The sequence below is a fragment of the Sparus aurata genome, chromosome 18, assembly GCF_900880675.1.
Source record: "Sparus aurata chromosome 18, fSpaAur1.1, whole genome shotgun sequence".
Taxonomy (NCBI): domain Eukaryota; kingdom Metazoa; phylum Chordata; class Actinopteri; order Spariformes; family Sparidae; genus Sparus; species Sparus aurata.
This window is the reverse complement of record NC_044204.1, coordinates 14,605,693-14,677,781: the sequence shown is the minus strand read 5'-3', so window position 1 is coordinate 14,677,781 and position 72,089 is coordinate 14,605,693. Positions and strand designations below refer to the sequence as shown.

Sequence of the window (72,089 nt, the reverse complement as noted above, 5' to 3'; positions counted from 1 at the left end):
TAGCTCAGGCCCCTCTTCCCTATTACTCTTACAACTTCCACAACACGATCTAAGACCTGGCGCCTCCTCTTGATCTGCTCTCTGTGAACCGTTAGCTGTCTTCCCCTAAGTAGAGTGTTTGTGTCAACTTTTGAGCAGTTTAAAAAATAAGCTTCAGCACAAGCTCTATGCACTATGCTTTTTTCATGCTCTTCAGCTCTCTGGTGGACATGTCTCCAGTCTGACATTCCAGTTATGAATGGGCTGGAATCAGTTGGCTTGCTAAAGGCCAAGCATACAAAACAGAATAAAGCATGACGTTGATTACAGTGCGTCAGCCACTTCCTGCATGTGCCATCTTTGTTAGTGAACACCTTCTTCACTACAGGGTTTGTAGCATCTTGCTTTGGGTGATGATTTAAAAATGCTTGTATTCTAGCAGGCTCAGGACGGGAAAAGTAGTCTAGTCACTCTTCTCTCTCCTCAACTGCTACCTCAACAGGCTGGCTTGACTAGACAGGAACAGAGGGAGATGTTATTACAATGTATACATAGAAAACTTAATTAAAAAATTAAAAATGAAAATACTTGGAAATACCTGGAAAAACTGTGCAACAATTTAAACCATCGAAACACTATAATATGGGACTTTTTCACTGATGCTTGGAGCTGTTCCATCTTATTTCATTGGGTTCTTTCTATTCAGCTCTATTAAGTATCTTAAGGTTACATTTTTATTTTTTAATAATAATCGGAAAAGGCTCATAGTCATGCATGACACCAACCAAGATAACCGAAAAGAAAGAGCTGGAGTTGGCTTCAGGTGTGCTTATTTAGCGTCTACTGTTAACTCCACCACTTTTGTCTGCTCTGTTTAGTTCAACTGATTCTTTTATCCTTTTTATTGAAATAATCTCTGATAATAGTATTTTCTGAATTTCCCTGATATAGCAGCTCAATTCTAATTCTTCAGGTTAAAAGGTGCTCCCTCCTTTAAAAAGCTATAACATGCATTTGTATCAGGCTAAAAACGGGGCTGCTTTATGAACTCATGTAAAGCATTTGACACTGTCTTACTCTTATTCAATGTGGGCATACCTTTTGCTAATAATACTTTTATAGTTTTTTTCCACTTACTTTAGTAATGCTTGAATTGCAAAGCTTTTACTTATCATTTAGCAGTTTTAAAATCTGTTTTTTAAAACATGTTTAACCACAGCATGGAGGGTTGCTACAAATTCAAACTACTATGCAGCGTTTCAACACACCTTTAACCTAAATATCTAAAATGCTATAATGTAGCCTAAAAAGGACACTTAGTGCTCATCCAACACTTCTCAGCCTTGACCTTTTGCTATCTTAACAGAATAAGTTGCGGTGGGAAGTATACAATACCAATTAATATCGATACTAATCAGGCCCGGTTCTGCCTTGATTGGGGGAGGGGGGGGGGGGGGGGGGGGGGCAGTGAAAATGTTAATGGGTCACCAACTGCTACTGTGTTGAGTGCCATAGGTTTGATGATACAGAGAATACTAGCATACTACATCACAGAAAGGAATACTTAAGTTCTCATCTTGTTTTATTTCAGACCTTAATAAACATATGGCTCAAACTTACAAAACATTGAGTCAAACAAATTCCGTGGCTTTACAAAAGGAACATGCTACAACTTCTGTAAAAATGAATGCATAAAATATAAAAAAATTAAATCTGTGCTTCCTGTTTTACAGAGGTAGCTATACAAAACACACATCTTCTGTTAAAATAAGTGCTTCCAATGCACAAAGTGCATCTCTTACCGTAACATAAATTTACATACTACTAATATACTTGCTACTGTAAGGTTTTTGAAACTAGTATGATTTTTTTGGTTGGCAAATGAGACTGATTTGCGGGCTTCATCATGGGGTTCGCAGCTCTTCGATGACGTTCACGTCGTGTAATTACGTCATTTCATAATGTTCCCATGACAACGGGAAAATGGCTGATCTTGTGTGAAGTAAACGCAACATATTTCTACTTTCTGCTAAGATATATGTGACTTTTTTGCAAAGAAAATGCGGGGATTATGAAATCATGAAAGCCCCGCATATTTTGCGCGGAAATCTGCAATTTATGCGGCGAATTATGCGATCGCATGATCGCGTTTTTCTGGAGGGACTGGTCTCCTCTCACTAACGCGTGTTGTTTAATCCTGTCGGCGGGTTGGGGGAGGCTTGTGGGCCAACAGGACTAACAGCAGGGCTGGCAATGGTTTAAAGTTGAAACCAGCTTCACAACCGGAACGTAGCCTGCCCTACTGAGGCTTCCCGTGCTGCGGAGCGAGACAGACACAAACTCCGCAGCAGCTGCCGATGGGACTATGCTACTGCTAGCAGTTTCTAGCAGGCATGCTACCAACTTACACGCCTGAGTGCCCGTGGTTTCTGATGTGATGCTAACCGAGAGAAGCTGCTACTGACTGTATGCACGGCGTAAGAGAGAGAGACCTGGCTCTGTTGGCAAAGGAGCCGTGGACTGATTACTCCGAGCAGCATTTGTGGGAATAAATTACAACATAACGTTAATATATTTGAATCGCTAATCGCCATTGCTCATTATTCTCAAGTAATCAGAGTTCTCAACGGCCTGAAAATTACAACGTGACGGCCCAACCTGTTGAGAACTCGACAACATGTAATAGAGCTAACGTTACCCCCTTCACCTCAGTCCCTGTATGATCCTAACGTTACTACCTGCTTACCGGTTGTACTACACTTTCCCTGTCAAAAGCCTGCATCTCTGGCTGCTCCTCTCCCTGCCCGCTGCTGCTGTGTTCTTCACCCTCAACCTGCTGTTGCTGGGCTGCTGAGGAGGTTGAGGCCACAGCAGCCCCTCCAGCGAACATGTCTGTTATCTTCGCACATTTTGCAGCACCTGCAGTTAGATTCTTTAATCTCTTCGCACGCAACTTTTCCGCACCCCCTTTTTTTCTCTTTTGCTGCTCCATTTTTCCGCTCCTCACACTCAACAGTTTGAAACTAGTGGGAGTTAAGGGAACAGCGCAGGGAAGGGGTGTGGCCGCTTTCGTACTATATCCTGATTGGTTCAGTCCACTGTCTATATTGAAGATGGACCAATGGGCCGCCGCCTCTAAATTGTGGGCCAGCCTCTTAGAAGAAAAAAAAAAAAAAATCCAACAGCCTCGGCCCCTGAGGACTGTCCTGCCCTACTAAGGCAAAAGACCTTAACTCTCCAGAGTGTGAAACTGAGAAAAATATCTTTAAAGTTATCTTAATGTCCTGACAGTTGGGTTATAGGTATAATATTGTAATTTTCACAGTTTGTAGTGTATACCTGTATTAATCTATCTACACATTTTTTCTTAACTCAAATTTGACCTTTGACCCTTTTTCGGAAGTTACTGTATTCTGCCTTTGCATTGCCCATAAAATGACAATTGGTTATACCAAGGCAAAAGACCTTAACTTCTATTTTATAGCACAATGTTATGATAACAGTGACAACTTTCACTTAAAATGTAAGCAATATTGACCCTATTGAACTCACTATGATAAAATGGCTTTATATGTATCAACATCATATGAAAATGATAGATTAATACGTTTTTTTCTATATTTCATACTCATAGTACCACACAGGCAGTCGCATGATTTTCTGCACACTCTCTCTGACAGACGTCAGTATTAACAATGAGAGTGTTTTGATGTTTTAATGCATATAAAACATGTACTTCTGTTTGGATATGAGGCACTAATATAGACTCATTGTTTATGTGGATAACCAGCAGCCTAGAACAGCAAAGATATTTCATAATCATCCCATTGTAGCATCTTAATGTTGAAAGCCAGTCTGCTGAAAACATAGTAGGAATTAATATTTCTTGGGATTTTACTTGCAGTATTTGCATTATTATCATAAATACAGGAATAAACTTTGATGATGTGTGTAGGTCTTTTTAAAAATTATGAATAAACACTGTATTGATATATTTTCCTGTCTTTACAACGTGTCACCTGTGACATCAACGAGTCACATGGTGGATTCGTCCAATGATCAATTTTATTTTCTTTCTTGGCAAATCAAGATGTGACATCGAGCTGAGGAAACTGCCTGCTTTGCGACTAGCTTTAATTTCTCCATCAACCCACGGCTACACCAAACTATAGTACTGCATAGATAGAATTGACAGCCTGTTGCTGACAACCTGGGAGTTTTGACGAGCCAGCAGCAAGTTTAAAAAACTCGCGCTGGATTTAATGGATTTGCTTTTTCGTCGGATGTTTGGCATGGATTTTAACCAGAGTTCAGCAAAAGGTAGGCTGTAAATTACTACATTCCTGCTGCTGGTGTGTGTGTGTGTGTGTGTGTGCGTGTGTGGAAGTCGTGTCGTTTCAGCTCCAACCAACTCGCGCAGTTTTAAGTCAGTGGACCGTCATTGGCAGGCGAGAGCTAGCCTATGCGAAGCACATTTTATTTCAGTTGTACATGTAGCCTTGTATTACGGGTTGTGAATGAAGATATCCTACAAGCAATGCTCTAAAGCACCGCTTGTTACTGGATAAGTTGTTGATTATGGCTTGCAAAGTATTTGTGTCTAGTTTGTGAAGTAGGTTAGCCTACTAGTTTGCATCGCTAGCTTAAGGCTACCGCTAGCTATTACTGGACCGTAACTTCATTCATGTGTTCAGGAGCAGCGTGAAACGAAGGCAGAAAGCGGTATCTGAAGTTACGATCTTCTGCCACAGTTTCTCCTTGGCTTTTTGAAGTTACGGCAAAAACATAATCTTATTTTCCCCCCAAAACTACTGAATTGAAACTTGATGTTTGTCTACATGATAAAACTTATGTTTATTGTCCCAAAAATTACAATAACTCATTTTCGCCCAAAATCGAAGTTACGACCTTTTGCCTTAGTGCGGCAGTGTCGGCCCACCGGGCAAATGCCCGGTATGCCAGATTACCAGTCCAGCCCTGGTTACCATACTCACTGTAGCTGCTCCTTCTTGCAGTTGGAGGTATTCTGTTTGCATTAGCAGTAACTTAAAGATATGACACATAACATTTTCAGACAAGAACTACTAGACCTTTATTTATTTTGGGTTTAAGTTGTATTCTTACATTAAAGCTAATCATTTCCAGCAGTGTTCAAACCCAGACAAATCTATAATTCCAGAAAAAAGTGTGGTTGTCTGTTGTTATTACTTGTGGGGAAACATGCACCAATAAATGATATGTCAAAGAGTGACGAAAGTTCTCCACAGGTCACTTCCAACAGATTAAGACAATGGTGGTTGTTTGACATTGATAACAACAACTCAAATGATCCCACACTACTTCAGAAGTCATCAAACTACATAGCACAGACTGTGCTTGTAATTTCACGCAGTGTGAAACAGTGATGTTATGCAGATTGGGGTAATATTTTTTTGGCCCTTTTTTATGGCTTTATTGATAGATCAGCTGAAGATATGACAGGAAACAGGGGAGAGAGAGGGGGAGTGACACGCAGCAAAGGGACCCAGGCCGGGAGTCGAACCTGGGTCCGCTGCAGAGCCTCAGCACATGGGACACGCGTGCTACCAACTGAGCTAAACGGTGCCCCGATGTTATGCAGATTTGCTGGATATGATGTATGCATAATTTTCAGAGTCCTCCCTATGTAGGTTAGCAATCTTAATCCAGGTCGGGAATGGCCGACTTCACCAGTATCATTAAAAACTACCACATAGAGAGGTGATTCCCAATGTGAGTACGTTGTTGAAAAAGGAGGACCATAAAAAGCCCGGAAAATGGAGACGATTTTCAACAATGTAGGAAATGACTGTGAAATCAGAGTTTCAGCTCACTGTTCTCCTGTCTGGCTCAGAACTTTACTGTTAGAATCCCGCCAGCTGTTTTCAGAGCAAAAGCTCCGAAACCCCGCTGTACACTACCTGTTCAGCACCAAACAGCAGACACACACACAGTTAGTGACTAGCTGGTGAGTGTAGCAGAGAATTTAGCAGATAAAGAGCTGGATATTTCCCTCCGGAGTTCATAGAGACTAAAACAGATGTCTGCTGGACACAGCGATCTGTTCCAGTCCAGTGGAACCATTTTGGCTCCATTGTGGAATTATAAAGTAATGTTAGTAGGAAAGTACGACACAGGTGTTGTACACTATGATGGATTATATCAGTCAAGGCAGCGGTGTCTCTGCAAGCTGCTTTTTAATTGGTTTTGAGAACAATAGAAGTCCAAGAATTACAGCAAGCAGCAATTCAAGTCTGAAGTTAAAACAGATGGAGGCTCAGATTGGTGGGAAATACCGGTCAGCTTCATACAAGAGTTTTCATGATAATTAATGAGTAGACACAACTATACAACACAGCAGTTATCTTTCAATTTCAACTTGAAAACCTGATCTCTTTGGGTTGTGCTGGAAGCCAGTTCATGTTTTCGGACTCCATTTCTAAAGCTGCTGTTGCTCTGTGTTAGCAGAGATCAGAGAGGCACTGAGACAAGGCACTCGAGAGCGTGCACGAAGCTCAGAGGAAAAACAATGAGTCCTTCATAAAAAAATCCACAGTCCAGCAGCATTACACAACTTAAATCATCCACAGGCTCGAACAGGAAAGAGAAGAGAATGGTCTAATTTTTGCATATCATTTTACAATCCGCTCACACATGGCCAATTAAAAAGTGATTACTACACTGTTACATAGCCCCTTATTCTAACCAGCCCATCCCTTGAATGACCCTTTAAAGACATAAGCAGACACCTTTCATTTACTGACAAGGCAGAAAACTGTGAGCAAGCTAGAAAGAAAGAAAAGTATTTTTCTGGGTTGATGGTGGATTTGGTGATATTTGTTGTTGTGATACTCTTCAATCCATATTTGAAACACTTTTGGTAAACTAGAAATCCCATTGGCCAGGCAGCAGTTTATGACTGACAGGACAACATTTATGCTCATCCTGGGGAGATCCTGAACGTCTTATGTCATACATCTTCTAAGACCAACACATCCTCATACCTAAACGACTTAATAGGTCAATTGTCTGTGCCTTTCGAAACAACATATATCTTTGTTCCCAAAGCAACATGACTGCTGCAGCGTAACAGCTACATAAGTGCCAAACTTTTGTCGTACAGTTGCAGTTTGGTTAGGTTTCAGAAAAAAAAACTACTTGGTTACATTCAGGAAGACAGTGGTTATGTTAGAATCACTATGGTACTTCTGTAACTGACATTACAAACATACCTACGTTATATATGTGATGTGACTGCATGATGTTAAAAAGTTAAAAGAACTCATTGTTGACTTCTGTTGTCACACTGGACATGAACAATAGTCTATTGAATGAAGTCCTGCGCTTATTTAACCCGGCTGTCCATCCTCGACTTTTAACTCATTATACTCACCTCCTCCTTTGCAGCTGTAATAACTGCAACAGCCACTAGAGGTCACTGCCGACCAACGTGGGCTGGAGCTGGTCCCAGCTGACATTGGGCGATGGCGGGGTTCGCCCTGGATAAATTGCCAGTTTATTGTAAGGTGCATCTGTACATGTGTAGGCTGGTATTGGATCTTACAAACTGACACAGGTTTGCCCATTAAAGACCACAGGGCAGCTCAGTCAGACACACACAGCATGTCAGGTAGTGTGTTGTGAAATTAAATGAATCGACACGCTCTTCTTCCCAACTGGTACAAAGAAGCACATGTACAATTAAAAGGTATTATGAATCTGTGTGTGCGTGTGCGTGTGTCTCTAATCAGTGCTACCGTTTCTCTCTAAATATTTCAACCTATTTAAGAGATATTGATGAGGCACAGAGCGTTTTGACAGGTGTGTGTCCTTGGTTTTCAAGCCTCCACATTTTTTCGTGAGAGTGAGACCACACTCTGCCTGCAAACTAGGACTTCACACACCCCCACATCCACACACACACATTCCCGAACATACACAGGAGTTTTTGGATACGAAGACTGTCAGTGACACTCGAATATGAATTTTACATGTGTTTTGAGGGTGTGGAAGGCTTGTTTACTTCTGTAATCTGGGTAAACAGTGGAGTTCAGTCTGTGTTTTGAGTCGTGCTGGGTTTTTGGAAACTGTCACAAAGATTATTTTCCATCCTTACCTGAGACGTAGGTGGTGAGATGTTTAAGAGGCCCCAGAGTCGGGGAGTAAATGACACTGTTTGAGGGCAGCGTGTGCCCAAATCTAATTTCTCTAACTTCCCTTGCAGACACAAGAAGAGAGCTTCTACCATAATCAAACAGAAATAGAGACGAAGTGGAAATGGTTGCACTCCGGCTCAATCCTCTGTCTGTCGATAAATCCCCCATGCAGACACCCATCCAAACAATCCAACCCAGCTTCAGACACACTGGGGCTCCGAGACATATTCAATTCAATTAAGAGTAAATTAAAATAAAACAATCAGAGGAGATGAGATTTTGTCTTTGCAGCGGGCCCTTGAGCGAGCAGCGTGGCGAGGACTGAGCTTTGGGAGTGAGCTGCACACTGGGGCCCCGCACTGTCTGCTCTGCCACCACCTGGGTCTCTGTCTAATTAATAATGTGTGTGAACAGGGGGAAAGAGCGGCGGGAAACGGGGATGGAGGAAGAAAGAGAATTAATAGCGTGTGTACTTGGGGATTGACGGAAAGGATAAAGGAAGGGGGACATGGAGGGAGGCAAATGATCATAGAAATAAATTCCAACAAGAAAGAAATTAAGGAAGTCTAGCACACAGAAAAAAGTATGTCCTTGGAACTGCAGGTTGTTCATTTCTTTATTGAGACACACTCGAGCCAGAAAGGAATCAAAGGAAATTTTATATTTTAGAGCACAGATCCATATAAATCGATTCGAGACAGAGCACTTGGGCTTTGGAGGCACGAGCATGAACCCAAAGAGGCAGAAAAATCACTTTTGGTTGTCAGTACATGTTTGTTGGACTCCTGACAGCAGAGCTTAACAACAGCTCCTGTGGGATTGTAAATTTCTCAGAGATTGACTGTTTCAACCAGGGGAGACAGATTTGGGAGAGCTGCATTTGGCTGTAATTTACTGGTGAGTCTCCTGGAGGAGTCATGGCTATAATTCATCCAAAATTCATGGATACTGTAAACTCATCCTCTTTTAACATGGTAGCAAAATATGTCTTGAGTTATTACAAGAAGGATTTTGTGACTGACTGTGTGTGTTCTAAGACTGTGTACTTAAGATCCTGATGGCAAATTTAACCATTCTGACTTTAATACCGTTGTGAGAATATTTGCAGTCCGTCCCACTTCATTAGATGCTAAATAGAGTGTGAAAATTAACAGTGGCCAGCAGGGAAAATGCTGATTAATTTGAAGTTTTTATCTCACCCAGGCACGCTGGCAGAATTGGTTATCTGGTGAATCCTGGGGTGAACCAGAACAATTTCAGAAAACTTTTTAATGAGGTCAGCGAAGAATGCCTTGGACTACACCTCAACGCTTTTAGCAATTTTGGTTTTACACTAATATTTAAAGTTTATTTATTTCCAGGAAGCAACAAAATGGGATTTGCTGAATCTGCCTGTCAATATTTACAAATGGCTGATACATTTATTGTAACCATTGAACAGGATGGCAACCTTAATCAGGTTTGTGCATTTTGGTCATCTCCGGAAAATCAAAGAGTTTAGAGACAGTCAGACAGGCCAACTATAAAACCCCAGTTTCCTGCTACAGATAAGGCATCGGTCTCCTCAAGCAGCACTTTAAATTGAGTCATGGGTTTTGGAGCACAGACTATCTGGGGCTACTTTGCCCGTAACTGAATGGTCAATGGACAGAAACCATCCTATGCATCTGTCTTATCAGACAATACTCACATTGCCAAGTGCTCAGATAAATACACATCCATGTGTCTTCATTGAAATGTCTGCATCTGTAGAAGTTGTTATTTATCTGACAAACCGAGAGAGTTTTATTGAAATCCAAGCCTAGACAATTGGCTTGGATTTCAATAAAACTGTAATGCCTAACATGCACTGGGTTTACACACTTACCTTTAGAGGTAAAGTTTTAACAGAACCACCATCACAACAGTTGACCTTTTCTGTCCAATCGATTCAGTCCAGTCCAGTTTGTCCTTGGCTTTTCAGGTGAACTTCAAGGCAAATGTGCTTGGACTGCACCTTTGGTGGATTTCATTGGGTACAGATTATTAGTGGGTGATGCTCCAAACTGTTCAACTAATATTTGAGCTGGAACGTGTTTTGGTTATCGTCATCTTTATATCAGAACTCAAGTAATTTTCTATGGTTTGATATGGCTATGGACAATGACTCGTTTTCATATCCTGTCTCTTGCTTAAACCAATGGTCCAAGTAAATGATGAATGAAGTTTGTGTGTCTGAGTGGTCTAAAGCTCCAAAGTATCTAGCCACAATCTCACAGTTACAGCAGGTAAGCAGTAGGTGTTCTTCTAAGTGGTCTAAGCTGCTTGCCTTAGCCTCAGTGCATGTAGAGGTTGGTAAGTAGATCTTGCAGAGTTTTTTATTGTTGAAAATTTATAAATTCATAATTTGTCCATGATACAATTGTTTGCACATTCCTCTAAATTATGGCCCTGGAAATAAGCTGTCAGGCACATAATAGGCCACTTCAACACATTGATTCCCAATAGTTTTAAGTAGGAAGAAACAGTTGCCAATCTTGTTCTCACATGTTAAGCTCCAGTCAATTTTTGGAAGCAGCTAATTGTGCACTAATCATGTGTAATTAGCCTCTGGAGAGAATGGACAATGCAGAGGGATATAACCAAATGTTCTGGTGTAGCTGCTGCCACAATCTAGGCCAAGATGTGGGCTGCTGTGTAGAATTGTTTCAATCAATTGCCTCGCTGCACAGTACATTTGATGACTTTGCATACCTACTTTTGTACCTCAAAGCAAATGTCTGTTTCTCAAAGAAGGTCAGATCACCTCGGTGTGCTGGATATCACATTTGTTTACCTTGTCCCATTGTGAAGTATGACTGAGTCCAACTGAGTCTCCTGATAACCAGTCACAGATTCTTCCCTTTACAGAAGTACACACATTTCTGTTGAGATCCAGGATGACGAATTATTCACAGCCTCTAATTACTGGACAGAGATAGACAGAAATTACCAGAAGATTGCAGAATATTAACTACAACAATAATGACTAGTGCACAGCTTGATTTTGCTAAGTGGTCCCTCGAGGAGGCAAGAAAAGAGCATTTTCTTGTTCTGAGACCTCATTACTGAGCATTTATGAACTCTGGCACCTACCATCAAAACATACCCTTATTGGACGAAGCCAAAAGTGTACGCTTTGGTGTGCTTTTTCTCTTGTGGTAGCCTATTATTTATCACCTCCTCTGCAGTGTGGATTCACTGGTGATTGACTCGTGAATGTAATTTAAGCAAAGCCATGACATCAGTTGGGGGTATGCTTATCCGTCTTCTCTCTGTCTTGGTTAAACATTTTAATTCAACATTTCTCCGATGTTTTATGACCCTGGGAAAATGAAGAACACACGTTGAGACTCACACAAAGAAGCTTCTCTGCCTTAAAGTGCCAGAAAAATACTTGTTTTTAATTTTTTTTGTTTGGCCCTTGGTGGCCTCTTTCTTCAGAACCACAAAGGTTTGCCTACATAGTGTTGCTGTGGTTACCACTCCATCGGCTGCTTAATTGATTGAATCCATGTTTTTCTAGTGAAATAGATTTAGAGCTACAGTATGACATCAATCATTTGGACTGGCTGTTTAGATCTCTGAATTCCACACCGTAGCTTGGAACATTCAGAATCGTGACAGTCTGAGCTGCAGTGTGGAAAGAGTCAAAAGTCAAATTTCATCCTCCCTGTCTGAATAAATCGAAAATATTACAGCTGAGTGGCTGGCCACTGTTCCTGTTAGACACAAGTTGAGGACCTCATATATTCCCCTGTTCTGTACTGAAGAGCCTGGAGCCAGATGTGCACACCTCTGTGTGGACTAGAGACTAAACCTAGAGAAGGATTAGATGTTTGAATTTAATCATTAAACTTCTGTGAACACAGCGTTGAGTGTTACACACTTTGCCACTCTTATATTCATCCAGAAATTGGGGCTGGGGGGACACACGACAGTTTGGTTTAATGTACCAAAACACTGATCATTGCAATGTTAAAAAAATTAATTGTGCAATATATTTTACAGCATGTGTTACCATGTGCTATTCCCAATTTACACAATCTGCTCATGATATAACACATCTAATCTAAAGAGCAAGTATTTTCTCTGTCAGTTGCAACATAAAGAAACATCCAGTTTGTAATGTACTTGGCTACCATTATTCTGGCAGTTGGGTTGCCAAATTTAATTTTGTCCTAACCATACAACGTGATCAGACTCAGCTCACTTACCAGCTGATTAATATCTGTTTTCATGTGAAAAATGATGCATGCATAGTGTGTCTTTACCAGCATGAAAATATCTCCCAAACCAGTAAAAGAACGTTGTCTTCACTCTGTGCAAATTAAAAGTTTCTGTTTGAGAGAGCTGCAGTTTGATACAGAAACAACACATATATATTTATTGTGGGCAGAACTTATATTTTGGCTTAATCATTAGAGTAACAGTAGCTGTCAGTAGCTGTATCAAATTAGTGAGATATCTTAAAACGTAGGTTAAACATCAGCGAAAGACAGCTTTGTAAATAGTTTTTAGCTGTTTTCCTGGAGAGACATCTTAAAGTTGTAAGTTTAGAAAAATATGCTTTCTCGCTATCTTGGTTGCTTGGCAACTGCTCCCGCTCAGGCTCCAGCCTTAATAATGCTGAAGTCCTTGAAAAAATACACTACCGCAACATCAGCCAACATCCTTTATTCAAGTTAATTAGACCCAAATGTAAGAGAGATTTCTTCAATAAACTAAAAGGCAAAACCTGACAGTAACAGAAACAGTTCACTGAAACAACAGAGGCGGGACTGAACCAACTTTTCTGAGTTGTTCATTAAAATTTAAATGAGATCCATAGTTGCTCTGAGTGTGCCTGGAAAAAGTTTTCTTTTTTACATTCGAACGAAAGTGTAGATAGGGAGAATGGGAGCAGAAGATGAAGAAGGCCGAAAAAAATCGAAAGAGGGAGGCAGTTATTTTGTTTTCCATTTGAATTCTAATAGACCCCACCACCTCCACACACAGAAAAAGGCCAAGGTAACCGACAACGCTGAGGACGCTGTGACCCTAAAAATTACACTCTAATCCTCAACCCACACATCTTATTAAGGTGCCTGCAAATCATCTGCACGACTTCCTCTCTCTTATAATCAAAGTCGCGGAAATGTCAGGAGTTTTTGGTTGGCGTTTAATTTTATCTGTTGATATCTGCCAGATAAGTGTAATCTATAATCAGGCCTTGTCATGATTTATATTCCCCACTGTCACTATGTTTACCCTGTGTGATACAGTGTGACGGTGAGATACATACATGGACATGCACAGCTGGAGTTGCATGCAGGTAACTTACATCTCTGCTATGTCTATCAATGAATCCACCTCTGTGTAATCGTTGTGTTTACCTCCAAACAGTGACCAGAAAGTCTGCAGGTTAACCTTAACACGATGTTGTTACTGAAAAAGAGATTACTGAGAGCCTTCATGTTGTCTTCACACTCAGCACACTCCACTTGATGAGACTGATGAGAAAATGTGTCTTTTTTTCGCTTCGGGAGGTTCCTAACTGAGTGAAACCTGGAAGTATCGGAATGGCAGCCGTGGTACAAGCAGGTCAAATTCCTTAAATGCGAAAGGGAAGGTGCTTCAGTGCTTCCGTCTTATCTACTTTAGCCAGCCTGTTCCCACTCCCAACATGCCAAAATACGGCGGTCTGGTCAGTGGACCTTCACTTCCAAGTTTGACATTGTGAGTACGCCGCTAGTGCATCAGTATAAAGAACGAAAACAGTCCAAGTCAGGGGGGTGGCCGGGGTGGTTTGATGGGTCATACATTGGACTTTCCATCAGGGGACAGGGGTACATCTGGAGGGATTTTATGTTACACGTGTGAATTAATGTTCGCCACTTACATAACTTGCATTACAAGACTGAATGTCATTATTCTAACCCAAAGTACGATTGTTTCCCGAACCTCACTGAGTAGTTCTTGTGCCTAAACCCAACCAAACCAACAGTGCAAAAGTCATAATATGTCATTATATATTAAGTTGTTTTTCAGCAAGCTTTATTTGAAAGTCCAGCCAGTTGTTGTGTATTATGTATTATTGCGTACTTGACCACAGTGCCCAACTGTCACTAGAGGGGTAGGTAGACCCCTTGACCAAGCTGCTGTATTTGAAGAGTTGGGAGTCAGAACATGTTGACTTTTAACATGAAAGGAAAGGAGATAATGTCTTCCCACATTTACCTCATGGTCCCAGTGTAAGTGCAGTCAGATTCTGTTAGCACCACACGTTATGTTTTTTCCTATTTTTCCTTGACTTTTTAACATTTTAGATTGCTGTCAGGTGAAGACAGTGATACTATGACTATGACCCACATTTCGTCCATCTAAAAGCTGTCCAGATTTTACTCTGTGTTATCCCTCAGCATCTTGTCAACCTTTGCCAATGAGAATCTTCCAGAATATCACTTTAGCTCGGCGAATATTCTCACTTTTAGGACCCCAATCACAAGACCGGGCACATTGTCTAACAGTTGGCTGGTTGAAACAAAACGAAGAGAGATCTGCACGAAGAGGTCCATCCAAGTTTCCTCTGCACAGCTCAGTTGGCTTTAATCAGAGCACATACTGTAGATTCACTGGCATAGATCTTAGCATGAAGAAATCCTTTTATGTTATTCCTTTAAGTTCTCTTAGTCTGTTTGATTGGAACCCTGCCCCGCTGCTTTTTTTCAAACGTTTCCCCGCATGACCCAGCATACAACATCAAGCTCTGCACATTTACATTCATTCTACAAGTTTTCTGCATCTCACATGAAGTAAAGCAGTAACCGCCCCCCACTATCGTTGTCGGCCAATTACATCTTTAAGCTCCTACGAATCAGATCACTGATTTGCACTATGCGGATTAAAGAAGTAAGTCTATTATTTTCCTTGTGCCTCAATCTAAAGCAAGATAACTTTTAATCCATAATGTAACATGTGGCTGGTGGGTGTTGTGTGTGAGAGTGGTAAATGTGTGTGTGTGTGTGTGTGTTTCTATATATAAAATCAAACATTTCCCCACTTGCTCTATTAAACCCATGATTAGCCTCTATGACAGACAGCAGCAAGCTTAGTGCTAACTCTGCTCGCCTTGATCAAAGACACACACACACACACACACACACACACACAAAGTGCATGTGTATATATAAATGCAAAGTCACTTTGATACTAGAACAGGGAGACTCATAAATACAATGATATGCATGTATTCACACACTTGCCCACAGAACGGACTGCAACTGTAGGAGTGTGCGTTTGCATTGATGCCCTTTCTTTATGTGTGTGTGCGTACACTTGTGTGATCCTTTGCACGCATGTGTGTGTGTGTGTGTGTGTGTGTGTGTGTGTGTGTGTCTGCATATGACTAATGTCTGCTGTAATGAGGTTGGACTTTTCTAACAAGCGGTTTTCCTTCGTCTGTCACCTCTAAGAAAAAAAAAGAAAAAGAAAAAGAAGGATGAAAAAATCTTGAATCCGTCCCTCCCTCATCAAACAGCGAGGGATTAAGGGGGGAGGTATAAATAGCCCAACACGAAGAAGACTTTTTGGCTGCTGGCTGATAGCAAAAATCTGGACCCTTCTCCCCTCACTTTTATCCTCTCCTTCATCCTACACTCATTTCTTTCTAAGCTTTAAGCGCTTTGTCCGTGCGCTGCAGGAACCTTGTAGGTCCAATTTGTGTTTTAGGACTGTATTTGGGATCAGCCACATAATCCTTCGAATCAGTCAAATTTAGCATCATAATCTCATTATGTTGTTACAGCTGCCACTGAAATGCAAACAACATGAGGGTTTACAGACATGTACCAAAGCCAGTCCTCTTCTATCCTTTTCCAGCCTCCTCTTCCAGCCCTTTTATCCTGTAATGTACATGAGCTGAATGAAGAGAACATTGGAGACTATTTAAGAGATGTAGGTGAATTCAAATACGCTCTTTACATATACAACAGAACATCCTGAATATCCCCAGCTGCTCGCAGACAGTCGGGGCTGCCCCAGTACGATCAAACAAGATGGATATTTAGGAATTAAAGGCCTCCCTCCTAATTACCCAGTCTCCTCTGATTGGTCAGCTCGGACATGCCTGACCCAGACAGATTCTTGCGTGCCAAACAAGCCACGAGGCATTGATTATGCAAATGTCTGACTTTGTGACTTAGTGTGATGTCACAATGTCACAGATTTAAAGGTGATACTTTGGACAAGGCGTTTCAGGAAGTGTTGGTTTTTCGGAGAGAGGAGCTTCTGTTGATTGGGACTTTTTTTTATTTCAAAATCTTTTTTATGCGCAAGAACATAGAAAAAAGGATAACAGGTGTCCTTTAATATCTTCAGGATCAAAAGTAATTCACTATTTTTCTGTATGGTGGGAGAAGGGACTGGCAGCAGCCGGAGTAGCTGGTCTTCCTTTGACACAGATGCGCAAAAAACATAAATGGGCTACAGGCTAAAACATGGAGGTGTGAGGTGATACCTTTTTTCAAATCAAAATCCATTTGGTAATCCATTACCTGCACTGTAACAATCATGATGTACACAGAAGAGTAATCAAGGTGAAATACATTTTCTCATAATGATTTATCTTGTTAAATGTCTCCAGATGACAAATGAAATGCAGATTGTGTAAATAAAAAACAAAAAAGGGAAGAAGATCAAATCAGCATCAGCGTGCCTAATATTGTGAGCATGTAGTGAACACCGAAAATCCTAGTACAGAATCCAGCTGTATAAGGCAGCTTTAGTAGTTAAAATGTCAAGAGTTAATGTGTTCCATAATTTTCTCAGTGCCTATTGATTATGTAATCAATACGACACAACTCTTCAACATGATGAATGGTGTATTGTTCATACATTAGTTATATCCTCAGTTTTAAATGGCTAAATCTCTCTAATCCAGCACTAGAATGAGTCATTGTGTGGCGCGTCGTCCTCCTCCAGGACTTGTGTCTGAAGTAAAAAGTCTTGTTTTAAGTTTAAACCTGCACTTCTCAGTCCTCAGAACACTTGTGATAACCTGAGGGAGAAGTGGATCCTGGTCTGAAGGTGACAGAGGTTTATGAGTGGGTGCAGATTCAGACAGCAAGAGACAGGATAGTAGAATTTAATTCTTCCACAGGAAGATTACCATCTTCTGGGGGATAGAGAGAAGTGTCACATATTATCACCTACATAGTTTCACCTGTAAGTGTCCCTCATTAAAGCCTTTTCAGTTTGGAAGCCTGTTCCTGGGTACCGTGAGTTGTCTCGGCAGTCACAAAGCACACAGTTGTTGATTTAAACCTTTTATTGCTTAAATCTGTCATACACAATAGTACTGACACTGGGACCAAACACGACATGTGCTTCTCGTTTCCTGGCTTCTCTCCTGGACATCTCCCATGCCTTCTCCATCTGAGGTCCAGCACGCTACTGCACATAAAGGGAGAGAGTGATTAGTAACTGGGTGCCAGCTCTGCCAATCACTCACGTGGCGCTGCTCTCCTGAGCCCTCGGCCACGCTCACCTCCACAATTAAGTGAAGCAGGTCAGTTTCATGCTGGACAAACATCTTGAAAACCTATGTTGTGAAGTAAACATGCGTGTTCAGGCATTTGCACCAGAGCTTCACACATCTCAGAACAGTGATAGCAGCCAAGCTAATGTGACGTGAACCAGAGACCGTAACACCTGTGACATGCCACTGACTGAAACTCTATGGAAATGGACTGATTTTCCATATGAACAAAAATGACTAAAAGCCAGTCTGAAATTTACTCTGTCTTTGCTCAGTCTCTTTTTCCTTCTTAGCTTTCTCTGTCATCTCTGTCATGATGTCCATTGAATAATCTGCTCACCCAGCTCTGGTGTTCTGGTGCCAATTCCTGTCTCCGACCTGAACATTTTTTAATTAGACCTTTAAGCCCTCATAGCTGTCATTTACCTTTTTCACACTCTGAGCAGCTTTACTTTATCCAGGTGGCTTTTTGCAGGTTAGGACTGGACAAGTTCAAATAATGTTCACCAAAAATAAAGATTCCAGAATTTATCAAAGCATCCAGTACCTTTAGTGGTTCAACAGTAAGTTACAAAAGACAAGCTGTGGTTAGTCTAGCAGCGAAACAATGACATTGTATTCAATGCATTTTATAAGGAGGCTGCAGTTTTTTGACACAGTGCTACTGTAGTGTGAACATGGCTTTTAGATTGCAGGGCATATTGAAATCATGAACATTCATATGTATATATATGTATGTATATATATGTATATATATATATATATATTTATATATATATTAGGACTGTCAAAGCGCTGTCAAAGCGTTAATAACGCGTTAATAACGCATTAACGCAACATCCTCTTAATGCCGTTAATTTTTTTAACACGCGATTAACGCTCAGTATATAAAAAAAAAAAGAATGCGCATTGTTTGATTTACGGCTGTCGATGGCACCTGTAGTCTTGATCCAGAGGGCGGCAGAAGAATAAGAAAGGGAATCAGAAGAAGAAGAAGCAGGGTTGGCTTTCGGGAAAAACACGGTGGACTGAAAAGCGAAAGTGAAAGGAAATAGAGAAAGGACTTATGAACGGCAAATTCACTTTCACTGCCAGATGGTTCGGTTGATAGTACAAAAGTTATCTGCAAGTATTGTCGACATGAAATGAGTTACCAATGAAGCACGTCGAGTCTCAAATATCATTTGCAAGCAAAACACATGGCAGATGCAGAGAGCCCACGCACCCCCCCCCTCCTCGCCAAAAGCAGACATCACCATGTTTTGATCCCATTTAGGGTAAGGGGATATTTTTTTAGCCTTTTATTGTCCTGCATGATTTGAAGTGTTGAGTAAACGTTTTCATAAAGCAAGCATATTTGCCCTTTCTTATGTTGTTAAAAGTATTAAGAACATGAAAAAAATACATTAAGGTACATTTAGAAAAGAAAAAAATGTGCCAAAAAGATTGCGATTAATCGCGAGTTAACTATGGACAAAATGCGATTAATCGCGATTAATAAATGAATCGTTTGACAGCCCTAATATATATATATATATATATATATATATATATATATATATATATATATATATATATATATATATATATATATATATATATATATATATCTATATATATATCTATATATATCTATATATCTATATATATATATATATATATATCTATATATATATATATATATATATCTATATATATATATATATATATATATATATATATATATATATATATATATATATATATATATATATATATGTATATAGGCATTTTGGCTCTAGACTCCAACATGGCTGTATATTCCTGTATACAATGGGTCAATTCAAAGCTGCGTTTCCTTTCTTACAGAGGAAACAGGCACAAGCTCTTCATTTTATTTTTATTTATTTTTTATTTATTTATATGCACAATGATAAAACAAGAATTCTGTTTAATAATACAAAGACAAATAATTGTGCAGGAGAGGAAAAGAAACCCAAAGGGCTTATATAAGATCCTCCCCCTCAATACAAAATCACTAAAACAGATCAATCAATAGAAAAAGAAAAGAAAAGAAAAAGAAAAAAGGGGAAAACAAACAAACAAAAAAAACAAAAACAAAAAACACAATAAACAACAAACAGAAAATATCCATAAAATTGCAGATTCATTTCAATTAAAACCCAATGATGTAAAGATGTGACTAGGTCTGTAGGTATTGTTTGAACTTGGTTTTAAATGCATTTATAGAGAAACTAGATTCTAAAAAATGTTTTATATCATTCCACAGCACTGCACCTTGATAGACAAATGAGAATTTTGCAACAGAGGTCCTACAGAAAGGAATATGTAAATCATTCTTTCTTCTTGTAGAATGTGTATGATAATGTGAGTTAAACTCAAAATAGCTTGGAAAAAAATTAGGTAGAGATGCAGGAAGGCAGATTACTTTATACATAAGAACCCCTGTTTGGTACTTGTTCACCTCATAAATTGTAAGAAGTTGTAATTGTTTAAATAGTGGTTTTGATGGGGCTAGATAAGAAGAGTTGGTGGCAATTCTTACAAAGGATTTCTGACATCTATGAATTGCTTGTAAATAAGAAGAGTATGTGCTGGCCCAAATTATATTGCAGTATGAGATATGAAAATAGATTAAACTGTAATACAAGGTTAGAAGTGTACTTTTTTTCAAATGTTGTTTTACCCTTTTTATAATGCCTAAAGATTTTGAAACCTTTTTACAAACAAATTCACAATGATTCTTAAAGCAAAGTTTTTCATCTATGTAGATGCCCAAGAACTTCGCTGATGAAACTTGCGCAAGTACACTATCATTGATATAGATTTTAGCTTTATCTGCATTGTAATTCTTGTTTTTATTTCTGAAAATAATGAAGTTTGACTTTTTGACATTAAATGATAACTTATTTAACTTAAACCAGTAAGAAAAATGGAAAAGTCCAGTATTAGCTTTAGCAATAAGGGAATCAAAATTCTTGTCAGTGACAAGGAGGTTTGTATCATCAGCGAAAACAATAGGCGACAATAAACTTGATGCATTTACAAGATCATTAACATATATCAAAAACAACAGGGGTCCCAATATGGACCCTTGTGGGACACCACACTTTAGTACAGCCCGCTGTGATTGGACACCATTGAAGACAACAAATTGCTCTCTATTGTGTAGGTAATTTGCAATCCATTGTAAAACATGTTTTCTAAAACCATAGCATGACATTTTTGATAACAAAATTTCATAATTTACCGTATCAAAAGCCTTTGATAAATCTAAGAAAATGCCTAAAGTGTATTCATTTTTTTCCAGTGCAGCAGTGATTTTTTCTCTGAGGAACAAAAGAGCCATATACGTAGAATAGTTTTTCCTAAACCCAAACTGATGTTCAAACAAAATATCATTAGTAGTTAGATGTTTCATAATTCTGCTGTATACCAACTTTTCAAGAATTTTAGAAAAACAAGGCAATATTGATATGGGACGATAGTTAGAGAATACAGTTGGATCATCTGATTTAAAGAGCGGAATAACCTTGGCAATTTTGAAGGCTTGAGGGATAATACCTGATTCAAGGGACATGGAAAAAATGAATGTTAGGGGATCAATGATTAGAGAGGCTACCTTTTTGATCAATGAGGCAGGAATCTCGTCATGGCCAGCAGAGGTGTTTTTGAGACTCATAATAATATCAAGTACTTCCGTGGTCTTTACAGGCTCAAAAACATTTATGGAAACATACTCTTTACTTATGAAATCAGTGGGAGAACCAATAGTGTCACCAATATGTTTTGCAAGACATGGTCCCACATTAACAAAAAAGTCATTAAATCTATTTGCAATTTGGGGTGGCTCTGTTATCTTTACTTCACCATCCTGGAATTCAGCTGGGGATGGAGAAGATGCATGTTTCATATTGAGCAATTCTTTCAGATTGTCCCATGTAGATCTAATGTTATTTGTAGAACTTCTAAATTGGTCACTATAATACTCCCGTTTAGCATTTCTAAGAAAATGATTGTATTTATTCCTAAATGATTTGTATGCAGCATAGTTTAGAGGAGTAGGACTTTGTATGTATTTTTTATACAATTTATTTTTCTTCAAGGCAGATTTTCTAAGTTCAGTAGTAAACCATGGTTTGTTCATGCCTGCAGTGTTTTTTTTACTGTTATTTATATGAGGAAGACATTGGTCAAAAACAGAATAAAACTTGGTAAAAAAATAATCATAAGCTATATTTACATTCAGAGCCTCATATACAGCTTCCCAAGACAATTTTGCCAACATTTCTCTGAAGGTGTTGATGTTCTTTAACGTAGTAATCACGTTTTGCAAGACTGTCAAGGTCAGTGCATCATCTGTCACGTTCAAAATGATTATCCAAAGCTGTAATTCACATTAGAAAAGATAATGTGAGTGTGAAAATAAAGGAAGTACTGAGATCACACTCAGGAGAGCAGAGCTGCACCATAAGCTGAAGGGCTCAGGGAGCAGTTACACTGCGGGGGAGACAGCGACGAAATTACCACCGTCATGATCTACTGGACGTCTGAGTGAGAGTGAAGAAACACGCTCACAGGAGGGGGAACTTAATGTGAGATCAGCTCTGCAGTGAGGCCGAGTACAAATACAGCCGACAGTCGAGAAGGTACAGGAGGCCGTGTGGACGTAGAGCATAAGGACAGGTGTGTGGTTTATCCCATCCTGAGGAGGGAGAAAGGAAATGAACATGACGCTACAGGAGATTGGGTTCAGAAAAAAAACAAAAACATCCTTCACACACAAATAACCTACAAAGAGTGTCTGCCACACTGCAAATCTGTCTGCTCTGTTTGGAGAATGAGTGGCTGCTGTGCAGAAGCAGGTAAGCAAAGGTGGAAAAACATTTTTTTTTCTCAAAGATGTATCCAGCTTAGAAAAATGCAAACACACACACAAACACACACACACACACACACACACACACACACACACTCTCTCTCTCTCTTTATATTGATCAGTAAAGCTGAAGAAGCAGCTTCCAGCTTCATTAGCTACTGAAGTTTAAGTCGGCGTGAAGGTGAGAGAGATGAGATCCGTGTGTGTGTGTGTGTGTGTGTGTATGTGTGTGTTTGATTGCATGTGTCTCTGTCTATTGTTGTGAGCCTGCGGAGTTTCCGTCTCCCGCTTGTCATCTGCATCTCATTCTTTCTGAATCCTTTAAGAGGCTTTCACGCCAATCACCCCCCTCTCTGTCTGCGCCCGCCGTGCATCAGTCTCTCCCTGCCATCCTCTTCACCTCCGGAGAATACATATCTGCACAGTCATGGAGAAGAACTTTTTCTTTGAACGAGCAAACCTCCATGCTCTCCTCGGCGAGTCGAGCAGCCTCCAAAAGTTAAGACCTTAAGATCTCAGTTGGAGTTAAGACAAACAGAAAGCTCCCCCCCTCCCTCCCAGCAGTCTGCAACTCTGACAAAATTGTTTCTGTGAGACAGAGACAAGACAGGTCGCCACCTACACGTCTACCATTTGGTGGACACTTTCGATCTGAAGAACCTCACGCAGCCTCCTGCTCGCTGTGTGCCTGCAGTGTTTTGTGTGAGTGAAAAAACCGAACGGCCACAAAAGCCAATGGCAGGCAGTCGTTGTAATGAGGCCGCGGTGATGGAGAAACACAGAGAACAGAGTTGTTATTTGTGTTGACGTCTTTCAGCGACATTTCACATGTGGATTCCACCTGCGGTGCTGTTTTCTTTATCATAGCTCCACACTACATCACGGTAAAGTGTTGATTAAGGTTAATGAGCTGTCCAGTTTTTAAAGTTGTGATTCAATATGCAATTTAATTAAAAGAGACTCTAAAGATTTATTAGAGCATGTTCAGTGCAATGGAGGCGGAACAAAAATGAATAAACACAATCAAAGCGGCAGAAACAACCTCAGACTATTCATGTAATATGGGATCAGTTAATTGTGTGAAATGTGAAAAATGTTGCTTGTAGTCTGCAGCTGCCCTCACATACACTCCCCTCACGTTTTAGTGTCTTTTAGGGGCTTGTTTTTGTTTTGTAAAGCTTCAATATATGACTCTCAACCTAACCCTCTAGTGTCAGTTTTGCAGATGATGGGCTCTGCTGTAAAGTTAGCCGTACGGCATAATATGCAACATTCTGTTAGACTTTCAACATAAAACTTGCTTTAAGACACAATAAGGACTTTTGGATTGTTGTGAAATGGTCACAGTGTAGTTAGGTTTAGGCACAAAAAGTACTTGGTTTGGTTTAGGAAATGATTGTGGCTGAACATAACTTTGTTCACTCTTGTAACTTGCCTTAATATTAGTGACTTAAGTTTCATCACTCACATGAGTTTACGCAAGTTAACGTACTTAACATAACTTGAAGCTCCTGTTAGTAAGAATGTAACACTGATGTTTTTGGATTGCAGGTCAGGTCAGCCACACTTGGAGTGCATTAGTATTCAAGGAGTTAGTCAGATGGTTGATTTTGAGTCTCATTCCTAACAGGAGCTTTACTAACAAATCACTCTTGATTCTTGATCACAAACAGGATGTGATCCCGTTCTTCAGACACCCCAACAGCCTGTCTTAAATTTTTTTTTGCTTTTTATACTACTGCCCTTATACTACTAGATGCTATATACACTACCAGTCAAAAGTTTGGACACACCTTCTAATTTAATGGTTTTTCTTTATTTTCATGTCTATTTACATTGTAGATTCTCAACGATGGCATCGAAACTATGAATGAAACCATTATGTATTTGTGTAATATTATTATGTAGTAAACAAATATGTGTGAAATAACTCTAAATATGTTTCATATTTTAGATTCCTCAAAGTAACCACCCTTTGCTTTGTTGACATAGCTGCAAACCCTTGGCCTTCTCTCAATGAGCTTCATGATGTCGTTACCTGAAATGGCTTTCACTTCACAGGTGTGCCTTGTCTGGGTTCATTTGTGGAATGTCTTGCTGTCTTGCCTTCTTAATGGAGTTGGGACCATCAGTTGTGTTGTGCAGAAGTATATGTATATATATATATATATATATATAATGTTTGGAGCACAAGGGGCGTAAGTGACATCTTGGGCAAAAATAACTTTTATACATCATTTTAAAGGTCTTGATGAGCTCTATCAAATAATAAAAAAATATGGTCCCGATAATAGTTACTTTTTAAAATAAAGGCTGAAAACAAAAAGGCGTATGTGAAAAACTTCAACCGAGTTTGGAGCGAAATAGGCGTAAGTGCACTAAGCTTGGCGCACAAAATGCGTAAGTGCAGGTCAAGTGCATTTACGCCTTCAGTGCACTAAAGAATTCATATAAGTGTTGTTTTTAATCAAATCATTACAATCAATGAAAAGTTTGTTTTAGCTCTCCTGTAAAATTCTGAAAATGTCACTTACGCCCCTTGCACTCCAAACCCTCGGGGGCTGTAATGATGCACCAAACTCACAATTTGGTTTGTATCATGATTTTTGACCCACGGTTCAATACAAACCTTGATTTAACGAATGGATGAGCTGGCTGCGCGTATGGAGGGCGTGCCGATTGTACAGTTTGTTAACTGCACAGGTCCGTCACTCAACTAAATAAAGAGAAATGTCAAACAAAGCAATGTTACAGAACCAAACTAAAGTAACGTAATAACTGTAACTGTCTTTGGCAACGAGGAAAAAAATACTGCAGCTGTACTTAGAGAAGCGTCTGTCCTCCCACCTGTCCTACCAACTCCTCATCACATTTCTGCCCGGAAAACAGTGCCTGTCACCGGCAAAAAACTAGGAGCCGCAGCGCCGACTTTCTGTGCGAATTACACAGCGGTTCGTCTTTACTCCACCGGTGCTTCGCGATGTGTGAACGACCAACGGCAGAGAACTGGTGAACCACAGCGCTGTGGTGTTAATGCAGCGTCTCTGTGTGAAAAGGGCTACGTTTAGCTCATAGGGCTGGATATGGACTGGAAGTTTATGACGCGATTCTGCCTTCTCAAACTGCGAGACAGGTTCATGGATCTGAGTGTCGTGATTTCGGTTTTGATACATGTGTCGTTACAGCCCTAATCTATATATCTATATCTATAAATATATATATATATATATATATATATATATATATATATATATATATGTATGTGTATATATATGTATATATATATATATATATATATATATATATATATATATATATATATATATATATATATATATATATATATGTATATGTATGTATATATATATATATGTGTCTCTCTCTCTCTCTCTCTCTCTCTCTCTCTCTCTCTCTCTATATATATATATATATATATATATATATATGTATATATATATTTACTCCGATGTAACCCATCTGTGGCAAAATGAGAAGCCCAGAGAAACTACTCTAACCAAAAAAGTAAACCAAGCAACAGTCCCAGGAGAGGTATAGTCAGGGTTGAGTAGTTGGTCACAGACAGGACCATTACTGAAGAGAGCAGGGTTCACATCCTGTGATACCATTCATCAATGATCTTTTCCTTAACCTTACCAAGAGCAACTGCTGCAGGTTTAAATGATTTCCCAGATATGAAAAAGCATCTCCAAACTGTTTATATTTTCACAGCCTGTGTACAACTCTCTTTGACTAGTAAATAGACTCTGACATGCAGCCAGATGCCCCCTAAAAGATAGAAGAATAAATACATGAGAAAAGACTTTGACACCTCATCCTAGTGTATCACCATGCCAGGAGCTTTTTCAGATACATTATGCATCTGGTCTTTTTTTACGCCCCCATCCTGCATCTTTCCAAAATGAGCTCTACAGCTGCATAGAGTCCATCATGCACCAGTCTTCTATCTATCTATCTGGCATTATCTCTACTGGAGCAGCTCATTGGACCTGACAGCAACTGATGTGCAACCCAAATGAGGAAAAACATTCTCATGATTCAATAGCGTGCTAAAAATTAATATTCAATCCTATTCATATTTAACTAAACAGAAAGATATTTAAGGCATTTTTAAAAGAAAGAATTGTGGAAGTAACTGTAGAAGTTTCCAGTATGGTGCCTGCAGAGTTATCACGTTATGCAGCACAGTTTTGAATATTTTGAACACTGTTGCAGACAGGTGGACCGATATTTATTTAATGTCAGAAAGTTTCTCTCAAACTAAAAAAAGTGAGGAAGGAGAAAGTCCATCGGGAAAACAGAAAATTACGGCATTTTGTCTGTATAGGATTGGATGTATGGTGTCAGACACAATTCAAATTTTAAGTGTGTGGAAATATAAATGACTGCCTCTGGTAATCAGTCGAGAAATTACAGCCAGACCTGAATGCATTTTTACACCAAAGTCTCTTCTGAAATTGAATTGGACACCAGATCATCCTTCACTGACTGTTAAAAAGCCTTCCATCAGAAAATGTTTTTATATTGTTGCTGTTGATTTTTTTTTTTACAGAGGCTAATAGTTTTACTCCCAGAGAGAAGATAAACAAACTTGTCTCGCTATTTTAAAACTCCTCCAATATCCGATTTTCCGATTCTTACAGAGAAACAGACTATTAGAGTATAACTGCTGCTTCAGTCCATGCAATACAATGTGGCACTACAGTGATGGATTGATCTGCAGTGTGTGTGTGTGTGTGTGTGTGTGTGTGTTAGCCTCAGGGAAGTCTGACTTCCTGTGATCAGTCTTTATGATGTTGGTTATGGCTGTTAATTTTATGACCCCACAGAGGACAAACACACCATCTTATCACTCACTCACTCTCTCTCCCCCAACCCCACCCCACACACACACACCTACACACATACACACACAGACCTCCAGCTCTCTATCAGGCGCTGACATGTCCCGTGGTGTGTGTTTCACGGGACAAACAGGACATTACGTTGACTTATCTGTGGGGACATCAGCTCAGAGAAATGACTATTGATCTGAAGGAAGAGACACATTCCTGCAGGCGATTCCTGGACGATTTGAAACAAAACACTTGGATCACAAAAGTCAAATAGTAATGTTATAACACAGTCATGGCCAGATCCCCCTTTTAAAGACAGGTAAAACAAGAGTCTTGATGATGTTGTTTAGAGTGATTTAAGTAACACAACACTATTTCTGTTACTTCGGGTAATAGACACTTTTTATGAATAAATACAACTGCTGTGCTGATCTTGGCTGTGATTTATCCAGTTGATGAAAGATATTCATATTCTGTCTGGTTGGTCTCATTTCAACCCCTCGAGATGCAAATGAACTTGTTTCAAGAATTTACAAGAGTCGCTTCATTTCCAGGATGGTGCTGGAATGATGAACTGTATTCTTTAAAATTGAGCTAATAATAATCAATAATTCATTAATTCAAAGAAAGACCGTGGAGTATGAAGGGAGGGTCAAATTAAAGAGACACAGTGCATACATATCACAGTGAAACTTAAGTCACTAAATTTAAATGTACTCAATATAACCATGGTGGAAACTGGATTTTGTACATTCTAATACATGCAAATGTACAAAATAGTTTTACTTTTCATTGAAAACCCTCCGACTATTGTGTTAATCAGTGGTCACTGTTTTTCTAGGGAGGAATAACAGGGACATGGACACAATAATAGGTACAGTCTAACCAGAAATATGGACCAGAAAACAGCACAGCTGTGGCAGAGGTCTGCACTGGTTGGGGTGTGTCTCTTCAGGTGCTGGTGAAATGATCAAGTACAACCCAGGAGACTGTTTAAAGGCAAGGCACGTTTATTTATAGAGCACAATTTAGACACAAGTCAATTCAAAGTGCTTTACAGGGGCATTAAAAATCATTAAAAATAAGATAATAAGATTTTTAATTTGAATTTAAAAGACACTTGCGAAGCAAACAAATGCGAGCCAGTCAGTGTTTGGCTGTGGGAGGGAGTGGCCTGTTTTGATCCAATAACGTGAAGTGTTGCCTGACCTCTTGTTGGAAAAGGACTCCGTGCACACTCACTATTATTGGGGACAGCAGCAATCTGAACGAGCTGCAGTTGTCGGACTGACTCTCCGACCTGTGAACGCACCATGATGACAGCTCGACCTGCTGAAAATAAATACATGATTTAGTATGTGTTTCATTCTCAGACATAAAACCATATTTCGTAGCGCTGGCAGTGACACTGTAGCTGAAATGCTGTCCGTGCGGACGCTTAACAGCCAGAGGTGTGCGCAATCAGCAGTCCAGCAGTCAGTTGTTGTGCACAGGTAGAGGTATGTAGTGCCACCCTCTGTTTGACATGGGGTGCTGGTGTTAGTTTGAACACAGCCTAATGCAGCAACACTACAGCCTCACAAATTAGCAATGATAATAGCCTAGACCGTGATTAAAACCCACTGACTGTCTGGAAGATCTCAGATCAAGCTAACATGCCGCCACTGGTGAGTAACTACCAACAAAAATGTCAAAAACACAAACTTTCCCTCTGTTTTTTAAGACTTTATCTGCAGACACCTTTGTTTCTCTGTTAATACCACCGGAACAAAAAATTGTACTCAGCTTTGAATTAGTTATATTCTCAAAATTTAATGAAGGGCTTTCTTTCCAGGATATCAGCTAAGCAGGAGGTCAAATTGAGTTTCGGGTTATTGACTACGCCGAAGAAAAGCTGCCTTTGTTTCTCCTTTCATATGAGTTTGATCCCACCGACCTCCCTTGCCAAAGGGCTTGGATTAGTGAGGCACTGGCGCCTCATCAAACAGGATTTTCCATCAGCGGTGGGCAGACGCAGGCTGACACCGTCTCATGCAGGAGAAGCCTGAGCAGCTTCATGGCAGGGATATCCTTATCCTCTTTATTCTGTGTCCCTCGTTGTCTCTGCTCTTTTCTTGTCCTCCTGGCTTTTATTCTCATTTTGTTTTGAAATTTTACACACAACAGTCGAAAGTTGTGTAGCTCTTCATCCTTAGTTTAAGCCATGCTCGCTCCAACAGTCACAATGTGATCGGTGCGATTTAAAAACTCTGGTATATTTCTGAAGTACAGACAGATTTACCTGAAGGTGATAGGCTCACTCTGCATTAATTTCTACATTACAGTCCTGCATTGCAGCTTTAAATGTTAGCGTTAAGAGTTCCCAGCAGTTACATAATGGGCGAGTTGACTAAAACATCAATCCTCCAAGAACTCTGTGTTCCTTAATGGATCCTCTCCATCCTCCATTTTCTCATTTTTCTTCTTCTCTAATTCCTCTCCTGGTAGTGGAAACACACACACACACACACACACACACACACACACACACACACACACACACACACACACATACACACAGGAGGAAGGCCGACCCTTAAAGCTTTCGAGGTCGGTGTACTTAGTGACAGCGTAACACACACGCTCAAAGCTCTCCTGACTGTAGGATATATATTAACCGCCTCCTCTGCTTTCAAATGTGTCTCGAGTCTCCTGTGTGCCTCCGCCATCAGCATCCACTTCCATATGATGAAACCTTTGTGTTTTTTTGGGGGGCACACCACTGATGGACGCGACTACAATGGTATAAATAAATAAAAAGATACACCTTATTGTTATTCTATAGAGGCAATATCATGTACGTGTAATGAAAGACAGTTCTTGGAATAAGTCATACTTCCAGGAATAGGCTGCTTTATCTCCCTCTGTCTGCAATCAGTTTCTAATGTGGGCTACCTACTGGTAAGTAAACAAAGACATCTCCTGCAAATGTATTGAAGATTTCTGAATAAAAGTACAATATCATCTTCAGATCTTTGCTTGCAATACAGACATGGTTTGGAGAAGAGATTTTTTTTTTTGAACAGGAAATAATGTTGGGGTGAACTGTTAGGAGCAAAGCCTCCCCGGAAAGGAATAAATTATGTTTCGGAATGAGAGCCTTCCTGGTCTGTTTCAGTGGAAAAAGAACATTCAGGATTTGTGAGCTGTGTTTTTGATTAAAGTTGATTTAGCATGTTATTAATGTTGACATTGTGTTTTGGTGTTTTGAGCTGGAAAGGGGTCCTACTGCTTGGGTTGTTTTGAATTGCAAGGTAGCGTATTCATGTGTGCTGGAGTCTGATGGATCCTCTGGTGGCACATGAAAATAAAAAATAACACCATCTTTTGTAGCTGAGGGAGTGAATGTGGCGACAGAGGAAGGATGGTTGTTTGAATCCAAATTTGTTTTTCTCTGGAAAACACCGACAATGCATTCATTACTAACACAACGTGTGCATGGTCACATCACGCTGACATCCCTATAACATCATTCTGACACTGCACTGAATTCACTTACATCATTGGAACGTCACATACAACAACAAAACCCGACGCTTCACAAGATGCAACAAGTACATTTCCAGTGTAGTGTTAGCTAACATGTTCACTGGAGCAACTTGGCTTTAATATGTAGGTGCTTTCTTCGGAGGTTGTTTATGCTTCCTCTCTGCTGAAGAGAAAAAGTGACTTAAAGTGAAACTCTCGCCAAAATGCAACCTAGGCTTTTTTGTGAATGTACCCGTTTTTGGACAACTCATGTTAGCAGTAGCTTGTTCTGCTCGTCGCCGTCCTGCCAGTGGAGAAGTATTAATTTCCAAATGCGACGTAACCTGGAGGAGAGTTAAGGTGGACCGCTCCTAAAGCTTAGTTCCATATAAATGCATGGAAAAAAAAATATTGACCTTAAAGTTGAAAAAGGAGCCTCATACAAGAAACAATACTAAAATCAAAAGCCAGAAAAGTCACGTGAGATATCTCGTCGCATTGTTGCCGGAAGACAGTAGCATTCCACCTTAACTCTCCTCCAGGTTACGTCGCATTCGGAGATCGATACTTCTGGCTGGCAGGATGGCGGCAAGTGGAACAAGCTACTGCTAACATAAGATGTCCAAAAACGTTCTTTTTAGTAAACTCTGTGTACACAAACAATGTTCTCAATGCTCGTGTTCATGTGTAGATACCCTTGTGATACTATGAGCAAAGTTTCATGTTGTGTCGAGCCTTCTTTGTGTTTTAAAAATAGTGAAAATGAGTTTGACCCGAAAACTAGAATATGGTAAATATTAAAAGTGCCTCTTTTGTCGCAATTATGCTTTTACATGAAGGTTTGACTCATATACATTCACAAAAAAAACCTAGGTTACATTTTGGCAAGGGTTTCACTTTACTGTAGCTTTAACATGCTGCGCAAATGTAACGGCAGGCCTCTTCATCTGATGTCTCGGTGACAGTGTTTACAGGGCTGACTAGCATGTAACATCTAAATCTTTCCCATGTGTTGGGTCAGGTTGAGGTCCTGTGCGCGTGAAGGCCATTGCATATGATTCACATCGTTTCCTCATCGATCCATTCGGTGTGGCCTCGAAAACCTGCGTGGAGGCATCTGCATTTGTTATGTTTCTCTACCCATTTAATTATCACCTGCCACCTGTTTATTTATCATCTACAGTAAGAAGGATGTTGCTTTCTCCTCGGTGGGCTGCATTAATACTTGGCAGTGAAGTGGTCCACGTTTTTTTCCCTTCAAAACTGAGCTGCTCATCTTTCCCCTCTCCTCCACTTCATTCTTGGCACACCGCTCTGCGTGTAAGGTGGAGTAACCCACTTGACTCTGTAAATCTTAAAACAGACAACATTCTCCTTGCTAATGAGTCAACTTGCGGCCACATTAAATACAAAAAATACTGTATATAAAAATCAATTTCCCATTTTTCTCTCTAATTCAAGAAAGAGGCTTGTGGTGTGAGGTGTGGCCTGAGAGCAAAATATTGCGGTTGCAGCAGCTTGCATAATGTCGAAGGTCAAAGAAAAAGACAGTTTATGAGCTCGGATTTTGCAGCCAATGAAATAAAAGAGAGCCAGTAGTTGTAGTTTAAGACCACTTCTCTACAGAGAAGTCACAGAGATGACCCTCAATGCGGACAGACAGATATCTCCATGGCAAATTTCCATAATCTGATTCTCAGGTAGAAACACAAAGGCAGCGAGACAAGGTTCAAGTAAGGGAGCTCAGTCCATTCATCCACATCTCTTATCCTCCTCACACTCATCTGTCACTCCTCTGAGCTTGTCCGCTTACACAGAACACATTTTTCAGAGTAAAAAGCTAAAGCTGCTGAATTCCAGCATTGGCGGCGCTCGGGGCTGCTCTTGGCACCAGAGCAATTCACAACACCACTGGAGACGTCACCACCTTCCTCTCTGGTCCAGAGAGCGGGTGTTTGTGCAGGCAGAGGCTGATTAGTGATTGCTGGCAGCACTGCAGCAGTGGAGTGTGCCTGTTTGTTACCTTGCCCAGAGACCGCCCACCAGCCTGCAACTGACCACTGTGTGTGTTCCTCCTTGGCAGGAAAAGCACTCTCCACCCAGCTTGCTGTCACGTAAGGTTCCTCATTTGTAAGGCTGTTTATCAGAGGAGTGAATGCCAAAAATGTTTCTCAAAAACCGAAATTTGATGAATATTCGACTCACTTGTTTCTGTCCAAGTTCTTCTGTGTCTCCTGATCATAAAGAATGCAGCAGAAAAAGTGAAAAATAAGGGAGAAAAAAGTTGTTTATAGTCACTGTTGGATGTAATTACACATCAGAATGATTTCTCTCTTAATTTATGTCTTTTCCTCCCAGTTTTTTTGCACAGCCTGGCTTGTTTTTGACACAGCAATCTATCAGTATCATCATTAATCATTTCTGGAGTGGTGGACAAATATGGGCACTGGTTCAGAACTGAAGTAGATCGAGTGGGGACGCTATAGAATATACAGTCGTAATTGGGACAGAACTACATTATTGTTCTAACATCGTTATTGACAGTAATTCTAGTCTGTGTCTAGCTAAAGGAAACATGGACAATAGGAGGCTGGCATTCAAACTACCAACCCAACAACAACAGCTAAAACTACTAATACATGATGTAGAATGATATCTCACTGTATTCGAAGTTACTTAAAGAGTAACTTATGATTAAGTAATTAGTAACTAACTTAATTCTATATTTGGTAGCTACTAATATGTTTGACTTTCTTTGAAGGGACACTAAAAAGATTTAGTAATGATTAAGTCCTTAGTAACTAATGAGTCTATATTTGGTAAGTAATGATTAAGTAATTTCTGAATTAATTTGTTGTCACTAGTTCATGCCACTCAGCGGCTGGTCAATGGTCAATCAAGAACAACTCATAAAGAAAGTGGTCAGCGTTTTGATTGACTGATATTTACTAACTAATCATTACCTAATGATTCATTGATGTATTAGACATTAATTCATCATTATCAACTATGTTGTCTTCGAATAACAGTTAGAGGAATCACTCATTTATGATTAATTAACCATCAAGCGATTCATTCCTTACTCGCTCCTCAGCAACTACTCCCATTTTGGAGTACCTTGTTATCAAAGGGTGACCCTCTTTTAAATCGCCATTATCCTTTAAATATTGTTATCATAGAGGAGAGCCCTGTCCTCTGAGCAAACGTCCTTGGAAAGACAATCAGGTTTAAACAGGTTATTGTCCACACAGTGGCCTGAGGAGAAAGAGAGCCTCCCTCCTTCTCTGTGTTTACTATTCAGCCATGCTTGCAGTCTTGTAGCTCATTAGAAAGTGATTGTTCATGGAGTGGATAGTGAATTCAAAATGTTACGTAAACTGTGTTGACATGGAAGGTTGCAAGGCTGTGTGGGAACACTCTGACCTTGTTAGAAAAGTCCTTCTCTTAGGGCCAGTAACTCATACAGCTACAAAGAACATATTGTCCTTGTGTTAGAGCCTTGGATGAACATACAAACACACATATGCACGCACACTGACAAGTAAGTAGCTTACATAAGGACACGTCTCTGCTCTGGGCGGCAACAGGGAGGTTGTGCAGGTACAACAGAAACAGGGAGTGATGGATCGATGTAAAGATAAAGACAACTACAACATATGTCTTTTAAAATGACAAGAAACACACTATAATTGTCTCACTTATATCACTTTAAGGTTAAAGGAGCGTAATCCATGACACTCACCCCTCACATAGACTTTTCTCCCCCCTTTCATCTGGCAGAAGGTACCATAGAATACGGTCTGTCACTACCAGACTACAAAACAGCTTCTTCCCCCAGGCCATATGACTCTTCAACGCTACATGTAGCATTTGGTGTTGTTGTTCTATGTTGTTGTTGTTGTTTGTTTGCATTGAAGCTTCTTGGGAAACATGATTTCATTCATGGTGTACTGAGTATATGGCTGGAATGACAAAAAACCTTCTTGAATCTTTAATCTTGAATATGTAGTACTGTACAGGAAGTTAAGATGGTATTTCTCACCAGAAATCTTCAGCTCAATGATGATCTCCAGCCAGCGGGCACATTATTTATGTTTTAGAATAAATGACACGGTATTGGAGATAACTCCCACTTTCCAACTTCATGAATCAACCACACCTCGTCCATGTTACTTTATGAAAATAGAAACGGGTCGTCAGACTCAAATGTGGCTCAAAGTCAGTTAGGACACTCTAACAATCAAGCTGATTGATGTTGACGCTGGCTCACTTTGCATCCAGTAAGAACACACAGAGTCAACAGCCATGCAAGTGGATCTTTGAGGCTTTAACCTCAATGCTAATGTCAGTATGCTAACCTGCTCACACTGACATTTCTAACATGGTGAGGTTTACCAGGTATATGTCACAACTGTTGATGAGTTCTCTAATAAATGCTGGTATTAACCCCTGCTGTGCTTCTTGTAGATCCACCAGAGGTCCCTACCTGTCTCCCATGGTTATTATCCCAAAGTGGGGGGGGTGTGTCTTGAATTATAACAGGTGGGTTGCGGGGAGGCTAAGTAAATGAAGGAATGGTTCTGTGCTCCCAGCAACACATAAACAAGTTTGTCACAGGACCCACAGGTAACTCAACGATGATAATTAATCTATGCCAAACCTGACAACTACCAAAATGTTGACAAGAAAACACTAAGAGGCATATGTCGCTCTCGGCTTCACCTGTACAATGGCAGTGTTAAGGTTTTTGAACTACTCACCGTTGGAGCTGGATCTCCAGCGCGCTGCCGTCAAGGCAGACAAAAAGTGTCGATCCCCGAGTGCGACCTAACAGGCAGGAGAGTAATAGTGGCCCTCCTACCTGTTAGGTCACACTCAGGGAGGTGCCGGAGGTGCTAGTGCTAACGTGAGTTATCCAAAAACCTTCTTTTTAGTAAACTCTGCGTACACAAACAATGTTTTCAATGCTTGTGTTTATGTGTAGAGACCCTGGTGATACTACGAGCAAAGTTTCATGTTGTGTCGAGCCTTCTTTGTGTTTTAAAAATAACAATTTCAATGCTAGCGTAAAAGTGCCCCTGCACCCCATTGAAAATGAGCTTGCCCGAAAACGAAACTACGGTAAATCTTAAAAGTGCCTCTTTCTTCGTAATTATGCATTTACATGAAGGTTTGACTCATATTCAGTCACAAATAAAGCCTCAGCGCCTTTTTGGCGAGAGTTTCACTTTTAGAAGCACTTTTAATTCCAATTTACAAATTTCCATGAAACACAAGGTACAGCAGGTACATACAGGTATATGGGAATTGTATTATACATAGTTTTACAGTCTGTCATAAACCACACTTTTGCACAGATTGAGATGTCAACCTGATGGCTTTATATAACAAGTCAGATGATCACTTAAGTGGTTACAGTTCATCCGGAGGGTAACATCCATCCAGTAGTTGTTGATTTCACTCAAACTCACAGTTTCTTCAGGGGATCACTCGAGTCATCAGGATTCATCCTGTCAGAACAATGAACGTCACATTTTGGTCCGCCAAGCCTGGACAAAGGTTTCTTTTGGTGCACATGTCATGGCCTTTATCTGTGGAGGGAGTTGAACTTGAAGATTGAACTTTCATACTCTATCCAAGCCTAAAAGGACAAATTTCCTTAAGTGCTATAAATGGAACAGCTACTGAGCTCGCATGTCAACAGAACCGTCTCCATGACGAATGAGCAAACTCCATCCACTGATGAGGACTGTATGAATGCCTGAGTAAAGGGTGGTAAATGGACCTTGACTTGGGATAGTTTTGCCAAACAAGAGTGAACTTATTTATCTACATGCTTCGGATCAGATCTGTGAAATCTTCCATAAAAGTACATGTTTTTGGTGGGGATCCCAGGGTTCGAGAGGTGTACCCTGTTGTCTTATCTTCACTTTCAAAAGCTTATTTAGTGGAGCAAAGCAAAAGACAGCAAGAGGAATAGAAAGTCAGTGAAGTGAATGATCTGGGATCTAGCAGCGGGAAACAAGCCGCTCCTCTTATCTCCTCTTCCAGTCCAGTTGAGGATCAGACACCAGGACGATGGAATGTGAAAGTAAAGGACTTAGAGCTGAGGGGCGCAGCAGCAGGTTGCTGACTGAATGACAGAGTTTAAGATTGTGGGAGAATATAAGAACCTTACAATGAGGACGGGGAGACATGCACAGAGAGACGGAGGGAGACAGAGGAAATAAAAGAGGGTGCACTCTCTCGTCTCCTTATCTCTATCCTACGAATCCACTTTCAAATTGGAGAGCAGGGAGAAAGAGAGAGCGTGAGAGCGATCCAGGCAGGGATGGAGGAGTAGGTAGTGGCGCTTATCTGCTGCCTTCAGTGGAGTTTGAGCGCCAACAGATGGCATTGTAAAGCTGTCATCGCTTTAGCGCTAATAGAAAAAACCTGATGCCATCATGCCACGAGGAAGAATAGAGACCTCGTCTTCTCTTCTCTCCCTCTCCTCTCTTTGGCTTGAGCCCCCTCCATCAAATTAAATCATATTGTATTACATCCTTCCCCTAATCATATTACATCCTAGTTCCATATCCTCGAGCTCCCTGGATTGAGCGCCTGCTAGTGCGGCTTGGTCCTGTAATAGAATGTGTATTTAAAGGAAAAGCCAGAGTGAGTGCCACACCCAAACCTTGTATCTCTGCGTGACGCAAATAAATGAAAGGCTGTAGTGTCTTGTGCAAGAGTTTATTTTAGAATTACATGTATTATTTCAAGATAAACGACTGAGGCTAATCTACTGCTGGCTGACCTGCATTGAATGTGTATCACCATGGATCCTAAGTCTCTACAGGACTATTATTCCTGGAGTGTGTGTGTGAAGTCCTGTCTTGCTCTATGTATAATGTCCCTTTTCAGTGTTTCCTCCCCTAGATTAAATCAACTTTTAAATCCTGAGTAAGACTAGCACTTTGGAATGGAAAGCGTAAAGAAAGGTCATCAGGCCATCGCTGAAACTTTTCTGGCCTCACAAAATCGTCTTTGAAAGCCTGAACAGGCTTATAGAGTTTGACCCCCGCCTCACCTTATCTGATAGATCAGGGGTTCTCAACCTTTTGCAAGCTGGGCCCCCCCAAAGCTGGTTCATTGCAGTTGGGGCCCCCCCTGCTCCTCCTTCTCTCCCCCCCCCCCCCCCCACACACACAGACACCGTCAGGGGCCCATGAAGGAAGAAGAAGAAAAAAAACAGCTGTCCAGAATTGCTACAGGCCCTGTTTTTGTGAATGAAATATCTAGGGGCGGGTCGGCAAGGTAACACTGAGTGGCCTTGATGCCTGTCAGTCATGATGAGTCTCGTCACCTCTCCGCTTTGTCTGCAGCTGAGCACGCCTTCTTCCTCCCTCCGGCAGGCAGCCTGGCCCTGCTGCAGTCCTCCTCGGACAGATGCTAAAGCTCACTTTGATTTTTTCATCATCTCTCCCTCTCTTGGGGTCGACAGAGAAACTTCTAGCGGCTGCTTCTTCCGAGTTTTCCTCTGCATATTTTACGACAGAAAGTTTGAATTTGAAGTCGTACTTTTTATTTTGTGCTGCACCGGAGCAATGGCGATCATCAATGTGACTGACAGGAAACAAGCACAATATGTGAATAAGGCGAAGAAGAAAAACGTGCAGTTGTCAGTGGTCACGTCTTCTTCCTTGATTAAAAAAAAAAATAAATGAATTAGACCCGGCATTTATTTGGTTATTTATCAAAATATACACCTGAATCCGGCGGGTCCCTGCGGTTAATTAAAACCCGGCTATTATTTGGTGATATAAGTTACATTTACACCCCGCTCTGTACGCCAGGGCGGGGACGGCGGCGGCCATGCGCATCCTGGACGCGGAGTGGCGTGTGTCTCCTCTCTGCTCCGACTGCAGACTGGACTGCTGCGCGAGGCTACTGAGAGACTGACCGCCTGTGAGTGCTTTTGGACGGGGGAGGGATTCACGGCAGCACCCGCTGCTCGTTGAGCACAGTAACTGCAGAGTGATACGTGCTGTCAAGTCAGCGTCTCCAAACACCACAAAAGTCTCCAATAACACCAGTAAAAGATAGATTTGTCGGTAGTCGCTTTTTACAAAAAAAAAGCCACCAGAAGGATGAGTTGTTTGTGTGTTATAATAGTCCAACTACTTGCATTTCGACATGGGGGGAATTTTCGTGATTTTTTTTTTTTTCAGATTTTTTTTTTCTTCTCCCATCCTGTAGCCTACTCGCGCACCCCCGGGAGAGTGTCCGCGCCCCCCCAGGGGGGCGGGCCCCACCGGTTAAGAACCACTGTGATAGATGAATCATTGCACTCCAGAGGGGTTCTACTGGAAAGAAGACATGTTATTATAACAGATAAAATCCAATGAATACACATGTTGGCAACCAAGATATTGCTTTGCAGAACTTTCGGAACAACTTTTGGAACTGAAAGAGTAATTTCCTCTGCAGACAAAGTCACAGTTGAAACACTTCCACAGTTCAAGTAGACACTAAAGTTGCCTGCCTAAGTCGCTATAGTAAAATGTTAACTATAAACGCTTATTGCAAACCACAGATAAGTCCAAATGTATTTGTGTTAAAGGCTATGTACTGTATTAAAATGTCCACAAAACCTGTCGTATCAAGCTCACAGTACAAGTTTATGACCTGACTTTCATGTCGGGAAGTGGGGGGGATGGTGATGGAGTTGGGGTTGCAGGCCACAAGGCTGTAAAGATAGTTCCTGCAATTTAACATTTGGAAGTTTGACACTGGATATTTTTGATGAGACTTCAGGACAATTTCCAGCCAGATTTAGGGTGACACAATGGGGAGTGTGCCCATGTTCCCACATTTCTAAGAATTTATTTAAATATTAGGCCCTATGTTCCCACATTTCCTTTTTCATAAATTTGTATCTGATTTTATCCCCCTTTCTCCCAGTTTGGTAGCCAATTACAAACCTAACCCTAACCCAACATTGTCGTTCGGCTTTTTCATTGTATTAGTAGCTGAGGCTCATGGGTATTCAAATATTTCACAAAGAAAAGTGCAGTTTCTCTGAAACAAAGTTGAAACCATTACAACTGGTAGCTACAAAATGAATGTATAGGATATTTCCTTTATTCAGGAGCCTCCTTTGTTTTCATGTTGAGCACCATCAAGTAGCGACTTCACCCACTTTTTAACTCATTTTCGATTGATCTAACAGTGTGTTTACCTGCACACTTGTATCGCTGCTGTGACTCAGTTTCACCTGATACTGCGGCATCTCGACACCTGCAGGTTTCTGAAAACTTCATTCACTTCAAAGGAATGCAGCAGTGTGACATTTTGGAAGATATGCTCATTGACTTTATTGCAGAAAGACACTCACTGGCCTGGGGCCTCATTTATAAACGTTTACACAAAGAAGGTGTGCGACACATTCTAAGTAAACTTTGGGATTTATATAAAAAAAAACACTTGAAGGGAAAATGTGTGTTGCTCAACAGAAACTCTGAAGCTGCTTCTCTAATAGCAGACGGATGAAAAGCCATAAACGGGTTTGATATGACACCATTGTGTGAAACAAATCAAAATATTGCCCATTAGATATTATATATATATCAAGAGATTACTTCAAAAAATAGACAAAAGACATTAATTTCAACCTCCACAGAAATAGATTAGATTTCACATATAGCGAAATGTCTCTGTTTACTCTGTCTCTCACATGATAGTGGTTTATAAAAGGAAAACTTTATAAATGAGAATAATTTTGTGTGTAAGCTCTCTGTGTTTGTCTGTACATAGCATTTTGACAGGAATCATATGCAGTTTTTTTTTTCAGTAAGGACCGTGGTAATCCTTCAGGATATTTTTCCCCGTAAAAACCACACAATGTAATTTTACTATTTGGTTTTGTACTCTGATAAACAATATAATAAAAACAGGATTATCCCTAAGTGAAAGTCGGACAGATAATGCGGAGGATAAATTGTCATTTCGGTCTTCCATTACTGGTTGTAAATATAGAATCCAAACCCTGCAGAGTGGTAAATGCGGCAGAGTCGAGGGAGCCAAACACTGAAATGAGTTTATTTTCACACACCGAGGTGATTCATTTGGTCTGGAAATAACAGTTCATGTCTGGATGGCAACGAGTCAGAGAAATGCCTGTGTGTTATCATAGACCTGTTTGTCTGTTTGTCTCCATTCAGACTTTTATTTCTATGGCTGCCATAACTGCTGCATTCCTCTCCTCCACGTACGAGGACATAGCACTCAACTCACTTGATCTCAACCTACAGAAACTTTGTGAGAGTTTGTGAATGAGCCTGGCTGATTTGACTGGAAGCCCCGCTGAAGTCCACTGTTTCCAGCAACAGTAAATGAAAGCTGACATACTCTCTTTTTACTGTCTGGGTTTACAACAACACACTCTAAAATAACTTTTATAAGTACTGTGATTTATAGTCAGGTTTAGCGTCAGTAAATACTGTCCTCCTCAAACTGAACCAAAAAAAAAAAAATCTAACAATCATAATTCTGCTTATGAATCACTGAAAAAGATGCGTACTATAAATTGAAATCTTGCCTGGTAATCCTCATGCTTAGATGTATTCTTCAGTATCAATATTATCCCGATACTTTTGTCTGACCTCAACATGCCCCTGTGCAAACACATACTGCTAGTAGCTGAAGCATTATTACTTTCAAATGTGAAGAATACAATAAAATCGCCTGAATAAATTATATCAAATTTAGCCAAATCTCTTTACGTTTCCTTCAAGTTAAATTTTTTAATTTTTCTCTTCTCACAATGAAAAACCCAATGGTCCGGGTTAGATAAAAGATAATGTTTTGGCTTAAGATACCTGTTTTAGTCATCACTAAAGGCAGGAACACACCGGCCCAACCGTTGGATGTCTGAAGCGTTTGGAAAGACTCGGACGAGGTCGGGAACAAATATGTTTGGTGTGTTCGGCTCTGTCGGAAGCTTTCGGAGCCGCGCGGACGTTGTCGGATCTGACTGAGCATGCGAAGTCTGAGGAGGAGGGCCGTCGGACGTCTGAGCCATTGGATCCTCTGATGGGTTGTGTGCCAGCTGAATGGCCGTTCTGATTGGCGGTGTGCTAGCGAATCAGCGCGGTGTGTGGGAGAGACGGAATACTGTGTGGGCTTTGATTTTCTTTGCACTCCGTTCCGTCATTCCCCGTTTTCATGTTTTGCAGTAGTGGCACCAGACTAGTTGTTACGTCCGTTCAGGACGAATTAATTTGTGTAAGTTTGGTAATGCCTCGCTGCATGTTTAGTATGCAGCTGTTTTTTATCGGAAATAGTTACGTTTCGTTTTGATCGAAAGTAAAGAGAGTTGCGTGCATAAAGTTCTCGTTTACAACTCACAACACAAGCGCCACCCGCTTATTGCATCTCACGGAAGCGCAGAACGTACACGGTACTGTGGCGTAGGCAGCACGTCGAAGCGGTGTGTTCAATGCAACTTTTCTGCCGAACGGGTCAGACAAGAAGCAACGGAGTGGTCGGAGAGTGGTCGGATAAGGCAGTTGGACGTCTGGGCGGTGTGTGGGGGCCTTAACACGGCTGCAGATGGCCCAACATCCTGTCCAGCGTCTGTCATCCACAAACACTGCTGGAAATCATCCTGAGGTCTTTTAAGCGTATCCGCTGGTTTCACACTTGCAGGTTTCCAAATGCAAGCTCGAACCGCTTTCACCAGCTCGGCAGCCTTGTCGCCTGCAGCAGCACCAAACTTCAGTGGACTGTTTCAGACGACCCAGACATTACTGGTGTTCCTCATTAATCTAACCTCTACAGACTGTTCTTTAATCTCATTAATGCACATGAAAGGTATTTTCTAACTTTTGCACCAGGCACAGCGCCAGGATTAATATTCAGGATGGGCCACAGCAACTTTGGCTGGACTTTTAAACTACAGAAGTAAATAGTGTTTGCCCTCCGACTCCCACTAGCAGTCTCACCCAAACAGAAATCACTGATATCATGCTGTAGAAAATGACTAGCAGGTTATGACACTTTTCAACTACTGTTTACTTTTTTTTTTCCAAGATTTTCGAAGCCAATATGGTTCATTATTTAACCACCACAGACGGTTTTTATCACAAATGCAAATGGTACATAATCGCTTGCTGTCTTTAACTGTCTATGTATTTTTGTTTCAAATTATTTGAACCAGTACATCCACTTATTTAGAACACTGACAATGTATGTTTATTGAAAGAAATAGCATCTTGTTCAGAGAACAGGTTTATGTTTGAAAGGCAATAATTGAAAACAAAAGTTAAGAAATGATATGTTCTCCTGGTCATGGAGGTTGGGCCTGTTGTACAAGTGGGTGTGCCCATGCCCCTTAGTCCCACCCACAATGCTGCGCCTGTTTTTTTAATCCAATTTTTATGCTGTATGTGGTGTTCATGTGACCTCCTCAATGAATTGTAAATTTGCTCCTTTCAGAAAGTGAAGATGAATTAATGATAGAAATTGCTTGACCTGATCAGGACTGAGTTTTAACTTACTTGTTCTTGTGAAAAATTTGATTGGACAGGCATTGTTACATAGTGACAATACATAAGGCTACAGGTGCAAGCAAGCTAACCGCTAGCACACTAGGCAGCTGGTAAAATCAATAAAGATTTTAATGATAAAAAGCTTCAAAACCAAACAGCTCAATCGAGGAGACACATTCACACGAGAGCTACACTGCTGGAAAAAAACTGACATTGGAATATTTTGGTTTCCTGTAATATATATCGCGATATGAATAAACAGGAATTTTCATCAGCTAATTTAAACAGCTCAATAGAGGCGATGCACCTGATATCACAGTAGGCAGAGTGGCAGAAGGACTACTGAGTTTTTGAATTGTTCATTTATTAAGTGCTACACTCTCAACATTCAGATAAAAACACATGTAAAGTAAGATGGCTGCCCCGGTGTAGTCGAGTGTCCGGAGCTCCCCGCACTACGCCCAAAGCCACTGAAGTAACTACAGGTTGTTTATCCTTAAACTGGGACAGTTGTCTAAGACAACTGTACAACTGCTCAAAAAGTTTCCGAGGACCTTTCATTTGATGCCAAGGCACACCAGAAACAGCGCAAAGTCATCCACCTCCACCTCGGAGCGTACGACAACAATGGAGTCCACTGAGATAATCAAGCTGATCGAAGCGGCAATGGACAAGCATTTTTCCAAGGCTGAAGTTGTCGCTAAGGAAACATTTATCTGCTTAGAGCAACGTTTTGATTCCCTTAAATCAGATTTACAATCCCTTAAGGAAGAAACTAAAGCACTTAGAGTAGATAATGAAGCTTTGAAAAAGCGCACAGAAAAAGTGGAGCCTACTTTCAGCTCACAATCAAAGTCATTAATGACTATGGAAACAAAATTAGCAGAACTTGAAGATCGCAGCAGGAGAAACAACATTTGTGTTCATGGATTCCCAGAAGGAAAAGAGGGTCCTAACATCACACAATTTCTCACAAACCAACTGCCGCTGTGGTTCCCCACATTGAGAGACGCACCGGCGGAGATCATGCAGGCACATCGCATTGGACCCCCTCGAGGTAACACTACTGCCAAGCCAAGAGTGCGGATCTTTGTGTGTCTCAGATATACTGATAGAGCACGCATTTTGAAAGCAGCAAGAGACTCACCCCTGAAGATGGAAATGAACGAGATCCATTTTACAGCGGACTACAGCATGGCAACCAGGAGCCGACGGAGATCCTGCTTTGCTGCTATGGAGAAGGCTCGCCAGGCTGGTTTCCACGCTTTCCTGATCTATCCGGCTACCATGAAAATAACCAAAGGCCATGAACATAACTTCTTTGATGATTCTGTCAAACTGGAAGGCTTTCTTAAAAGTCGGGAGCTGAATTAGTCCAGAATGAAAGTAAAAAGCACGAGCGGAAAACAAGACATTTTTCAAAACCGTTGGGAACGGCTGCTGCATGGTGAAGTACACAAATGGTGATTGTTGCCCGTCCTTTGACCAATTTTTTATTTATTTTGTCTCTTTTACTTGAACTGAACTAATTGTAGCAGAGACTACGAAGAGAACTTTGTTTTGGCTCACAACTTCTGGTCATGTGATGGCAAATGCTGCTGGTTGGATGGTTTCTCTCACGTGACCGCATAATGAGTAAGATCCGCTAAGTTAAAGACTCCGGAGTTATAGTTATAGAATACACTTAGGTCAAAGGAGATCGTCAGTTCAAGTCATAACTGGAGCATTGTAGTTACTATTATTATTATTGCTGTTGTTTTTGTTGTAGTGGCGAGTGGAAAACGGGACACTGCTACTATTTTCGCAATGATCACTGATCATTGGGAGCGCGAAGATGTTTTGTGTTTAATGTGGATGAATGTGTGTGTTATTTATTTTTATTTTTGTTGGTGGTTGTCAGTATCTCGAGTTTTGTTTGGGCCTAAATATGATCAAAAGAGTAGCATTTATCAGATGGTTCAGTTACTAAATGTGATGAAGGACATTAAGGAATTTGGATAATGTCTTCAATTAAATTACCTAAGAAGGGATTAAAGGTTGCTCACATCAATATATGTAGTCTAAGAAATAAATTAATTGCTATTACAAATATTATCTCACAGGGAAATATACATATTCTAGCGATCTCAGAAACTCATCTGGACTCTACATTGGATAATTCAGCAGTAAGCATTCATGGATACAGTATATACAGGAAGGATAGAAATGAATATGGAGGTGGGGTCGCCATCTACATTCAAGATCACATACCTGCAAACATAAGGAGGGATCTAATGTCAAATGAGATCGAAGCAATATGGCTGCAAGTGTACATCCCTCATTTAAAACCCTTATTAGTCGGTTGTTGTTATAGACCTCCTAACACAAATTCTGATTATTAGGATAAAATATGTGATATGATTGACAAAGTTGGTGATTTCACTAATGAAATGTTTCTACTGGGTGACCTTAACATAAATTGGAATGCAATAGACTGTCCACTAAAAAATAAGCTTCTCTCAATCACAGATGCATGTGGTTTAACACAAGTTGTAACTGAGCCAACTAGAGTGTGTGTTAAAAGAGATGGGTCTAGAACCTCAACATGTATAGATCACATCTTTACTAACACAGCCGAATTATGCACTAAAGGGCTATGCATACCAGTGGGCTGTAGTGATCACAATCTAGTAGCAATTCTGAGGAAAACAAAGGTGCCTAAAGCAGGACCCCAAATCATTTTCAAAAGATCATATAAACATTTCAAAGAAGACCATTTTATTGAAGATGTGAGAAATATTTGTTGGGACAGTGTGTTGGAGAAAAACGATCCTGATGAGGCAGTAGAAAACTTCAACAAACTCTTTGAGGAAATTATTAATAAACACGCACCTGTGAAGAAAAGATCCACTAGAAGTGTTAGATCACCTTGGATTGATAATGAATTAAAGGAATGCATGGAACAGGGAGATAATGCAAAGAAAATGGCAATCAGGTCTAATTATGAATCGGATTGGCAAGTTTATCGCAAGCTAAGAAATTATACAACCAAGTTGAATATAAAGAAAAAGAAAACTCACCATGAAAAGGTATTTAACAACATAAAGCACAACAGCAAGAAATTATGGAATACTTTAAATAATATAATGGGCAGAAAATCTAGATCTATTCCATCATTTCCAGAATCAGAAGGACTTTTTATAACCAGGCCTTTGGATATTGCGGAACATCTCAATAATTATTTTGTGAATAAAGTAAAGAAACTTAGGGATAAGATGAACCTAGCAGATAATGCACAATCCTACTTCAATATAAGAAATCAGATTATGGCAGGCAAAAAGTGTGAGTTTAGATTTACTCCAGTTACAGTTAGTCAGGTAGAAAAATTACTACTTGCATGCAAGGATAAACCAGCTGGAGTAGATAATATGGATATGAAATTGCTCAGACTGACAGAAAATTTGATCTCCACCACAATTTGTCATGTATTTAATTTAAGTTTAAAGAAATGTATTTTTCCTCAGGCATGGAAAACTGCAAAAATTATTCCATTACCCAAGAATCCTACTGTATCCTTCTGTGGCTCAAACAGCAGACCAATAAGTTTGCCGTCTGCCTTGAGTAAAATAATGGAGAAAATTGTCTTTAAACAAATACAAAAATATTTTGCAGCTAATGACTTGAACACTGATTATCAACATGCCTACAGGGAAGAGCACTCCACTGTAACAGCTCTCACACAGATGGCTGATGAGTGGCTGCGTGAAATTGACAACAGACACCCAGTAGGAGCAGTATTATCAGATTTTAGTGCAGCTTTCGATATTATTGATCATAATTTGTTGTTACAGAAATTAGCTTGTTATGGATTTAGTTCGACTGCAACCCGCTTGCTTGAGAGCTATTTGAAAAATAGGAAACAGACAGTTCTGTTTAATGGAAGTTTGTCTGAACCAAAAATAATTGATTGTGGAGTCCCACAGGGAAGTAGTCTTGGTCCATTATTATATTCAATATTTACTAACGACTTACCACTGACCCTAAAGGATGCTAAAATTTCAATGTATGCAGATGACTTGACAGTATATATAGCAAAACCCACAATTGATGAACTTAATAGTGTTTTAAATCAGGAACTTCAAGCAGTGGTGACATGGATAACCAACAATAAGCTAGTTCTTAACATTGCTAAAACAAATAGCATTGTATTTGGGACAAAACTTATGTTAACTAACGAGCCAAAACTGAGGCTATATGTAAATGATGTGGCTGTAGAACAAGTGCAAGAAACCAAACTTCTAGGAATAATATTTGACAATAACTTAACATGGTCTAAACACATTGCGAAAGTAATAAATAAAATGGGCAAGAGCCTTTCAACCATAAGGAGATGCTGGGATTTTCTACCTTTAAACGTAAGCGGAAGTGTCATCAAAAGCCTTGTGTTATCACACCTAGATTATTGCTCAGAGGTTTGGTCGTGCGCTGCCACATCATCTATTAAAAAACTGCAAACAGCTCAGAATAAGGCAGCACAATGTTTACTTTGTTGTTCATATCGAACTAATGTTAGCAAAATGCACAATTGTCTTGCTTGGTTGAATGTAAAGAACAGATTTATTGTTTCATTACTTACTTTTATTAGAAAAATATCTACATCTAAACTGCCAAGGGTTTTATACAAATGTCTGTCTTTCAGTTTGGATAAACATGGTTATAATACGAGGCATGCTACGGAAGGTAGATTTACTCTACCTAAAGTGAAAACAAACAAAATGAAAAGTACGGTAATGTACAGAGCCATGGTTTTATGGAATGCTCTGCCAGGACATATTATTCAAGAGAACAACAAATACAGATTTAAAGAACTATTGAAAGAGCATTTGTTAGCCAAACAGCTCTCGGTGTCTGTTGATGTTTAGTGGAGGCTAATTAGTACAATCAATTTGTAATTTATTTTTATTTTATTTTATTTATTATTGTTATTGTTGTTATTGTGTTATTATTGTTATTATAATTATGTTTTTTTTGTGTGTGAGTATGTGTGTTTGTGTAGTGTAATGTGTTCTCTGTGTTTGTGCACTGCAGTGAAAAGATTATGGTGTTGGGTATGGACTCCAGGAAGAATAGCAATGGCTTTGCCAAAGCTAATGGAGATCCAAATAAAAGATAAAAGATAAAAAGAGTTGAGTTACTTTGAATGACTTGACATTTCACATCCTGCGATTTAATCACTGAACCTGTGCATACTGCAGTGTCGGCACTGACACATTATGTTGTGTGGCCCTAATTCACACACTGACAAACTTCAGTCAAAAGAAATCTTAACAAATGACTCCCATCCTGTAAGTCTGCGTAAACAAACTTATCTTCCACAAAAGAGGAATGTGAGCTTGTGTATGTGTAACAGAAGAGCAAAGTTGATAGTGCAAGAAGCTACAAAAGCTATCTCTAGTTTGTTACTGTTGTGAAAGATCAGCCCTGAACTCGACCTGCCGTATGGCTTCCTGCAGACTAGTGGATAGAAATTAACCAAAGCTGTACTTTATTCTTCACATATGCAAGTAAATCTACTAAATACAACTATTCCAATGGAATAACTCTATTTCACTGAAAACTTTTGCCATTTTAACAATTATGTAGCCAGGCCAAGTTAGTTAATTTTAGTTGAAAACATCCACAACTTAACTAAAATGACATAGTACATTGTATAAATAAATAACAGGTTAGGAGATTTCTTTGTTTAGTATTTGAGAGATATCTCTAAAAGAAATCAACACCAATGCTCCCCTGGTGCCCCGAGCACTCAGTTGGGGCAGAGTCAGGTAATACGACCGCTAGCTGCACCTATAACCGAGCTTATTAGCTAATAGCTACAGTTAGCAGTTACTCTGGTGGTAAATGCAGCACCCTATTTGTTTGCAGTATGAATTTGACAATTCGTATGTATTGCACCTTAAAGAATGAACTCTTCTTCTCCTTTCTCCTCTTTTTCCATCTTCCTCCTTCTTTTTCTGGCTCGTTTAGTGGACTCTTGCTTCTTTCGTCCCCTCCTTATTTCCATTTTCACCTCCTCCCTTGCCAACTTCTTTCCATTTTTCATTATTCCTAAATCAGTGCTTGTATTTGGCCGACTCCCTCCCCCCTCACCCCCACACAGACTGTCTCTTTCCCTCTATCTCATTCACACACACCACATTCTCACACATGTACCATCTGTACCTCTGCATTGTGTCGAGCTACAATAAACCAGTTGTGATGTGGGCACAGGACTGCACTGTGAAACTGCCAGTAGAGACATAATAGTCTGTGGCACGTAGTGTGTGTCTCTCGGTGTGTGTTATCGCTCTGATTCTGGCCCTTTCCACCCCCTCATTTTCTCTCTCTTTCTGCCCGTCTCCTCCTCCTCCTGTGCTGCCCGCAGAAACAAGATAAGTTTGTTGAAAACTCTTTGTTGTTGGAGGCCATTGTCTGTTGCCTCCTGTGAGTAACTTTATGTCCATTGTGATAGATGTGGCCAGACCCTGCAAAGATGTATTAGTTAATTAACTTAATGGCGTGTGTGTGAATATATGGTGTGGGTAGGCAAGTGTGTGTGTGTGTGTGCGCATGTACAGTATGTGCATGTATACAAGTGTATATGAGTAATTTGCAATGCATACAGTGTGTGCATTTATGCGTGTACGTGTTGTCCAGTGAATTGAGCAACATAAAGAAAAAGGCTCACTACCTCAAAACCAGGAAGACAAATTGGAACCAATGGTCTGATCATTCCTCCACTTATAATTAATGATGCTGAGTGCTTCCAAGCGAAGCGCTTATCCCTGCACTTTTTCAGCATAGATCCGACTTTACTACACGATTTAACAGGAAGCATATTGTACAGGGGGTGCTGGTGGTCTCGGGGTAAGAAAAGCGAGCACACGAGCGGAAAGTCGCCAGTTTGAATCTTTGCACCAGCTGGAGAAAATATGGGCTGAGGAAAAAAAATGAACAAAAGGTGGTGTAGCAGACTGCGGTGGCATTGGACAGCTGCCAGGTGTGAATGTGGTGCAGGGCAGGACTGGGAAACAGCATGGAGCTCAATCAACTTTCACAACTTAATTATGTATAAAAAGAAGCCTGAAACAAGTTCATAGAAAAAGTTAAAGACTTAAAGTCCGTGTAAACCAAAATCAGCCATTTTCTTCTAAACACATCAAACAGGTCATAAATGTGTTTACTTAAAACATGTAAAAGCCATTCGGCCATGTAGAATTTAATTTTGGAGCTAGGCTCACAAACAGTTTTTCAACATTTCTGTGTTCAGGATTTAATGGGCGGGTCAGAAATCATGCAAATCATGGCCGCGTTCCGTAACGCGGCTATATGATTTGCATAAACCCCGCCCTGCTGCGGAAGTGCTATAAACACGTTCAGCGCGTCAGCTTCAGCGGTTCTCCCACTCGCTCTCCAGTCTCGGATAGCATTGCTTACAGTAGTTTGCAGCTAGCTAACCAGTCAATCAGTCAGCTAACCAGCCATGTCTCCTCCACATCCTCTGCATCTTTCCAGGATGCCACAGTGTGCAGGGTGACGGCGCTGTTATCTTATTTAAGTTTCCTTCGGATGACAACGTAAGGAAACGGGGAGTCCATTGACGCTGGTCAACTCCGTCCCCGGCTTGCATCCTCTCCTCCGCCGACGAGGAGAGGTGGCCGCTGCTGACCGCAGCTGACACTCTCCGTCCCGCTGACGGTGGGTCCCACCGGCATAATGTGGCCGCCGCGGCCGCCGCCACCACCGCAGCTGCAGCCGACCCACTCCGTCCCGCTGACGGCGCGTCCCACCGGCATAATGTGGCCGCCGCCGTCAGCGGGACGGAGTGGGTCGGCTGCAGCTGTGGTGGTGGCGGCAGCGGCGGCCACATTATGCCGGGTCCCACCGGCGGTATGTGGCGGTAGTATCAGGGCTGCATTATTGGTGAGCCGTCCCAGTGTGAACGGATAATCCGGAGGCGCGGAGCGAGGGCGTGTCGGTCTGACAGTCTGATAACTGCACAGGTCCTTCACTCAACTAAATACAGAGAAATGTCCCACAAAGCAACGTTACATGACCGAACAAAAGTAACGTAGTAACTGTAACTGTCTTTAGCAACTTATATGAGGAAAACAAATCCCACAGCTGTACGTGGAGAAGCGTCTGTCCTCCTGTCCGTCCCCTCCCTGTCCTCCCGACTCTTCCTCACATTTCTGCTCACAAAACAGCGTCTGTCACGCTTGTCACAAGACTTTAACTCACCGAGTGTTTGACGAAAATAAATCACCGCGACCGCCAGCCCTCCTGACCGAGACTACAGGAAACTGTCCCCCAGAAAACAGCCTCCGTCCCCGCGAGTGACAGAGTCAGACAGCGTCCTGTTTACTGATGGTGATTATGTATAATTATGTAATTTAGCGCGACAAACTTCACTCCGTCACTTTCCAGGATGTTTAGTGGGTCAGGATCTCAATCACTACACGTTATAACAGCATCTATATGATTATAAACTGTCCGCAGGTTTAGATAGACAAGGGGAACACCTGGGGAACACCTGGGGAGACACCGACGTCATTAACATGACGTGTAGCCCCCGCCGCATGGGCGTGGTTCCAGCGCCTCTAACTGACACGCCCCCAGCGTTTCACAGCAGAAAGAAGTGCTTGTTTTTCCATGATTTTGAGACCTAATTTTATATACTTAACAATTTTTTTAATCTTTCAAATTTGGCTCAGTGGTCAATGATACATGTTTCTTTGGTGTGACAAACTCATAACACAATTTTTTTGCCGCTTTACACAGACTTTAATTCTTCATATCACTGAGTTTGTACGGACTGCTTTGCCAATTCATAAATATACCAGTTCAAGCCTTTTGTTAAATGGGATCAGATGTCTCATCATGGAAATTAACATTCCTTAACAAGTTACAACAGGAGAAAATTGAGGACAATTCCAAATAACCCAGGATTTGAATTACTTCTTTCACCTTTGCTTGTGTTCCCCACAGGACACACTTGGACTCTTTATTGTAAATGGTGAGGATGTTCAACTGAATAAGTATAAGTAAACATGAGCGATTCAGCAACACACCCTCATACCAAAACAACTGAATAGGTCCATTGCCATTGACTCCAAAAATGACATATCACCGTTCCCCAAAAGGACATGACTGTTACAGTGTACGAGCGTCAGACCAACAGTCCCAACTCGTCAAATCCAGCAGCTTAATCATTGGCCTTTAGCTTCAAACTGTGATGCTCCACCTACCCTTCTTGTGTCAGTTTTGGATGGGAAGGGCTCTACGGTCAGGTTGGCAATAATACATAACATGCAACATCAGGTTGGATTTTCAAAATAAAGCTTGCTGACACATTATGGACTGTAATTTATATTTTCAAATGGTCGTAGTTGGTTAGGTTTATGCAACTACTTGGTAAGGTTTAGGAGAAGATCATACTGTTAGTTAGAATAACTAAATTCAATCTTGTAACCCAAGTTACGATTGTGATGCAACTCATTACGTAATGTGACATATAGTATGTTAGCTTGCGTACGTAACAGAACACTCTTGACGCTTTGTCACAAACAAGACCTGTCTCCTGAAGGAAAGTCCACTGTTTCAGGTGTCCAACCACCCAATCCCGTTATGTTAAGTGAACTTTCATAGTTACCTACATAACATAACTAAAGTTGTTATGTACATAATGTACATGAGTTCAAATAATTCCACCTGACTTGTGGTTTCACACAGGACTGTCCTGTGTTTGTTTAACCAAACCATTCATTTCCAACCTCCTCCCTACATTAACTTTTGCTCTGTTGTTACTTCACCTGACTTCAAACTGTATCAACATCAGTGCTTCCTAATTTACCCACAATGCAACTTGACCGCCAACAGTTCTGTCTAAGATTCAGTTGTGTTGCACTAGAAGTGGCGGTATGAAGCTTGCAGCAGCTAGCCTAAAGCACAGATGAGGAGTTACAGAAATTCAGCGAGCTCACAACTTTCTCTCTCCTTGGCCCCAGATTTTTTTCATTTTCAAAACTTTTCAGCCCTAACTGATACTGACATCACTCAAGGACATTTGTAACACTACCCACACCTCACACAAGCCACACAAATGTCTTTAAACAACTTTCTCTGCGAGGCCTAGGAAACACACTTTGATGTTTAAAATCTGTGAAATTCCCCTAAAGGTTTGCAATGAGTTGTGCATCACCACAAAGGAGCAGAAAACCAGATTCATAGGTTCTCCACATGTATACTGGGTCTTAACTGGAACCAGTAGTTAAACTACATTCATATTTTGTGCTGCGTCAAGTAATTCAACTACTTTTTGGGTATTTTTTTGTAGTTTAACCACTCAATTTACAAACTACAATTTTGGCCAATAACGTGAGATATTTTTTTAATAAAGAAAAAGATCTATATAATATACATTTTATTTTATTTTTCTTTGAAGAAGTTCAACACTGGTGTCCCAGCCAGTGCAGCATGTGAGCGGCTTTTTAGTGTTGGTAAAGATGTTTTTAGTGTCAAACGGAACCGGCTGTTGGATAAAAACTTTGAGAGACTGCTCACGTGTCGTGTCAACAAGCGATTCTGCCCTGGCATCCAGTTCTAGTGCCTAAGTGTTAGTGCCTCTGAAATTCCTGTGATGTTGACCAAAAATGTCAGCTTTTGTTCTTTAAAAAATAAAACTTGAGTTGAGAGGCATATTTGTATGTGAATTTTGGAGAGACACCCATCTGCAGTCAAGATGGCCGACAAGGGCGCCACCCTGAATCAGTTTACCAGCAACTGTGACGGATTCATTCCATTCAGATCTGATCCAATTAATCTTAATGATCTATATCTTGGTTAAGGCATAACAGTGCGCTTTACACGACCCAAGAATTAGATCCAGTCAAATTATGTTTCTGATTCGACCAAAGTGTCAGCTGAACTTCAGAAGGCTGGAAATCCACAAGTACTTGAACGGCCGTAAGCGGTCATTTGGACCGCTAGATTTTAAACTCTATTTTTCTTTAATGAAATTACACCAAAATGTACATTTTAACAAGTTTAACTATACATTTATTAATAACATAGTAAACCATTGTTTCTGCATATTTACACAAGAATTTAATAGAGAAAAGTTAGAACAATTAAAAGTAACTTATTTGGTTATGAATGATTTTATAATAATATATAAGTTAAAAAAATATAATAATCGAAAAAGCTGGAAACGAGCTGATCTCAAACAAAAAAAAGAGCTGTTGTGATCACTGGTCACAGTCTATTCATATTACCTCCACTCTCCTCACAGTCACCACACACGGGCTTGTGGCATTTCAAGTGTCTGAGGTTTGGTTCCGTTTGTAGCTCTTTTGGACTGGCACTGCCTCCATGTCCGTGTCTGCTGCTGCTGCGGTGGTTGCTTCCGCTGCTGCCCACCCTGTGCCAACTGGCGCGGCCGCTTTCCCCTCCATGTATTCTGCCCTCAGCTCCTCTGCCAGCTGCTGCAGGACTTTCCTCCGGGCTCTCCTGCTGCTGGTGCTCCTTGAATGAGATGCGGGCATTGATCCCAGCCAGGTCGAGGATGTTATAGAAGACCGCCACTGGCTATCTTTCAGCCTTTGACTGAGTACGGCCTCGCCGTACTTGGTGTTGTTGTAGTACATCACAGACTCTGGTGTTGCCTTCACCCCACTGAAGGTGCCCACACCTGTGTGCAGGTGCTCAGGATGCAGACATTCTTCCTTGGCTGGTACACAGTCAGAGTCGCATCATTTCAGCACCTTCGTGTTGTGAACAGTTCCGCTCGCTGTTTCATGGAGGGAGGAACTCCCGTTTTTGTTTGCTCATGGTGCCAAACAAGCTATTTAATACAACTATATAATTATTAACTAACAAGTAAATTCACAAAGAGGCACAGCTGGAGACCACAGTTAGAGACAAGAGAGACAATGAAAGCAGCAAACCGCGTGAAAAATGGAACAATGAAACCCCGCAAAGTGATGTGCGGTCAGTTTGACCGCTTATGGCCGAAATAGGTTGACATATCATATTTTGTGTAATTTATATAAAAACTATTCAAAGTTGAAATACAGACACTTTTAGGAAAAGTCATGTAACAGCAGTATTGCATTTTTTCATTCAATGTTATGTGTTATATTTTCTCTATAAGTGTTGATGTTTTCCTCAATTCCTATATACAATTAATGAAAATAAATTAGGTAGATCCCTTTGTATTGTTTTTCATATGCAGTTATGGTGCAACGTTTTTAATTGGGACATTGAGATTAATGGGTAATGGTGGTAAGGACTTGGTGTTTAATAGCTGAACAGTGGTAGTTGGCCCATATCATTTCCTGTTATACACTGGCCCCCCACCACAGAAAGGAAAGTTGATGTGGCCCCCACCGAAAAAATTTGGGGACCCCTGCTGTAAATCATTGGTGGTGATACAGTGCAAGGACTGTATTGCCCAGATATTATACAGGATCTTGTTTGCAGTAAGCTGGCATGCTCTCTCCGCCTTTCCTGTATATGGCCGAGCCTGCTCACCAGAGGATGCTTTCATTAAGCACAGTACAGACTACCCACACATTATTTGCTCAAAAGCATAATAAAGAAACTAAGCTAAAAGACATCAGTCCAGCTTGTTGTTTCCTCAACCACCAGGGATCTTCAGGGATGAGGGGGGCATCATGAGCAACACAGTGGCCACAGACAAGTGTGATGCAACAGAACGGGGAGTTGCTGGGTCTGGAGATGTGTTTATTTTTATGTGTAACTATTAAATTACAGTGTTGGCCTTATTTTTCAGTTCTAGCGTGAATATTAGTGTGAGCAGTAATATTAATATTTACAATCAATATTAATTGTAAATCAACGAAACAGTAACATAAATTAACATTTACCATGTACTAATTTGATAGTAAGTGTTGTGACCGTTTTATCAATTCTCTATTTAATTTGAGAATTCAGTTTATTTAATCTTAGTTATTCTTCAGTCCTATTGTGTGTGTGTGCGTGTGTGTGTGCCCCCTACCACCACCACCACACAAACATAATATTCACATTTTTATTCATAACATTGATATTGAAGCTAAATCCATGAAATGTTAACATTATAACTTAGTGATTATTATAGGCTTCTAACTAACTTCTGAGTAAAGTCGTGGCGAGACAATTAACTAATCAATTATACCGTTATGATAAACATTATGTGTTAAACCATATAGTCTATGGTGTAAATGTAAGTGTTTTCTAAGCTTTTATTTCTGTGATTAACTAACTTCCACTTGAAAGTTCCGGTATGGATTGGATAAATGGCGGCTTTTATTTTGGTTTTATTTTAGTGATTGACCAACTTCCTGTTGGGACTTCCGGTATGGATTGGATAAATGGCTGCACCCTTGTTGGCCATCTTGACTGCAGATGGGTACTCTTGGAGGAATTTTTTGTAGGCTATTATATTTTGTTTCATATACACCATATGTTGATTTATTTAACACCAAGTTAAATGAGTATAATGAGTATAAGTAGTTGCTAAAGCTACTTTTTTTAGCAGTAGTTTTACAAACCACATTTCTCGAGGAGTAGAAATGCAGATTGTTAAAACTACTGCCAGGCTGAACTACATGTAGTTTTACAAGCTACGCTTGCAAAGTAGCTTCCCCACTGCATATACAGTGTTAATATTTAATGGGCCCTGGGCCACTCTGCACTGAAAAAATTGGGCCTCAAGGTCGAAAAGGTTAAGAACCCCTGCTTTAGACCATTGACATATAGATCGTCTAAATAGGGCCCTGGGTTTGTTAACAGTTAAAACTCAATCTGATGGAATGTATACATGCAGGAGTAATGCGACTATCAATTGAATAATCTGGGTGCTTTACTTCAACTATGAGAAATCCGATCCGGTCCGATTTTAATCAGACTGAGGTGTATACATGCATCTTAAAAATCCGGTCATAGTCGGACTAACACAGTAATTCGGTTTTCTTAAGTGTCATGTAAACGCACTGACTGTCACACATTTCATTTTTTGGGCTGGGTTTGGTAAGATTGTAGAAACAAGCAAGAGCATGAACAAGAATATCAACACACACTGCCTGACTACACAGACACCAAGAGCTCTTGCTAGCCAGATGGCTAGTTTGCTTCATTCGATATGTTCTCTCATGCTTTTACTTCAAAAAAAAAAAAAAAAAAAAAAAACTCTGCTAAATGCCAAAATCATGTTAACAAGAGTAAAATGGCAGTCATGAACGTACCTTTGTCCAAAGAGACTACTCGTTGCTTCTGTTGCTAGGAGATGTTTAAGCAGCTAGCCTGCTATAGTCAACAGGCTTTTAAATTTTTTAACTCTTAAGTCAAACAAAAAACAAATATTCAAATCTCCGATATGCCACAATCATGTAGGCAGTAACAAAAATAGCTGTCACAAACATGCCTCAATCTGAAAAAGGCTATCCAGCGCGACAGTTGCTTCTTGCTGTAGGTGTGCGATTCGTGCTAACGTTAGCCACTAAAGAAGTGTGTTGCTGCCACAGTGGCTCTTTTATTGGACTCAGGAGCTGTGTGCTTTGTGCAACTCCCTTAGTGGCTGAACACAAGTGTTACCAACACTGTTGCTCACACTTTATTAGGCTCAGAGGCAATGTGCTTTGTGCCACTGAGTTAACAAGCGGGTTTCTGCCTGGTTTCTTGCTAACATGTAAAAAAAAACATGAATTCCAAATTAACATGTGTGCAGCTGTTCACAACTCACTTCTCTTATCTATTTAGCTGTTAAAAAGGGTAATTTGCAGATTATAATGCAACTACTGAAATAGCACTCCAACAGTTCTCAGCTCCTGCTAAGATTTAGTTCACTGTGAGCCGAATTGTAAACTACAAAAGACACTTACCTGCATTTGAAGTGACAGCACGAACAACCTACCACAGCCCATTGAGTGCTTCAGCTGTTTGCCTCGTCACGTTCTGTGTTTTTACCCTTAAGGTAAACTGGCAAGTCAGGAAGCAGCAGGAATAGGTCGGACAGTCTGCCGTAGACCTGGGGAGAAAGCTGAGTGCACACAGTGACTCATAATTAATGAGGTGCAGCTGGTGAGGCAGGAAGCAGGTCAGAGGGACTGACGAGGTAATGAGCCACAGGCGCACAGGGATCACACTGTGGGCCCCTGGTGGACAGGTGAGGAATGGCAAACGGAACAATAAACACTCACAGAGGCTGTGCTACATCCGGTGGTGGTGGTCGCCTATATAAGGGGCCATCCACACCAGATAATGAGGGGAGAAGGGACTTTAAAATCCCCCAAAACACCAATGTTGACTGGTGACTTAACCCTCTGAGGTTGATTGACACGCCGGCACGTCAAAATCACGTGACCAATTTAAGATGACGTAGCAGCGAGACAGAGCCTCTATGAGTCTCTGTTCTGACTCTATATGTTAGAGCAACCTTCAAACTATATGCCAGTTTTTAAATCATGTTGATAGGCCAAGTAAAACCGGATTTACGATGTATTATGTACGCCACACTTTTTAGCTAACGTTGCCGTCACGTATGCTGCGCGTTTGGTGCAGGAAGAGACGGTAAAGAGATCGGGCTTTCCTCACGAATGTGTCGACAAGCAGGAAGTGCAAGCAAAAAAACACTTTCCTATTGGTGGAAAAAGGCACCACACCAGCCAATCACAAAATTGCATGGCAGACCACGTGATTTGGTTGCTGAGGGCGGGGGGTGAAGATTTGGAAGGGACGGGGCGGAAAAGTGAAAGCAGCAGTGCTGGTCTCAGGGGCAGTGACAGAGATCGCGAGTTGGGAGATTTGTGACATTTAGCGTGTTTGGAGTGCATAGTTAGTGTGTTATGTAGTGTTTAGTGTAGTGTGTTTAAAGTGTAGTGGAGTCGTTTTTTTGTTCACAATGAGGAGACCGATGAATTTGGAGCAGGCAGTGCAGCTTTTCATTGAGCTGGAGGAGCTCAGGCAGACCTGAGCCTTAGGCGTTGCCTGCATCTAAATGTAAATAGCAGAGGTGGGAGTGAGTCACATACGTGCAAGTCATAAGCAAGTCTCAAGTCTTAACCTTCAAGTCTCAAGCAAGTCCCAAGTTAACTGTGATGAAAATAAAGCAAGTCAAGTCATTGCTATTACTCATGCAAGTCAAGTCGAGTCATGGCTAAGGCCAAGCAAGTCACAAGAAGTTACATCACACAAAATTCTGATATACAAGTTTCCTAATTTAAATCAGTAAATAGACTTAGTGGTCATGAAAAGGCTGAATTTTATTTTCAACATCAAACATTAACTCCACTACACCTGTTATTTTTCTACTTAACTGTTTTTTGTGCACAAAAAGTATTGCATCAAAGCTAAATGCAACTAAATAGTGCATGAAGTAAAAAAGTTAAATAAAAAATATATAACCTAAAGTGTAAATGACTCACATCAATCCCTGAAAAATGTAGTCAGACTTTTCAAGTATAATGGTTTTTGTATGTCACTAAAAGGCATTCCTCAAACATAGCTTACTTTAAAAAAACATACTATTCATCTTATTTTAAACACTGACTTTTCTGCAATACTGTCACTTAGTGGAAAGAGTGACTAGAATCTGCAACCTATTAACAAAATAAAGGCTCAGGTGGCCGTATAGAGTCAATCTACACAAGCTGTAGAAGATAATTTGCCACACGTGGCATGGGAACAACAGAATTTTTCATAAGTGCTCACTCTTTGAATCTCTATGGAAATATCTCTTCAACTTTTCTGTAACGCCAAACACTTTATACATCTATATGGACAAGACTGCTTAATTAGATTATTGTCTTTAACAATCATGGAGAAAAATTGGAGGATACTGCTAGCAATCCTGCTGCCTAGAAACAGGCAACTTACAATGCACTGCATTTGCAAAAAATTAAATATGACAGTACTTGGTCACTTAATTGTGAGCGATGGGGTCGCATTATAACCCTGCCATGGCTGAACACACGTTCAACAGGTGCACTTGATGCAGGGACTACCATAGCTCTTACTGCAACCTTGAACAAAGAGGGGAGGGTGTGCTGGTTCAGGGCCCAAAACTGAAGGCAGCTCTGTCCATCACAAATGTCCAAATAGTTAGTCAGCTGAAGATGGGGATTTGAACTTGAATCAGTCCTCTGTTATTTGCGGTATGCTGAGAACAGCCCAGACTGACTCTGTGGCTCTGCCATTGTGATTTGATCCTCATCAGTGGTTTGGGGGATCTTGCATGCCTCTTTGAGAATCAAATCTGATAAACAAGAAAAAATGGTAATCAGAAAGTGCATTCATGTGTTTAACTGTTGGAATACAGTATTCAACATCGAACTGGGTTATTACAAACCGCCATGTCATGACAATCTATATGAACATATTGAAAATGTCTTTTATAGCCTATTACTTCTACAGTCTGACATTAACTTACATTACCACTAAAAACATTCCATACCTTTTATCATCGCGAACACAGCCTCCGTCTCGTTTTTAGGGGCCAGAACATCGTGGGTAAACCACATACTGCCAAAGGAAGGATCCAGCACAGCAGCTTTAAGGTATAGAGGGTCAGAGAACAGCAAGGTTCCTCCATCACTCTGGTCATCTTCCATCCTCACATTTACAAAGATTCCTCTGAATCGTCTTTTGAGTGATCCTTGCAAGCTACGGACCAAGCCACCCAAGTAGTGCACTCTCGCTTTAAGATTTTCCAGATGGTGATTAAGAGAAAGGACACAGGGTACCACAGCACTTATGGTCACAGTTTTTTTCTCCTTGTGTAAGCTCTGTTGCTTCTCCAAATGGTTCAAGGACATCCACAAGTTCTTTAATCTGATTCCACTCTCTAGCTGTGAATACTGTCTCTTTGTGTCCCCCATCTTCAAGAATTTTACACAGTTTGAGGTGGTCACAGTTGTTCACTGACTTCAGTTGTCTCAGAGTGGAATTCCAGCGTGTAATGACAGAGGCAGGGATTCCACGTTGGCCAAACTCCTCCTCAAATTTCTCCTTGAAAGTGGTGCTTGTGTGGAGCAAGGAGCTCAACCTGGAAGCTTTGGAGAGAGCTGCACTGACCAACTTAGTCTCTTTTAGGCCATCTCCTACCAACTGAAGAGTATGAGCAAAACATTGAAGTCTTGTCTGGGTTTTTGCGCTCAAGGAGTTTTCAACCCTGTCTTGCCCTTCCACTGTCAGGTCATCCCAAATGTCAGGATCATCAAGGTCATCATCTTCTTCTCCCTGCCCTGGAAAACTTGTAGTGAATGCTTTTTTCATGTTTGCAGCACTGTCACAGATGATGTGGTCAATCTTTTTCTTGATCTGGTACTCTTCACATATTTGCTCAAACTCTTCACAAATCCTTTCCCCTGTATGGGAACCCTTAAAGCGGTTACACGCAAGCAACTGGGACTTCAACTGAAGATAATCGTCTTCGATACTGACCCAATGTGCTGTGACTCCAAGAAAGCCTCTCATCCTGCGATCCGACCATATGTCTACAGTCACTGACACATGATCTGCCCCTGCGAGTTCACTTTTTAGCTTTGTTTGCCTTTCTGCCACCACACATTGAAGCTTTGAAGTAATTGTTCTGCGACTCACTGGAGAGTACTTGTTGTCCACTACTGACAAAAAGTTATGAAAGCTTTGATTTTCAATGATGGACAGTGGCATGTTGCAATTTATAATGAGGTCTGACAGGATGGAATGTGTAATGGCTTTCTGCTGGGGGTGGTTGCAGTCATATAACTGCACTTTTGTTGATTTAATGTATTGGGAGGCTGGCTGGGATCAGACGTCCCTTTTGAATGAATGTATTCTTCGTATCTGTAGACACAATAAACTAAAGAGGGTGGTTAGTCAATATTATGACGTAATTGCTTAGTTTTATCAACTTTAGATTTATTTTTTTAAACCCATGAGTACAAGAATAGTTGATTAATATCAACCCTGGAACTGCACCATACTGCACATCCTGACAGCTGAGAATATTACTCTCAGGTATTGTTCCCCCTCTATAAAAGGAGGCTGAAAATTACAGGACGTTTGTTCTGTCCTGAAATGTGTGTTTCTCTTCTATAAAACACATTCTACATCTCGGAGGCGACGTCTTTACACATAGGGCCCTTCTCTTTTCAAACGGGGCAGAGCTCCGTGAGAAACAGTAGAAAAGACACAGACACAACACCTGAGGGAGAAGCAGGTCCGTTGCGGACGTGCACGAAAAAACACGGTGTCGTGTTGGGTTGTGAGCGTGCATAATGCGCGCCAATATTTAAAATAATGGCTTTGAGCGCACTGAAGACGCTATATCTGAAACTCACACATGCTTTAACGAAGACGGCAGCCAAAGTCACCCAGCCTTTGCTTTAGATAGTCATGAAAAACCCTGCGTTTAGCCATGAGCACACAGCTAAGCTCAGTTAGGTAACGTAACGTTAGTAGCGTTAGCTAACGGAGCTTAGCTAACGTGCCCACATTAAGCCCCCACTCCCCTCTTTTGCATTAACGTTTTGTGTTCTCACAATGCACAATCACTTTGAAGCCTAACATGGTTAAATAGCATCTAAAACGTCATAGCGTTAGCTAAAGTTAGCTAAAGACACACAGTCACCTACCTCTCTTTGTGGGTCCTTAAGTGACGTAAGAAATTGGACGTGGTTGTTGTTGTGTCACATATTTTAGAGCTGCATACTCTGCATACAGCTGTTCTCCTCTTTTCTTCGGTGACATAATCTTTAAATCCAAACTTCACGATTTTCGGAGCTCCCTCCATGCTGCTGCTCCTCTGATCTTGTCTGCCACTCTGGCACGCCTGCCAACTGACAGGCTTACACACACGCATGACACAGTGGCAGAGGGCAAAGTAACGTCTCAATATGCGCGAAAAAAAAAAAGAAAGAAAGAAAAGCCAAGACTTTTGAGTCATCTGTGTCAAGTCTAAGTCAAGTCTCAAGTTATGAATGCCAAGTCAAAGTCAAGTCAAGTCTTTCAACAGTCTTAGTCAAGTAAGTCTCAAGTCCTCAAATTTGCGACTCGAGTCTGACTCGAGTCAAGTCATGTGACTCGAGTCCCCCACCTCTGGTAAATAATCACATATAACTTTGCTAAATTTGTGCATAAGCTTTTGAAATGTACAAACAACAATTTATATTTGCATTATAAGTCATAAAAATGGTTCGTTGAGCATATTTGTGGTTTTCACAGTAAAAAAACTAACTTTTTCCTACTCTGATTTTATGTTTTTTTGTGATTTTAGGTCCATTGTGTTAATATAGTATGTGAAAATGAAAAAATAACTGTATAGTCACACATGTGAGGTTGTGGTGAAAATAATGACACCAAACAAGGCAAGGTAAATAGTTTTTAAGGTGAAATATAATAGTAAAATCAAAAATAGTCACAAACGGCCAATTATAGCCCAGACCCCAGAGGGTTAACTACTGTGTTGAGAAGCCCGCGGTGGAGAATGAATGAAAGAACAACATGAGACATTGTTAAAGTACACTTAACTTTTTCTAGTTTTCTTGCAGAAGTTTTTCATGCTGGCTTTCTAAATAAAACACAACATGCAGTAACGTCAGAAGCAGTTAATACAGCAATCACTGTGTGCGCCTGTCTCCATGGTGATGTATGTGTCTGTCGTACAAGGCAGAACGGCAGGTGAAAATAAAGTACAATATATTTAAATATAAGTTTGAGCACACATGAACAAAAAGACACACACAGCCAGAATCCCATATGAAAAAAGTGAGTTGGTCATTGCTGTTGAAGTGAAGGGGATTCCCTTTGAATCTGTGGAGGTTTGATTAACGAGCAGTAAATCATGGAGGTTGTGAAGGACAGCCTGTCATTCTGCCCTCTCAACAGCTGTGAGTGATGTCGCTGTCTCTCACTCCTATTCATGATGTTTACGACTCTGTCTGGTTTATTCTATCAAAGAGAGTTAAACAACCATTAGTCACATCTTTATTAATATGTCTTTCCCCATTCAAATAGATGTTGATGGAGGTTATCAGTCATCTAAATCATGGTACTTCTTCATGTGCTGTATCTTAGGCAACTGGACTTGTTCCAGTTTCTTGAAGACGTTCCACCTCTCATCCAAGACGCTTCATAAGTTCTAACTAACTGGAGGGCAGTTGCAGGCTTTTAAGTTCTGTGTGGGAGTGTCCTTACAGAGTTGTTAAGGACACAATGTGAGCTCTCTCTCTCTCTCTCTCTCTCTCTCTTATTTATTTATAAGAGCGATGCAATATTGTGTTGATGACATCATTTGCAGCCTGCGCAGTAGTGATCGGTCATCCAGACCCCGTCTGCTCAATCAGGATTCAATCATGACGTCATACCCCCTTTTTATAGCATCAACTCATCAAAAACAAACTTATATAAAATAACCATTTGAACGTATGCAAGTGTTATCTAAAATGACACAAACCATTCTTTGAGTTTTTCTTTTTCTTTCTTCTTACTAGTTTGTAGTTCTGCATATGTCACATCTGCTTACATGTAGGGGGAGGGACTTACTGTAGCCAGCCAGCAGGAAGTGATCTAGGCTTCACTCTTGAGGAGCTGTCTGGATGGAGATTGGAGCTTGTCCATCCGTCAATGGTCTCTTTTGTATTAACACTCTCTGTACCTATGTAATACTAGCACAGTCTCATTCCTAACTTGGCACGTGACATAGGCGATGTAGGTAATTTACCTGGTGAAAATTTGCCATTTAAGGGAGTTAAGTTGCTTGCGAAGTATAACTTAAAAACAACTCACTCTTGACGGGGAAAGTCCACCATTTGGTCTAACTCTAATCCTAAAACTAAAAATTAAGAACATGTTAACCCAGGAAGCAAAGGAATATAACAATAGAATCCCTTGAAAATAAAATTCTCAGCATAAGAAGTATTTCCTGTTATACCCTGTTCATAATTTAGTGCACTGGCACCCATAGTACTGCATGCACTGCATAGAGACCGTGCACAGGAATGAGACAGCCCAAAGAGAATGGGATTAGAGCCTGACATTCCATATTTCACTCTACTTTGCAAAAAACTCCGCCAAAGTAAGTAATTGAATCTTATATTCAATATCGAGATGTGATGTTTATGAAAGCAAGAGAAGGCCTCTGCCAGTGTGGCAAGATAATTCCATTTGTTTCCAATACTGCTGAGCTTGTTCTCTGGAAACAAGCACTGCAGTCTCACAAGCAAAAAAAAAAATAAAAAACAAATAAAGCACTCCATTCCATCTCTATCAAGAAAATTACAGTCAAAGTCAGAACATTCTTCATACACGTTGACTTGCATTTGCATCAAGTTAAAGTTAGTCACACACCATACGCAGATTCACTTCTTCAGGGACGCAAGAATTTTCCGTTTATTGTTTTTGTTCCGCGTACAGCACCAAGCGATCGCGTTCCCATCTATGTGTCAGGCAGGTGGCTTTGAATGTGCAGCCTGACTGTGGAATAATGAGAGACGCATTCATATTAATGCACCGTGGTGACTTAAAAGAAGACTTGAAAGGGAGTCGTGCTCTGCTCTTGCTTTTGAGTCTGCGTGGGCTCTGAGAAAGGTGTGTGTGTGGGAGGAGAGGTTGACTGTCAGTGACTGAGGATCTTACTTCAGTGTCCAGCCAGAGAGAGAGCAAGATACAAAGATACAGAGAGAGAGAGAGTGACAGAGAGAGAGAGAGAGAGAGAGAGAGAGAGAGAGAGAGAGAGAGAGAGAGAGAGAGAGTGGAGGCGTATAGAGAGGAGTGGGTGGAGGAAGAGGCCTTGAGAGGGATGGGAAGATGAATGCGGGGGAAGAGATAAACACAGGCAGGAAAAGATGGAAAGGAGTGGAGGTGCACCTCGGTACACATGAAGGATACTAGAGCTCCTCCGCTTATTGGCTATAAAGCCCCATGCGTCAGTGTTCAGTGGTTTTTACGAAAGCCTGGGTGGTAACATCAGCCTCTGGTGATTACAGGTCTGTGGCTGGAATGAAAGCTCACGACTGCACTGCACAAAAAATAAGTCAGTTTTTTATTTTACAGCCTAGTTTAACTGGTTTATTAGTTATGCCCTGAGGTGCACCGGAGAGTAAACATAATGTCTGGCAATTACAACCAGCGGTTTTGTCCTCTGTTCTGTCTTCAGGATTGCACAGAGCGACCATTAACCCGGGCTCTGCACATCCTACAGTGATCCCTCGAAATGTATGGTTGCCTTATTTTTTTCGTGTGTTTTGTGACAGCGTGCTCTCATTCGACATGTGCACCTGAGATACAGAATATAATGCCTTTCTCCTCCAGCATCAGCTTCGGAAGTGCTTGTCTCCACTGTCAAGTGCTACATCTGGTTAGACTTTGAAAATAAAGCTTTCTGCCAAATAATTGACTTATTATGACAGATTGCCATCAATGTTGTCAAATGGTCTCAATTTAGTTTGGGTTAGGCTCCAAAATGAGGCTACTTGGTTGGGTTTAGGGCAAGATCATTGGTTTAATATAACTTCAATTCCTCTTGTAACCTTCTGTAATATAAGCGATGCAACTCATGTCAATTTAAGTAGGCCACATATGTCACGTAAGGCATGTCTTTTGTGTATGTTAACTTACTTCTATAACTTAACTTGACTCTTGGTCACAAACTGGACATGAACAACAGTCTCCGATGGTAAATTCCAGTCTATGACTCATCCAACCACTTTTCTCCCTGTTTATACTACTGCACCAGAGGGGCCCTTCAAGAGGTGATGCTAGAGGGGAACTTAACTTAACACTGATATCCACCCATGTACAAAAAGTTTGACTGAGCCGGCAAGGGGCTGTGTAATAACACTCCCATCTTCCTCTGCGCTCCTCCTCCTCTCTGTATCTTCCTGTCTGCACTAAAGCCGAACCCCTCTGTGTAGAGATAACCATGGATGGTGTGTGGGAATGAGTCTGCAATTACAACAAGGAAATATATTAATTTATTGAACTGTAAAATCAATTGTTACAGTGCGTGGGGAAAAAAAACTGCAACTGCAATTATGTTGATGTTGAGCCAAAAGGGATTTTAGGGTCTGGGAACACTGATAAAGCATCGATCGCTTCTCTTTTTATTTCTCCGCTCATCTACTTTTCTCTTTCCTCTGTGGGCTTCCCTCGTTCTTTTGCCTCCTTCTGTCTCTGTTCATGTCCGTCTGTCCTGCCCTTTGTGGCTTCATTATTTGCAGCTATTGGCCGTGAGTGGTCACACAAGCAATATAAACATCAAGTGTTTGCTAATACTTAGTGTTGCTTTATGCAAATGAAATAATTAAAACTCGATATCTGTCATATGATCTTCTCCTCCCTTCCTTTCTTGTCTTATCTTCACTGTCTAACCTGCCCTAACACTGTTATTCTTACAGCTATTATAGAGGTCCCATTGTTAGACTTAGACTGAGCTTCTGTTTCATATTTTGGCCTTGCGTTTAATCACTGTCTCTTTGTGGTTTGCATCCCTTATTCTCCAGGGAAAATGAAGGTGCACTCATGCCAATGTTCTCCTTTGCCAAGCAAAGCTAGCTATTATCACTGCACACGAGGAGGGGATGTTATTGATCTGCTAACTTTGTTCCAAACCTCGGTAACAGATAGAATTTCTTTTGACCCAATGTATCATCAAAGAGAACAATGGAGAAAAATTATCTGTTCCTGTCTTTGCTTTTCTCTCTTCCAACTTTACGCTCATAAGTTCCACCAAGGTTATCGCCTGAAAAAGCTGCTTTCTGTACGGTTAGGCTGGCGACACTCGAGTGGGAGAGTATATAACTGGAAGGCTACTCAGAGAGCACAGGCCAAGGCCAATAGTCTATGGTCGTAACTAAATCTGCAAGCACAACATGTTTATATATATATATATATATATATATATATATATATACATATATATATATTGTAACGTGGTCGGTGCAGGGGAAGGTTATGGTCCTCTTTCAGTGGCGGTAGCTCCGGTTAGCTCAAACGACACGGCAGGCAACATATGGGATTTCCGCACATACTTTTATTCCACTGTAACTTACAGACCATACCAAGCCAGGTCGCTACGGCACTAGTTATCACACGCATACATGCCTTGACACACATAGGCTGAGGATCCTACACCTATACATCACAATATAAAATAAAATAAAAGGGTGGTCTTCACTCCGCTGGCGGCATTGCTACGCATGGTGGAGCGGAAGCAGCAGCTCTTCTTCTAGGTACAGGTTACATTATCCACTTAACAATATATATATATATATATATATATGTATATATATATATATATATATATATATATATATATATATATATATATATATATATATATATATATATATATATATATATATATATATATATACATACATGAAGCTGTTTGAATATCAACATACTGTATGGTTGTGCCTAGCCGAAGCCTCAATTTGTATGTGAGAAAGAATATAATTAGTTGCATGATATGTTTGTATTTGTATTTTCACTGCCTGGTGTTGTCACAAATATGGCAGTGTTACAGTTGCACCACCCCCAAGTGCTCCATAACACTGCTTTGTGTGTGAGCAACTACATTTCAATCCAGAGAGACTTAATATGAGCAAGGAAGTATCTACTGACATGTTCAATAAAGATGAAATTAGTATATAGTGTTTAGTAATTAGAGCCCATCCTGATGTTATTGAATTTTAAGGGGGAAATGAAGCTATGTGTGGTATAGGATCCCCCCTGATGGAGTATAGACACTGGTGGTGGTGAGATCTTAAAGGATGTGAGGGGGCGTGGGCAACAATTTTCATGAAAATAAGGCTAGTAGATTTTTCTGTAATCCTGTTGACACACAGACAAACATACCAACAAATAAGCTAGAATGGCACTCAGTAGAGCGCATACCTCCACCATGGCCTAGCAGTCCCCTTTAAGCAAGCCTAATCCATTATTAAAGCTACACTGATGATGATGCTACAGGGTCTTGTGATACGGTGAATGTTGGCTCTCAACACAACATTGTTGTGATGTGATGATTTTTGGTTGTAGTTAGCACCTACATTACTTCTGACAAATTGTTACAGACCTGGGACTTGTATTTACTACAGTGGTGTTGCACTGTAGGGGCACCAAATAGCGCAACATGCCAATTTCTACGTAATGTTGCTTTAATAAATACATATATAAATGGGCTAGATCAGGATTTTACTGAGATCTTTAATTGTACTCACTCGTAGATAACAGCCACACCTCATTGTTTTCGTCATCCATCCATCATTCCCTGAGAAATTTACGAAAATGTGGAATAGCGGCCTCTCCCACAATATTAAGACAATTACCAAATGTGATCTCCCTGTATCACTTTAATTTTTAAACTGCTTAATGTTGAAGTAAATAAGAAAAAATCCTGGATCAGTCCCTTTTCCATATCCACACCAGAAGTTAACAGGGTCTATTCTGGGCCGAGACTCCATCCAAGTTTTTTGTAAATCCGTTCAGTAGATTATTTGTAATTGTGCTGACAAACCCACCAACCAAACCAACAAATGGACACAGATGGAAAAAAAAAAGCAACTAAATACATAGAATCAGTGTGTTTAAATTATATTTGTATTTGTCACTGCATGGTCAACTTAGTTTTATCTACTTTGGATGATTTGGAGGAACAAAGCTGGTGCTCAAACAGCGAATTTGTCATCTCTGTAGTTTACAGAAAAGATTTGAACCTGTTGAGCAGAGAGTGTGTTAGTCAATAAAAACAGGTGTGCACTCTGTACACACAGGTGTACTGAATTTTTGTTCCTTTTTTATTTGATAGTGATGCAGTTTGCAACTGATGTGCTGCACAGATGTCATGGATATTGCATATTTTCAGCCCTGGTTAGGTTTTTAAATGTACAATGCAATGGAAATATTTAACTTTCAATGGTTTGTATCTTAAAACCACAATACACAAAATATGAGAATAGAATTAAATGCACATACCAGATTAGATCAACACACCTGATTCAAATGATCAGCTACCCATGAAGCTCCGCTGAAGCCGGATAGCGACCCAGTCTTTTGTATCCGGTGTATTGGGGCAGGGAGCATCTGTTGAACATACTGTGTTACCTAATATTTCCTGATGTTGTTAAAGGTTTGTTAAAAAAACAAACAAATAAATAGCAATGTATAGAATGATAATGAAGGGTTCCTACAACTAATTTTCATATATCATCCTTACAGATCTGTTGGAAATCACTCAGATTAAAGAAAAAAAAGCAAAGACAAAGTTTTAAATGTTACCCAAACTGTATGTTGTGTGATCCATCACAGTTCACAGACGGACGTCCCTGTTTTGACTTTGACCTTCTGTACTGGTGCAGTTGCTATGCAACAAGACATAACTGGCACAGGCTTACTATCATTTTTACCTCCAAATCAAGTGATTGGGCAAACTGCTGTAGTTGGACTATGAAAGAAGGCAGCTGTGGCTCAGGGGTAGAGCCAGCATCTTGCCATCGGAAGGTCGCTGGTTTGGATCTGCAGAGCTTTGTCTATTTCCTGTTGTTTCTCCTGCGTTGTCCCCTCCCTTCTTGTTGTATGTTCGTCTCCCTCTGTCTGTCAGTGTTATGTCTCAGGCTGGGCGTGGCTGACCTACATTCTGCTCATCAGCCAGACTCCTCTCACCTGCTGCTCCACACACCTGCGGTCCATCTGCACTGATCACCAGTTACCTGTCTTAAGCCGGTCTTCCCCTCAAGTCTTCGCCAGCTCGTTGTGAAACCATCCATTGTAACACCAAGGCCTCGCTTTAAGTATGTTTTGTGCAATTCGGCTCTGTTTTTTTGCCCGCCTAAAACCTGCCTTTCCCCCCTCTGTGCTGCCACACTCACCTATTGTCCTGTCTGGACCCCTGCTCTGGACTTTCAGCTTCAGACTTTCTGGGAACTGATGCTGCCTCATTTTCAACTTGTTGTTTTTCTCATTAAAATTGTTTTTTTTTTCTAAACTCCTGTCTCCGGTGTCTGCAATGTGGGCCCAATTTTGAATACTGCTTGAGTATAACAATATGGTGCTGCATTTACAGAGAAGAGGGAACACGAGTGTAACTTTGTGTTAAGCCATCCATATAAAATGACTGTAATGCTACTTTATGTGTTAAAGTGAAATAAGCACAACAGTTAAAGAGGGAATGAGCACTGTATTCTTAACTAAACAAATATACGGCACTTTTCACAGGCACTCACTTTCTGTTGGAGTGGCTGTTTCATCCCACCACTGATTTTTCCTCTTTGTCCTCCCTCTGCCAGCATTTACCTCCTCTTCCCTGTCCCCTTTCCAGTCTCTCGCTATAATCCAGTCTGTGGTGTGCAGCCACAGACTTTCTTGCTAATGAACAATTGTGTCTTTGACACTCACCTCACAGCAGCGGGGCTATGAGAAAGAACAATGAGGCCCTGCCAAGTTCTCAGCCAGTTTCCAACCTCCCAATGTCAAACTTTGGAGTGCTGCCTTAAAGTGCGAGTACAACAGAGGCAGGGGTCATATTAGATTCTAAATGTTCAGGCGCAGATGGGGCTCCAAAAGATTATGTGGATTTCATTTGAATTTCCTGTGCTTAATTCAAACGCTTCTGCATGTGGACAGAGGAAGCAA

At 40.6% G+C, this 72,089-nt stretch overlaps 1 long non-coding RNA gene across 1 annotated transcript; it reads right to left on the bottom strand.

Annotated features, from left to right (window-relative positions):
• Nucleotides 1-36,408: 36,408 nt before the first annotated feature.
• Nucleotides 36,409-70,809, bottom strand: LOC115569162 (uncharacterized). Its single transcript, XR_003981507.1, has 3 exons — nt 70,737-70,809; nt 70,452-70,541; nt 36,409-36,518 (listed from the first exon to the last, which is right to left on the bottom strand). It is a non-coding gene; the product is annotated as an uncharacterized LOC115569162 (long non-coding RNA).
• Nucleotides 70,810-72,089: the final 1,280 nt, after the last annotated feature.